Raw genomic sequence first — 71,810 nt, forward strand, 5'->3', positions numbered from 1 at the left:
TGAGCACATGGCCAACTCAGTTCATAGGAAATTGTGCCACAGAAGATAATATTGCTCTCTACTTCTTTGCTGAAGATCTTGAGAGGTTTGTTTAAGTTATTTCTCGAAATATTAAAGTTTTCTCTCATGCTAGTTGTCTATCTAATTCTCTATGCTATTTATACAGTTATGGAAGAAACTACAAGATTTTGTTGGAAGGCATGGTTAGGGATGACTTGGCTCTTAGGGCAAATTTTGATGGAGTTGAACTATTAATATTCCCCTCTAACCTTCTTCCTGACAGTTCTCAATGTAAGGATTGACAATTACTGTTCTTATTTTAAATATAGCCTTCTACACACAACTTAATCAAAAATATATTGTTTCTTTATTTTTCCCTTGTAAAATGTAATCTTATCCTTTGGCAGGTTGGAATAGAATGCTGTTTCTTTGGGGTGTTTTCAGAGGAAGGAGGGTTAGGTGCTCTGAAATTCTTCAGCTTCCAGGAGATGTGAATCAGGTTGGCTCTATCCTGGTATGTATATTTAGTTTTTGATTAATTGCCTTATTAATTTATTTTCCTTCTTGTTTTTAGCTTTCCTTCTCCAAAACTTCAGCTGTAAATTCATACATATCTGCCAATAATTATGGCAAGGATAAGACCTTTAATACAATTAATTTGTTTCTAAATATATTATCAAGAAACACAAATACATGAAGAACAAAAGGGGGGTACATGAAGGTTAAGGTTCGATGGATATTGATATTCTTTGCGTTGTGGTACATGATGGTCTTAGATATTTCTTTCAGAGTCATCATGCTCCTCCAACTGAAAAATTGTTTGCGGAACAGGTTTTGCATTTTGGAGTATTATATCCTTCACTGATAACAATAAATGTATGAATAATTAAATAAACAAATAATTTTGCAGGTTTCTTTTTGATGCACTGAAAGAAAGAATAAATGTTAGAATATAGGAGAATAATCCTCTTCTGAGTTACATTCCTTCTCAATTGTGCAGGTATTTATACAAAAAATTCAAGGCCGACTTAGGAAAGAACTTAGAGAATAAAACTTAATTATGTTATTTACTCCTAATTACATAATAAATGCCAACCTTATAATGAGAGGACTAGGTTGGGCCAACCTATGGTGTACCGGTTGCCTAAATTACTGCTATTCACATTATCAATTCCTAATTATAGGTTTAATTATAGACAACCTATTTTTTGAGAAAGATACAAACTTGATGTAATGTTAGAGCAAATTCTGTGAAATTGTGTTGGGTGACTAGACATCTGGACTGGTGTTCAGTTGGTTGATGGGACAATTTGCTAATATAGGTTAATGAGTGTCTTGGAAACACTATAGCATCCCTAGGTTTGTTCAGTTCTTCTTATGGCTACAGGTGAGATCTTAACATGGAATTTACCATTTTAGGACAGAGATTATTATTAAAGTAGATTTTTCAGTTCTCTTTCCTTAGACAGCTGCACACTGGAATATTTAATTTTATTTCTTACTTCTTATTTTTTTTTTTTTATACTTAAGTACATAATATGCAATGTTAGAGGACTATTGCATATAGGGTTTAACAATTTAATTTAATTTTATATGCTTACAATGTACTTGGTAGATCTTGTAAAAACGACCCCAACTTTATTGCATTGAATGTTTTGAATTGGTATATACGTGAGTTTTTGGTACTTGGTGATTAGCATATGTGTATAACTAGTGTTGTCCTCATTGATTTTCATTCATATATTTGGTGACTTGTGTTGGCTATAAAAGTACATCAATTGTCTCTAATACAAGAAAAACACCATCACCAAGTCCAATCGGCACCGATATGTGATTTTTGTCCTGCAGAAAGGAGGAGAACCCATGAAAAGGCAGGACATGGACTTCAGATCTCATCTTCAAGGTAATAAAAGATACATGGACAGTGTGAAGGTTGCCGAAGAGCCGGATCGCAAGAGGGTCAAGAGTTGTTTACGTGGGATGGATGAAAATAAAGTTTCTGAATGCACAAAGTATCCAGACAAAGGATTTTCATTTCAGACAGATGGACTTGGTCCTGCATTTTCTGGGGAACGTCTTAGTGGTGGAGCCTATGATTTCTCTGTCTCTTCAGTGGATAAGCAAGTACTTGCAACAAAAGGAGAGGATCAGACAGAACTTGAGGTTCCAGGACTTGAGTTATCATTGGGGGTGCCATTTCTTGGGTTTGAACATAAAAATGATAATCGAACTTCCGATTCCAAGCTGGTACCAGAAGAGAAGAACAATGTGAACAATGAACTCTCAACATCCCTTTCTCTCTCTCTCGCACTGCCATCACCTTTGGGGAACTAGTATTGAAAGTGTGAATCGAAAACAAAGCAGCAGTTGGCAGAGAGGCATGAACAAACATGCATGTGGCCTAACATCTAGATGAGGCCCTGTAAATTAATAGTGGCCTAACGTGTATGTTTTGAAGTTTAATAGTGGCCTAACATGTATGTTTTGAAGTATACAAGGATCGTAACAAGCATTGTGATCCTATTTCGGTTCCAATAAAAACCAATTTTTCCTTCATATTTAAAGGAATTTCTAGTTTTTTCAGCACTTTATTTCTTCCTTCTATTTCCTTGTATGCAATAAAAAGACAGCCTTTTGAAGAAATGATGCAATTAGTTTATGTGACAAAAAAAATCTAGGTATCAATCTTAAAATCAATTAGTAATAAGAGAAGTAGCACAAACCTTTAAAAGCTACTAAGATCTATCATTATGTTGTCGGATTGTCTGACCCAAAAGGCCAAAACCCATTTTGAGTCACAAATAAGTCACAACACAATACTATGGGCCGGAATATGTGAACCAAAAAAAGGTGTTACCAAAAGGGTAACCCAAATAGAGGTCTCACCAAGAGCCAAAATGTGACCCATTGTCTTTTTGGGCCCACCCACATGAATGCATAAGGAGGAGAGAGAGTTCACATGGCCGGTCTGATGCATGGGCCCGCGTGTCTGCTGCTGCTCCCTGCCTTGTGCCCACATGCCCACGAATGTGATGTTCACCAACGATCAAGATTAAATGACCGTTGGTGATGTATGAATGGGATTAAAGGACTGTTGTCCTTTTTTTTTTTAAGGGCCGGTTTGAAATGAGTGGCCTAGATTAATACTCAATGGTCTCTAGATCTCACCATTTTTATTTGTTTAAAGAAAAATTAAAAAATTCATGAAAAATAAAAAATAAATACCATAAAAAATTTCAAAATTTTTAAAAAAATTCTCCAAACCCTCCAACGGCTATATTCTCAAATGGGTCTATATATATCATACAACACCCATAATTTTTCATCACAAACATCAACCTTTATTTACTAAATTTGTACAAAAACATATTTTTTTTGTCATGACTCCTAGAGGAAATGCGTGGGTGTAGCTGAAGATAAAGCCCTAGTGATAGCTTGGCTAGAGAGGACTCACGGTGGTTGTCTTGGTGCCATGTCAAGAGCCATCGTGCTTTAGGAAGAAATTTACGAAATTTTTAAGTGTAACTTGGGAGGTCAAATCGTACGTAAGAATGGCGGCGCTAAATCACGATTAAATATTGACCTTATTTTAAAGATCTCATTAAAATAAAACCAATGGTATAATTTTATAATTATTTGAGTTTGAAATTATAAATTAAATATCACTTAATCAATATTAGCCATATTTTAAATATGTATAAAACACTGAGACCCAAAATCGATTTTGGGTCACAAAATTTGGGTCTCCCCATAGTAGAAGGCCTAAGCAAAATTTTATTTTTCCAATGTGAGATAACACTCCACATTCTTACAAACATCCACACATGTGACATCACTTAAGTCAAACACATGGACAACTCATATTGGGTGATGTTGAGCACGCGTAGCCACTCGGCCTAACACACGTGGGCGAACTTACTCATATACCATATAAGTTTGAGAATTTCTGTGTATATACTCTTTGAAAGGAAGTATAAATAGGTACAAGAATTGCCTAAAGTCTATGCAGTTTAGGAAAGAAAATCCTACAGCTAAGTAATTAAACAAATTACACAATTAAAGGTAATTACATAAATAAAATACAGTTGGAGAGTTGACTCTAAACATAGAGTAATTTAAGCCTAGGAAGAAGGTGATTTAACATTCCCCCGCAAATAAGACGATCTTGGAGAGAAAAGATTTGACCGAAGAAGTTGAAATCGTTGTGTAGAGAGGCCTTTAGTGAAAACATCAGCGAGCTGATCTGGAGAGGGAACAAACTAAACTCGGTACATACCAGAAAGAATATATTACCAAATGAAGTGATTGTAGAGCTCAATATGTTTGGTACGAGCGTGAAAAACTAGATTATAAGCCATATAAGTGGTACTGAGATTGTCACACAACAATGTGATCAGGCGAAATGGTGGAAATTGGAGCTCATAAAGAAGATAAGAAACCCAAATGGTGTCAGCAAAAGTGTGAGCAAAGGCACATTACTCAGCCTCCGCAGAAGAGCGAGAAATAGCTTATTGTTTCTTAGTAGACCCAAAAAATGAGATTGGAGCCAAGAAACACACAAAATCCTGTAGTAGAGCGACGAGTTTCAGGATAGTCAACCCAATCAGCATCCGAATAAGCACGTAGAGTAAGCGGACTTGAAGATCGTTGAAAAGACAAGCTATAATCCAAGGATCCCTTTAGACACCGAAGAAAGCGCTTAGCAGTAAGAAGATGAGGAGTCCGAAGGGCACTCATAAACTGAGCTACATGGTGAACAACATAAGCAATATTAGGGCATGCTAGTGAATGTCAAATACTGAAGAGCCCACAATTTGCCTATACTCAGTCCCATCATATAAAAGATCACCATCCAAATGAGAAAGTTAGCTGGTGTGGCACAAACTGGTGTGGTACAAGGCTTGCAATCAGTCATGGAATGACGACGAAGAAGATCAATCGTGTACTTGGTCTGAGATAAGTGAAGACTAGTGGCAGTTGAAGTTGCCTCAAGGCCCAAAAAATAAGCGACCATAACTAAAATGATTGTTTTTAGATTAAATTTTAATTTAGAGAAATTTTCCTACAACAGGGATATAGCTGATTTAGTATCTCAATCCAATAACATAATGACAATTATGCTTTTATACTTCATCAAATAAAATTTTCTCAAATTTTAAGGAAGTTTCTATCTCTTAGGAAGCCAAGTCAGCCCATATCCCTATTACAAGAAACTTTTGAAAGTAAATTAGCAAAAAGCCACAAAAAATTGTAAGTTTCACTCATAATCCATGTAAAAGATCTATTTTTTTTTTAAGTCATAAGAAGTGGCTTAAAACTAAACTTTGTTCTTAACACCGTATGTAACCCTCACATTGTAACACCTGGATTTTTCCAATCCTATCGTGTTTGGACACGTGTTTTCGAATTTCTTTTGTACTTAGAAACTTAAGTTTTCTTAAGGAAAAGTGGATTCCTTTGTCTTTTGAGTAACTAACTTGTACCATTAGAGATTTAGAGTTGAGTTCTAGTACCCTTGAGTGTGATTTTGGTGATTATCAAATTGAAATTAATTTTTTAGAATTAAATTCATTGGAGTTGATTTTTTTTTTTTGTATTTTTTATGGAGACACAATTTGTTGTTTTGAGGTAACAGGAAATTATGATTAATCACTACGAGTCCGTAAAATTTTTTAGGGAATTATTTAGAGTCCCGAGCTATTTTTGATGATTTACGAAGTTTGAAAAAATTAGAAATTAGAAAAAAGAAAGAAAAAAAAAAAGATGCTGACTAGGCCGATAACACTCCATGTGGCGTGCTGCGACTGGCCCAGCACAGCTAACGAAGCAGTGACGAGGCGCCACACGGATGTTGGCAGACGAGCTCACGGGAGCTGAAGTGAGGTGCGTCACACCGAATTCTTGTCCAGGTTTTAATCTTGGCCGTCCATGATCATTAATTCAAGTTGATTCAGGCTGTTCATTTCCTTTAAGGCCGATCACTGTTAACACCAGGTCAGCTTGACTCGCGAAGCTTTTGTGAGAGTACATGGGTTTTTTTATTGGTATTCTTGACCTAGTTAGGATTTTAAGCCTCTTTTGAGCATTTCTAATGCAAATTGTCCTACATTGGAGATTGACAACTTCTTCCAACCTTCTAGTGACTCGTCCCTCATTTTCACTTGCACCACCAAGTGAAGTTAGAGTTACTCACTCCTTAGTTATTTAGGTGTCTCTCTAAGAAGAGACATACCAAAAGGGAATAAACTTCCCATAGTTTAAAGTTTTGGGAGTGCAAGAATGAGTCCCTAGAAGTGGAGTCTATCTTTGGAGGTCTACAACCGGTTATCCATTTGCTGAGTTATTAAGAGGTTAAGGTTGTCGTATTGTCTAATTACGACGAATTTGCCAAGATAGGACCGTGCGCGAACGTGGAAGGATTGTAGAAGAGAATACTTAAAGAGCATTAGATTTCAAGTAGGAGGATTTATCTTACATTACTGACTATGGACTTTGTGTGTGTATATGTAGTTTTTAAATTGTGATAACATGCTATTATGATTATTGTATTTGGTCTGAGAGTTTGGATAGCGTAGTATGTGACATTGGGTTCAAACTTCTAAACCTTTTAGAAGAACTAATCTGTACATTATGGAGAGTTTAGCCAGGCTAATACGTGGCTACATGTGTTTGTGCGAAACATGGACCCATGATTGATCAGGCAATTGGAAAGAAAAAACAAGGTTTGAGATTTCGTTTAGTTATTTTAAACCCTAAACTTTAATATATTTCTATATAAAAAAATAATTAAAAATATTTTAAAGGGCCTAAAACCTAATATTCTAAAGAATATAGAGTATATAGGGTTTAATGTATAGATTATACAATATAAAGAGTATTAGGGTATATAGAGTATATAGAGTATTAGAGTTTAGATTTTAGTGTATAATTAAATTAGAGTTAATTATACTTACACTCTCTGAGGTTTATCGTCTTTTCACATACATCTTCTGGGGTTTAAAAAATTACACATACACCCCTTGAGGTTTCAAAACTATTGCATATAACCCCCTACAAGAGAAAAAAATAAATAAACAAAAAAGAAAATATTTGTATTGAAGTTGGACTTTACACCTTGAGTAATCTTATTAGGCCATTTAACCCCTTAGCATGTCTTTTTGCATAATTTCTCATCATTTTTTGCTCACTATAGGGGTTATATGCAACAGTTTTGAAACTTCAGGGGGTGTATGTGTAATTATTAAAACCTCAGGGGTGTATGTGAAAAGATAATAAACCTCCGGGGGTGTAAGTGTACTTAACTCAATTAAATTATAGAGTATAAAGAATATACTAATTTTATTTATTAATTATACTAATTTTATTTAACAATATTTACTACACCACACATTATATTCACCTTATATCATATGAAACCTACTATATAATTTGGTTTTTTCAATGTTTTTTTATCAATTTAGTAGATAATATGTTAAATAAATATATGGTAAAGTTTCATTAAAAATTTTCGTATTTTAATAATAATTTTCGTCATTTTTGTTTAATTTTTTTCAAAATTTAAAAATTTTTGAATTTCTATTAAAATTTCTATTGAAATTTTTTCGAAATCTGAAATTTAATTCCTTAATTAAAACTTGTTTTAAAAGTTAGCTTATGATTAAAAAAAAGTTGAGGAAATTACAGATTTGGTCCACTTATTTTATACCTAGTTCAATTTTGGTCCACGATCTTTTTTAAGTTCTGTTTTGGTCCACTAATTGTTTCATTTGTTCAATAAAGGTCCAGATTTGTGACTTTAAATCTTTTGGGTTGTGTTTTCTTCAATTATAATTGAAGTATAAGTTATATTTCATCATTTCTTAGTCATAAAAACAAATTTAGAGTATTATAATCTAAGAGAATTGAGATTTGGTGAAATTTGAAAAATTAGCAGTTTTGGGTACCCTACTTTAGGGTCAATTATCTTGAGTTTTAGAACTCTAATTTGAATGATCTTTATATGGTTGTAAAGAAGAAATGCATAGCTTTAAAACAAGTATATATTTGCTGAATTTGGGTGAGATTTGATAGGGTAAAAAGCAGGCCAAATTTGAGAAAACAAATCTGGACTTTTATTGAACAAGTGAAACAATTAGTGGACCAAAACAGAACTTAAAAAAGATTGTGGACCAAAATTGAACTAAGTATAAAATAACTGGACTAAATCTGTAATTTCCTCAAAAAAGTTATATGCTGAGCTTATTAATAAAGAACAAGTTTTGTTCATTTTAATTTATTCTTACAGGTTGGGTTTTAAGTTTTAACACTACGGGCACCCACGCGTGGAATACAATTATGGAAAACTAGAAAAGAAAGACCAACTTCTCTGACTGCAACTGCGCGACTTCTTCATTCAAAACACAAGTTCGCCTTCTCTGTTTTCAGGCTGCAATCCTTTGCTTTGCGTTGCTCACTCACCAACAAAACTCCTAAGATATCATCAGTTAACACCAAGTACCAGAGACCATTGTAGATGCTCTAGTTTGGCAATTACAGCCGTCCTTTCCCAAATCTCGCAGATCTGATAGCTGACCCAGTCCCGCCACCGTCCATTTCATTTGGGTCTTGATCCGCTGGATCAGAGATGCCGGTGGCTGCTTCCGCCATTTACTTCTTGAACCTCCGAGGTGACGTTCTCATCAACCGCCTCTATCGTGACGATGTTGGGTAATCTCTCTCTCTCTCTCTCTCTCTCTCTCTCTCTCTCTCAGCTTTTGGGTACTGTGAATTTGTTTAATTTAATGTTATTGAGAAATGGGTTATATGTATATATCATTGTAATATTGTTTACATGTATATATTTGTGATTTACTGTATCTGGGTATGGCCTGAAAGTTACTTCTATCTATTGTGAAAAGGTTTTTGGTCAATTGGTATCTCTGTTTGTGCTTTAATATATCTAGGTTTGTGTAAATTGTTGAAATTTATATGGGACATGGTGCTTATGTCGTTCTTGAGAATTGAGATAATTAAAATTTAAATTGAAAGTGGGAAATGATACATAATTTTATTTGTTATTCTTGATACAAATGTTGGTTTAGATGCTGCTGTTCTTAATATTTGTGCAGTTAATCAGTGGCTCTGTGAGTTTTGCTCGTGGTTTAACTGTTGTAAGATTTAGGTGAACGTACAATAACTTATACTTGTCTATTGCTTCTGGTGTAAAACATTGCATATAGATGGGGGGTGAGGCTTGTTAGGCACTCATCACAAAATTAATGGTGTTTTAGCTTTAGGTAGATGTGACTATAACGTATCGTGTATTGATGAAAATCTTTTCATCAACATTGGCTATCTTTGTTTCAGGTTTTTTGTAAGATACTATCGGTTTCTCCCAGGTTTTTTATAAAGATATTATATAGTTCTTTCTTCATGTATGTCAGTATATGAAATAGTCTGCAAAATAAGGGTGAGGTCTTCTGAGTCAGTTTGTAGAATTGATTCAAGATTAAGTACCTTCAGGTGTCCAATGCTTTTCCATAGAAGGATTTTTTCTGTGTCATGTGAAGTGAACCTAGGGCCTACTTTCTACCACAATACACTTATTGTCTTCTGAGCTAACACCCAGGTACATACTTGGGTTTTCTGTGTATAACTAAATTTTATGTACTAATGTTTGAAGATATTTATGGTATCAATGTTAACAAGGAAAAAATGAGTAAATGCAGTAAATGTATAAAATGAAACTTAGTTTTTTCTCTTTTTTAGAAAGGGCTATTAATCAAACAGTTGATAGTGAAAATCAAGAGTGGACCTATCAAAACCTTTTTGGCGGCATGTGACTTGGAGTGGTGGTTCCTGTAGTGAGTGATCCTTTTGTTGACAGAAGTTTACTGTCGTTATGATGGTAATGCATTTTAAGTTGATCTTGTGTAGAAAGGTGTCATTCTGAATTCGCCTTTGAGAAGGCAACAGGGAGGGTTTGGGGTAGGTTCCAAGCTCACTTAAAATTGTGTAGGGCAGTGCAAGAAATAATATTGTCAGGGTGGGAAGGGTACCTTCTTAAGCCTTTGTAGAAAATTTTCACTGTCAAAGGTCTTTGTTTCTGTAAGCATGTCTTTGAGCCATCCATGTTGGTAATCTTTATCTGTCATTGGATACATTTTTATGTCATTAAAAATTCATTTATTGACTTTACCTTGTGTAATAATTCTTTATCATTTCTTTCAGGGGAAACATGGTGGATGCTTTCCGGATGCATATAATGCAAACAAAAGAACTTGGCACATGTCCTGTGCGGCAGATTGGTGGATGCTCTTTTTTTTACATGAGAATCAGCAATGTTTACATTGTGATTGTAGTCAGCAGCAATGCAAATGTAGCTTGTGCATTTAAGTTTGTTGTTGAGGTAGTGTGGATGTTTTCATTTAAAGTTTATGCAGATTTCCTTTTCCTGTGTAAATTAGAATTCAAGATTTTCAGTATTGATTATCGGCATGGCTAGTTTTTGAACTGGAAACTAATGTTTTCTACTGAATAAGTCTCTATATCTTTGATTATTGCTGGTTTTATACAACCACAAATATCTGATTGTCACTTTTTTCTCATCAGTAAGGGATTTTTAATTTAAGTTGATGCTCTGATGTAAGGATCTTCGTGACACTTGGTTACCTGTTAGCTAAACAAGTTCAAGAAGGCTTATATCACATTTTCACTTCTAAGTTATTATTCAGAAAAATTTTGCTGCATCAGAGCAGTTCAAGAGTTCTTTTACAAGCTTCATTTTTTGATGTTTATGTGGAATGCATCCATCAAGTCTTGCTTTTTCTCTTGCTGGTGCTTTAATATTGTGGCTTGCTATTCTTGTCATCAGAGATTATCCATAGATTTTCCTGCTACTAAAGGAATCCTTATCCTGTCACAAAATTTCTTAATAATTCTAATGACATTATAGAGATGAATGGACTTCTTTGATGACAAATAACAAGAACTCATTTCTCTATGGAATGAGGAAATCTATGTGTGACTAACAGTAGCATAAATTTTCAATTGTTTTAATATCTTGATATCATAGTTCTCTTCCAAAGAGTAGCTGGCACAATTTCAACACTCTAATACTGTCAAAGTATTGATTGATACTTATTTTATTTTAATTTTGAATTAGTTTGATAATAAAATATCTTAAACAGTTTTTCTGCTATCACCATCATTATTTGGTTATCTCTTACCAGTCAATTAGAGAAATAACGTTCCTGTCATGTATCAATGCAAATGGGATAAACGAAGTGTTTTGGGGGGAAAAGAGTATGTCAGTTACCTGTATCAGTTTAGATGTGGGGTGGTACAATCTTAGAAAACTATTAATAATTTACATGATATTCTCTTATATTTCAATGGCTTACTTTATATTTATTTCTCTTTTGTTGCACAGTAATGCTAAAAAAAATTCCATTAATGTAGCAAGTATATGATTCTGTCAATGGGTGTACTCAGCCTTGTTAACAATCTGCCCATACATATTTTTCACTCACTATAGGCAAGTTTATACTAGTAATGCCCACCTTTGTAGTTGAGATTGGGGGACATGGAACCGTAATGCATTTTTGACCATATGTGATGTAAACCTGCAAATAATAGACTTAAATTGTGGTAGATGATTCTGGTATTTTTCTTGCAGGCTGTTGCACTGTTCAAATCTTATTTTGGTGGGGCTTTTGATGAAGATGCAATTCGTAACAATTTTGTTCTGATTTATGAGCTGTTGGACGGTATGTAATTGTTCAACAATTTAACTCAACTGTGTTCATTCATATATAGAAGTTGTATAGTATACAAAACTGTTATATATGCTTCACACTTTTGAATTCACCTCACAATTAAGGCAAAAAGTAGAGGAGCAGAAAAGGAATTGGGGAAGCATAGCACGCAACAATGTTCCAAATAAGCAAGGAGTTTTGTTTAAATAGATAAACTTTAGTTGCAATCTAGAAGACTGTGGTGTGATTTCAAACTAGTTCAACCCTACACAACATCCTCTTATAATATGACGAGGTCTGCTATTTGTAATACTGTTGTGCACAAAAATAGATAAACTTTAGTTGCAATCTAGAAGACTGTGGTGTGATTTCAAACTAGTTCAACCGTACACCACATCCTCTTATAATATGATGAGGTCTGCTATTTGTAATACTGTTGTGCACAAAAATAGATAAACTCAATCTAGAAGACTGTGGTGTGATTTCAAACTAGTTACCCTACACAACATCCTCTTAGAATATGATGAGGTCTGCTATTTGCAATACTGTTGTGCACAAGAACATGTGACTGTTTTCAGTTGTATGCTCAATAATTCCAATCCAGCACGGTGGAACTGTGTAATATGGCATGACATAACAATTGTCGTGCAATTTTGCACACAAGACTATGCACAGGGAGTGTTTGTTAGTAGGTGGTGTATGTTTCATTTGATGCCCTCAATTCTAGACTTGGTATCTTTGTATGAGAATATCATGAAGCTCAACCTTAAAAGAAGGTGAAGGGAAGCTCAACCATAATGATTAGCCTGGTGATTAGCCTGGCTGTCTGGACGCCTTTTACCAAGCACCAAAATTACAACACCAACAATCACGGATAGCGAACTCTATGATTATTTGTGATCTTGATATTTGAATTCAGCTTTACGGAAAAAAATGATGTTGAGATTAGTAACATTATGTTAACATTGCTCTGAATTGACTAACATTAACGTTTAGGGTCAGCTCTGAATTCATGCATGCATGCATCCATTATGTTGCTTGTTAACTATGATGTGCAAATGCATGCATGCTTTCTTTATGTCAGTTTTTAATTCTGATATGTGTTTGTATCTGTTTTGCAGCTATATTGTTGCTTGTGATTACGTTTATCTTTAGTCAACCAATGTTCTACAATGAAATGTCAGATATAAATTTATGTTTAGAATTCATCATATAAATGTCTGAATAGTCAGTATCCACCTTGAAATTGCAGAAATTATGGATTTTGGTTATCCACAGAATCTTTCTCCAGAAATTTTAAAGCTTTACATCACGCAGGAAGGAGTGCGCTCGCCATTCTCTTCTAAGGTAAGATGTTTGTAATGTTTAAGGTTGTGATTGCGCTAATGTGTATGCCCCCTCTAGGACTCTTCCTCTCTAATAATATACAGAAGATTTTAGTTGTTCTTCATGTGTATTGATATTAGGTTCTGATCAATATTTGTTTTTTGTTTTCAACTGTGTACCAAAAAAAGCCTACAGATAAACCTGTCCCTAATGCAACTCTACAAGTTACAGGTGCTGTTGGTTGGCGGAGAGAGGGCCTTGTTTATAAAAAGAATGAGGTGAATTAGATATTTCTGACTTCTCTTTTATATTCATTATTAGACATTCTACTAGATTTTTAACATTTTCTCGATACAGGTCTTCTTGGATATTGTGGAAAGTGTAAATCTTCTTATGTCATCCAAAGGTGGGAAAGTGCTTTTAGATGTGTTTTTTATAGACAATGTCTGTTTGGTTTCTCATAAGAAATTTTGGTAACTATAGGTAGCGTTCTGCGCTGTGATGTAACTGGGAAGATTCTTATGAAGTGTTTCCTCTCTGGAATGCCTGATTTGAAGTTAGGCTTAAATGATAAAATTGGCCTTGAGAAAGAGTCACAACTTAAATCCCGTCCTACCAAAAGGTGTGTCTCAATGGCTCACCATGCAGTTATGGTATTTGTTTATATTAAACTTTAATAGCCCTCTTTCGCTTAGTATCTTGTTTTCAATTAGTGGTTCCTTTTGACATTGTTTAAGTTTTAACCAATCACTTTTTCCTTTAAAAACAAATAGAGCTCATTTTATTAGTGCAGCACATGGGATTATGTCATAATAAACCTTTATAATATTTTTATGTTGAAATTGTAGGTCCCATTCTCTTAAGTGAACCACTACTGAACTATATATGAGATCCTGGGACATTTCTTTTCTTGAATAACAAGAGCATTTTAACTTTTGCATATGTTTTTGGTGTTGGGGAATTTCTACACTTAACTCCATACTTCTAGTTGCAAACCAAACAGAGAAAACAATAATAGAATATGAATAATAAACTAAAGCAGAATACACATAAACACTGAATTTAATTTGGAGCGTACAAATAGCAACCCTGAAACTAATCAATCGCCTCACATTAACCACTGATTGATCATACAAAGTCTTTTCCGCCTCCTTGGAGGGTTGGGTGCCCACGACTTTTCTTTGGCGCATCTCTCTAAAGGCACCAAATCTGCTTCCTAATGCTAGTTTTCATTCCTTTGAAATTAGAAATATGCATGGGTAGTATATCACACCCTTGCGAACTTGCGTTTCAATCCTTATGGGTCTGCCTCCTTTCAAGGACCACTGCTATACTTGTTGCTTCTCAAACCCCAGCTTAATAGCAGTTTTGTTTCCGACATTGCCTGTTTCTCACCTTTCATTGCCCATGGGAACAAAGATTACCTGTCTTCCTAATACCAGAAGTCTGTGCAAAAAAAACTTCTCAATCTCAATGTTTGCCGTTGATCTCGTCAAGATAACCAAAGCTCTAATACCATTTGTTAGGGAATTTCCACAATTAAATCCATACCCAAGATTGCACCACAACATTTGGGTGCTGAAAGCTATATGCTGAAGTCATATTTGTTTCTTTGTTCTACATTGATATGGAATCAGTTATCTGTGCTGAAGCATACATGCACATCATGATTTATACGTAGTACTACTTTTTTTTTTATTTTTTTATTTCAGCTTATTCCTTTCTTATTTGTCATCAAATCTCTATTAGATGTAGATCTAAACTCTTATTTTGATTTGTCATTTGTAATATATCTTATTTATTTTTTCTTTTATTTATACTTTCAATCTATTATTAGTGTCCTTTTATTCTGCCTTTATAGTTCTGTTGTTCTGTATATTGAGCATTGCATCTTGGCCTTGGTCATGATATTGCAAATAACTCATAATTAGTAACTTGGGTTTATGACAGTGCAAGGTTGTATTTTAATTTTTACTTTATTATTTTGCAGTGGTAAAACTATCGAGCTTGATGATGTTACTTTCCATCAATGTGTAAATTTGACGAGGTTTAACTCAGAGAAGACTGTTAGTTTTGTGCCACCTGATGGTGAATTTGAATTGATGAAGTAAGCTCATACATCCTTTAATGGCCTAATTTATGCTTTGACTTAAAGTTTTTCTTAGTGTGCTCAGTTCTTCTGCTCACATCATGGTAATGTTGTTTTCTCATTGCCCATATTGTGTTTCATTAAGCACGAATGTGACAATGTGGGATAACTTGGATCTTAATATGAGGCTCACCATGGCAAAGAGTGTCAATTATGCACTTCTTGTATCATCTGGTGTTCTGACTTATATCTTCTACACCATTTTATAAAGAGGGGTGGTTGGTTTGTGACTCATGCTTCCTAACTTGACTCCATCCTTTTTTTTTTTTTCTGTCACACAAGAGTTTTATTCGGTGATAATCACCAATAAGTCCTTAATGGCTGTTATAGAGTTCTGTTCAATTTTTTTAATACCTTCTCTACAGTGCACAATCTCATACATTCGCAATGCGAGACTGCTAGTATTAATCTTCCACATACTGATATCACTGTTATAATTTTTTGTTTTTCTTTTTTCATGTGTTGAATTTTTTGTATTACCAGATAAATTGTCTTGCTTTCTTAGCAGTGCTGTTTTATCCATTAATTTTATTAATAAGGCCTGCTTCTGTGGTTGGTTATATGTGTCGTAGGTACCGTATTACTGAGGGTGTGAATCTTCCATTCCGTGTATTGCCTACAATTAAAGAGCTTGGTAGAACTCGCATTGAAGTTAATGTTAAGGTTTGCTACTTTGAGTATTGAAGGTTGCTCTCTTTCGAAAGTCCATGATTTGGAAAATAGCTTATATGCACTACTGTTCTTCAGGTAAAGAGTGTTTTCGGTGCAAAAATGTTCGCTCTTGGGGTTGTCATCAAAATTCCTGTGCCAAAACAAACAGCAAAAACAAGTTTTCAAGTGACATCTGGTCGAGCAAAATACAATGCTTCTATTGATTGCTTGGTTTGGAAGTGAGTGTTTTAGTATGTTTACTTAATATTTTTCGAATTCTAATCTTGTGGTCTCTATTTAATTTATTGAATCTTTGCAACATTATTTTTCTTAGAAAAAGATATGCTATATTATTTTTATTTTAATTAGCCCATGGACACTGACTTAGGTGTAAAAGGGTGGGATTGGGTTTGGGGTTGGGGGTTGGGGACTTGGGGTTAGGGGAGGTTCTACCATTCTGGGTTCAGAGTATGCAAATCTGTCTGGAATATATGAAACATATAGGAGCCCGTTTGTCTGCCTGAAATTTGTTATCACACGTGTTTTATAGTTATTCTTTCACTCTGTTAAATTAATTTTTTTGCCATTTTGTAGGATAAGAAAATTTCCAGGACAAACTGAGCCAACTTTGAGTGCAGAAGTTGAACTGATTTCCACGATGACAGAAAAGAAGTCTTGGACAAGACCTCCAATTCAGATGGAGTTTCAGGTGCCTAACTAATTATTAATACTGATTCCAGTAGGTTTATGACAATTGGGTGGTACTGTTTTCATTTATTTGTTAATCTTAGCTGGTCACCTTCACCTGCTTAGGTAGTGTTTTATTATTGAAGAAATTAAAAAGAAAAATTGAATAAAATGTGCCAGTTGTATGTAAATTGATCTTTGCATGTGTACCTAATTGTTCTTTTTTTTTTTTAATTTTTTTTTTTATATCTTAGTTCAATTTAATGTTTCAATTTTCAAACCTTAGTGGACCTACAAATTAGAGTGTTAGAAGGCTTGATGAAGAGTGAAGAAATTAGAGCACCCAACCTAAAGATAATTGATCAGTTTCTATAGCCCGAACCCCAAAAAATCAGTTGACAGGTTTATATAAATCAACTAATACTTTTGATATATTTGTGCAGTCCTGTTCACTAATTCTATATCCATCTGAAACACAGAGAAATTATATAAGCCGTTTTCTTCACCTTCCAAAGTTTGTTATCCCTAAGTTAGTTGGATATTTCTTCACATTCGAGAAAATGAGATGTTCGCTTGTGTTTTGTTCATGATTTTTACATAGACGGTGTCTATAGTATGTTGCCTATTCTAAGTGGCGGACCTAGGATTTTACCTTCATGGGGACAAACTTAAATGATGATGAGAATAAAATGATGAGAGACAGAGAGGAGTAGAGTTAACTAACTTGTGAATTTGACAGTCTGAAATACACAAGAATTGTTGCAGTAGATATATAAAAGTAGAACCTAGAAGCCAAGAATACTGTGAAGTGATTTCTTTTTTTAGAGCAATGGCTGTTTGAAATATGGAAGAATCAGAGCCCTAGGGGAGAGAGTTCTGCTTTGGGTCTTGGGGTGGAATTGTTAAAGAGACAAATAAAAACTTATAGAGAGATAGACTTATGATCTGAATCTTGTGTGTTCAAAAGGTGATTATACCTCTGGGCAATAGAAAGTCAGGAGGTGACACTGGGAAACTTTTCCGAGTTAAGGAAGAAATTATTATTAAAAGATTTTAGATAATCAGGGAGAAAAGGGGCTTCAAAACACCCAGTCCAGCTCAGAGGTTGAAGGAGCTGGGCCCGGATTGACATTGGGCTTAGGGTTAAACAGGGGTGCTTTTAAAGATGGTCCAAACTTTTTGGATTCAAAATTTTATGGAAGATTTGGAGCAGATAAGGCTGGGGTGAAAGACGTTTTGTGGTGATAATCCCATCAAAGTTTGAAGCACAAATAGACGCAAAAGATGCAAAAGCTAAAGAAGGCCGGTGAAATCTGGTAATGTAGATTGGATTTTAGCAAGCATAATGTCTAGACTGATTAACATAATAGATGAACCATTTTCTGATCCATAGTTTAAAGTGTTTAATATCATTTTCATGTATGTCTAGATTTTATGGCATTCAATATTGTTTTCTCCTCCCCACCCACTCTTTAAAGTAGGTGATTCATTTCCTTGTTTATACAGGTTCCGATGTTTACAGCGTCTGGTTTACGTGTCCGTTTTCTCAAGGTAATGTCCGGCCCTGTCAGCACTGGTATGCCTTCTCTATAAAATGTCGCATTAATTCATCGATTTTGTGCAGGTATGGGAGAAGAGTGGATACAACACTGTTGAGTGGGTTCGCTATATCACCAAAGCTGGTTCATACGAGATTAGGTGCTAGAGATGCTGGATATTGATGTTGTGAAGAAAGTATTTCAGGGTGGGTGCTGGAAGATTTTATATATTTGAGTTGGGCGGGAAGAAAGTATTCAAGAGTGTGCGAGACGAGGATAAACATTAGGGATTTTTATTGCTTATTTCATTGTGTCACATATGATTGTTTGTGGCTAATCTGTCTGATATGCTGTTGTAAATGCTAGCTTACACTAGAACTGGTAAATTGAGCCTTTCATTTTTTTTTTCTTTTCTATGACAAATCATTTGTTGCATTTTGCCTCGGCTTTGTTTTCTTGAAATCATGAGATTTTATGTGAGAATTCTTTTGTAATTTTTTGGTAAATGTAAGTGAGAATTCATGTGTGATAGTTTGGATAAGTCAATTATATTTGAGTGATGTTGGCAATAATTTATAATTAAATCTCTCTAATAATCCTCTGCACCCCTTTTTTCGGGTAGAGGATAAAAACACTACTACCTAAAACCCTTAGAACTACCAAATCCCCATTTCCCTAAATTTACAAATGATTTTAAGACCATAGGAAAATATTTAGTTCACAGCCTTGGTTGGGATTCGTTCGCGATGTACATGTTTCCAGTCCTCCTTTTGTGGTCCTTGAAGATGACTTGTGTTGCATGTCGGTTGAATTTGTTAGTGAAACTATAAGCTTTCGTGGTCCTTGAGGATGAATTCACCAAACGGTCCAAACAATTAAATTAAATAGGATTATAGGAATTCACTAAACCTTGCTATAGAGCACAATCGCTGCAAAGATTATGATCAATCTAATATGCATTTTGGGAAAGTGCTAAAGTCTTTAATATAAGCTCAAATGCACATTGGTCACAACATTTGTGGAAGAGTGCTGCTATTTGCACACAATTTCTCATTTTCTCATTTTTTTCTCACTTCACACCCTCACACTCTTCCAACAATTGAATTTTTTCACACACACCTCTCCCAAATACCAAATTACCCTTAACACACCCCTCCCAACCAAAACCAGCAACACACACCCCATCTCTAATACCTCCCTCAGCCACCCCTATCGCCGACAAGGGCTGCTCAACCCTTCCCTTCCTTTCTCTCTCTCCTTCTCTCCTTTCCTTTCTCTCTTTCCCTTTCTCTTCTTTCCTGTCTTTTCTCTCTTTCCCTCTCTCTCTTCTCTCTCTCTTTCCATACACACCCCACCCCCTCCCTCGCTCCTCCCCCCACCCAACCTGCGCACATGCATGCAGAGCCGCCAAGACCATGCCGACCATCCAACCTACCTAGCTCGTCGGAGAAGAAAACTAAAAAAAATGCAGGTGGTTTGGCGGACCAGTGCCAAAACCGGTGGTTTTTTTTTGGTAGGTACCCGCCGAACAATCCTATTATATTCGGTGGCTACCTACCGAACGAAACTACTGGTTTCGGCACTGGGCCGCCGAACCACTTGCAAATTTTTTTTTTGGATGTTCGGGGTGGTTGGGTTCCTGTCGCCGGGGTGTGTGGTCGTAGACAGAGAAAGGGAGAGAGGAGAAAGGGAAGGAGTTAGAGAGAGAGAGAGAGAAAGAGAGAGAGAGAGAGAGAGAGAGGGGGGGGGAGTGTGTACGGGGTGGCTGGGTTGAAAAGCTAGAGAGAGAAAGGGAGGGAAGAGAGAAAGAAAGAGAGAGAAGGGCTCGGTGTGGGGGGAAGAAGAAGAAAAATAAAAAGAAGATAAAGGGTGGGGGTGGGAGGAAGAAGAAGAAGAAAAAGAAGAGAGGAGGGGGTGTGTGTACGGGGATGGGGTGTGTTGGGTAAGGGAAGGAGAAAGAGAGAGAAAGAGGGGAGGGGCTAGGTGGTCTTTTCTCTTGAGAGGTTTTTTTTTTTTTTTTTTTTTAAGAGGGGTGTGCAAAAAAAAGGTATCCAAATAGCAACACTATTGCAGAAATACTTTCGAAAAAACTATGGTACGTATGAAAGTTAAAACTCCACTTTAATAATACATTGACCACTACATATAATAATACATTGACAAAGAAGATTTACAACCGCACATTTTGTATATTCTACTCACGTATCCTCTGAATTTAAAATCTTCAAAATTTGAGCTTCACCCATCAAATCTGTGATTAACATTGCCTTCGTGTTCAAAACCATGAGTTTCAAAACTTGAGTCCACACAACACATGGCGATGTTTCCAATCCACAAATTGATATCAGTCACAAATTGACATGAATCAGTTAAAAGTGGAAGCAGACAACCTAAGATTGTGCAAATGTAGTTTAGGCTAGTCTAATAAATTAGGTCACTAAATCAATTACCATCACAAGTGAAATGAAGCAATTTGAAATTATCAGTTGAGGTACACAACCTCGATCACAACACGGATTGCGATATAAATGAGACTTGGGCCCAATACAGATTTTGATGTGTTTACGTCAACGAAATAATATCAACACTAAAATAATGGACTTTAAACTTTTATTTATATCTAAAGCCTACATATTACCGTCCCTTCAATTTGATACATGGGCTTCATGGGATTGACCATTTTTTCTCTATTTACCTATTCTTTCGTTAATTTTTCAGTTGTGGTATATTTGTGCCTTCGTCTTTTGGAGTTTTCCATTACTAATTATCGTGCTTAAAAATTGAACTTTTTGAGGATTGATTACAAAATATGCAATCAGTTGGTCATTCTAAGAATTGGAAAATTATATTGATGTGTAATTACAATCTCTTATTCTTTGTCCGTTATTATTGGGATGGATGGTGGTGGTGTGTGGTAGAGATTAGATGAAAAAAATTTGGCATTAGAATTTGTTCGACGAGAAGGAATGATAGAGCAATGATAGATATGTCATGACATGAGGAAGGGGAGGAAATGGTCGAAATAGGTTTAATTTTCAATTTAATTGATATAATTCTAATAAAATGATGGTAAAATTATAATTAGCAAATAAAGCATTTATAGATATTCTACACATATTATCCAAATAAGTAATCTTAATCGTTATACAATTAATCAATAAGGTAAAACACGTTCAGTTCCAAAATCGTGTTGGTTGAAAATAGGTAGAAGATAAAAAGTCTTTAAAATTAGTGATGAAAGAGAATGAAATAATGAGTTGGATTAGGCAGATAAGTTGGATTCCCCCAATGTAACTATAACTAGAAAATGAGCACAACAAATTTGCACTCAAAACTAAAGATGCATAACACATTCAGTTTAGTTTGGTGCGTAGATTGATATTTGACTGATGTGTAGATGTGTGGATCTTAGCCCTTTGGTTGGATGCGTAGGTCCTATACACTTCTTTTTTATAGTAATGCTACACTTATTATATTTTTATACCACAATTTCATATTATCTTATATGACATTCATACATTAGATACTAAAAATTAAAAAATAAAACTTAAAAAAAAAAAAATATCTTTCCAGTAAAGTAATAACACATCAGGTGAGATACAAATGTGAGGAAAAAAATATGGGACAACTAGCATTATTGCTTTTTTTTATTTATTATTATTCCTAAAGAGGATTGGGTAAATATATGCTTTTAGCTATTTTATTAATAACTCAACTCCAACTTTGATCAACAATAATTCTAATGGATGATTTTAAATTTCAAATTGAAGTTGATAATTGTATAAAGGCATTTTGCATATTTATTCATTGAAATTATGTAAGTTTCTCACGTATCTCACATAATTTGAATCGTCAAGTTCGCCAATTTCACAGTTAATTTATTTCTTGTCATTTAGACGTTACGTCAACAATTTGAATGGTGAAATGGATGGATTTGACAGTTTCGAGTTATGTGAGACATAAAAAAAATTTACAGCAATATATTAAAATAACAAACTTTAAGAAGGTAAAGTGAGATGAATTTGTAGTTTTATGAATAAATGTGCAAATAATCCTTGTATAAATGAACAAATAAATGCTATGCACCGATGCACATGCATGATCCATAAAACACATTAGAAGCACATAAAAGAAGACCAATGACCATTACGCAACTCCCTACGAAATCAATCTCACTTCACCTCTCAGATTCTCTCAAGTCGCCCGACTCTTCTTGTACAATTCAGTACCTGCTAACCCCAATACGGTGTCGTCTCCTGTAAGATTGTATACTAGACAATGGGGTTTCTCAAGAAGATAGCAGGGTTTCTAGGGTTGGCCAAGGACGACGGCCACGAAGTCAAAGACAACGAAGACGACGACGATGACGATGGTCAGGCCCAGAACCGGGCCCATTTCCAAGATATTGGGCTTCCCCGTAAAGGCTTCAGCGTGCCGGTCCAAGTCGCCGTCGAACGTCCTCTTCCCGGCCCAGTTCTCGTCCCTTGTCGCTCCGGCGACGGCGGCGTCCAGGTCCCTCATCTCTCTCTCTCTACCTCCAGTTGCATTGATTAATTGTATGGTTTGGATTAATGTTTGAAGCAAAGAGTCTTAATTTGCAGTGTTAATTCAAAAACTGAAGAATGTGTGATTAGGGTTTTGTAATTTTGTTTGTGAAAATTTGGTAGAGTTCAATTACTTGGTAGCTATCACTTTAGTCTTAGCTGTGATCAATTATGAACTGCTGCCATCTTAATTGTCTAGTAAAATGTGGGAAATGTTGTTTGGTCTGTGATCAGGACATGGGTTGTATCCGGATTAAAGTCACTTGTTTGGGGAGCAATTGAATCACATATTGGATGAGTGTCAGTGGACTTGATTGAATCCATTTACTTTTGTCTTCTTCTTTGCTGATAACCCGAATTCTATCTTTCTTTGGAAGCAATATGTGTTTGAAAGAAGCAGGCAGAAGGAGGGGGATGATTCTTGAAATGTGCTAGCTTAGGCATTTATGTTGCATATGAGACAACTTTTTATCTTTCTTTTCTTGTTTTAAGTCCCACGTATAGCAATGCCCATAGCTCGTTGGATTTTTGTGCACTTGGATAAATGTTTCTGTGTATAGATTGCCTTTGAGGATCACAGTAGAAAGCGCATATTTACTGGTTGAGTCAGCTTTTCCTGCTAAGATGAAAGGAAGAAAGCAGAAGAATAGTGAAATGAAGATTCCTTTTTTGTTTTGAAGAAGCAAGCATTGCTTGTTTTCACTAGGATGAGAGATCTGGAGTACTGGATCCATTCTCAAGTTGACTACCGAGGACCAAGGGCATAATCTTCAATTCCATTCTACAGGATAAAAACTCCCTTTGAAGCTTCTGCTTTCTGTTCTGTTTTATAAGGCATCAGTCTTCCTTGATTTGCTTTTGAAATGTAGATCATATAAAACGTCTTTCTGTCTATTGTTGTCCTTGATTCTCTCATGAGCATGGTTTCGTTGACCCCCATCTTACTTTAAAATTTTATTTTTTTATTTAGATAATGTTTCTTTTCTTCTATTGGTTAGAATTTTATTCTTGTCTTAATTCTTGAGACTTATGATGGTTATTGGTGCACATAGCCTTTCAAGCTTTATGCATAAGCCAAGGGGATATACTCTCCTTTTTCTTCGTGGGAGTGTACTTTCAGGAATTTGTGCCTTTTGGGAACCAGGGTAGGATGCTATTTATTGTCCTCATTCATGCAGGGGGTTTTAAATGGTGTTTGTTTTATTTCTTACCCCAGAGTAAGTTATCTTGCAGAGAGACCTGAAAAATGCCAATTTCAGTTCAATAGATCTACTGATTGACTTCAACTCTTTAGAACTCTGGAATTGTATTGACTGCCTTTATCTCTCAAATTAGAATCACTGAACAGTTTTAGAAGAACTGCAATTGTGACATCGGCATTGTACTTCTGCTTTATTATTATTTTTTTTTACCAACGTACTTCTGCTTTATTTTAATAACATGAAATAAGTGCATTATACCTTGATATACTAATGAAGCATGTTGTTATATATCCCTTCATTGTAATCTGGGAAGAACAATATAGAGCTTTCCATCGGGGTTTCATATAGTTCTTTCATTGGCCTTGGTTCACTTTGTATTGGGGCACACTGTATATTTGAAAGAGTGTTACTCATCTAAGTTGAATCTGGTGAATCTTTTATGCGGGCGGTTGTTTACTTCTACAAATTTTGTAGTTGGTTAGTTGTGCAGATGCTAGTTTATAATGATCTAGTTTTAATTTTTAGCATTCTTTATGTTATTAATCTGGATGGGTCTGTTATGCTGTAGATTATGGAGATGAAAATGTAATACACAACCATAAGTTAGGAGATAATCCAAATGCAAGTGATTGTTAAAATGAAGAGTCCACTATCCACTTGTGAAGTGTTGTGCTTTGTCCTGCCAAAGTGTTAATAGTATTTTCATGAGTGGATTTTTTGTTTCCCAAGTTCAAAAAGCCCTTTCCAACCTTAAACAAAAACACTTTCTTTATGGACTTGTCTATTTTGTTTTTTTGAGACAAGCACTTACTTTGGATCATATTATCTCCATGGCTAGAGTGAAGTGGGTAAAAGTTTTGATTTCTTTTTCTTTTCTGCATCCAGGGTCTAAGATGGCATGCAAAGCGACTCAAGATAGATGAAGATGGAGATGTAGCAGATGAGTTCCTTGATGAGGTCTTCCCAGGAGTGTCAGTCAGTACAGAAAATAATAGGACACTACCAAGGTTTGAAGTGAAATACAATGCTAGGCCAGCTCAAGTGAAGAACCAGGTGTTATCCCAGGATGGGAAAATCCAACTGCGTGTGGAATACCGAGGTAGATCGCAGTGGGTATGAAGGAAGACTTGTGGAGGAAATTTATCAGGTCTTGAGTTTTTCTTGTTTCAATTTGTGGTCAATTTATTTATTTTGAGTGAATTTGTGATCTGCGTTCTCCTGTGCGGTTAAGAACTGTGGAACACTAGAGCCCATTGTATTAATACCTAAGTTATAGGGTTCTCTGAAAATTGGTTCAAGGATTTGGGTTGTAGTTTTGGTGAGCAACAAATTATCTGGGAACTGAGCTGATGGTGATGGAGTTGCATGTAGGAGTCGAATGTAATCATTTCATATAATTCAGTAATATACACAGGTAATGAAAACGCTAATTTCTATGTTTATTGCGTTTTTTATGATCAGCTTTGATATATTGTTTGATTGCCCTAACTGGTCAATGATATGACTTTGTAGATACATAATAAACTAATTGAGTATGTAAATCAAAGATGAGTAAATTTGTTCCTGTTGGGGTGCATTAATAAATTTTGGCACATTACTTCAATGAATTGGTACTAATTTAAATTGAAATATTATTTAATGTAGCCTATCTTCGAAAAATTATTTTGTGTAATGGGGACATAGCAATATGGGGTAACTAATTCAATTCGACGTGTCATAATATGGATGAATGTTATTAATATTTTAGAGTACTGTTATTTGTACACCATTTTTTACAAAACTAAAAACCACTCAAAAGAAAGACAATCTCAGCCCCTCCCCTCTTTTTCTCTCTTTCTCCTTCCCTCACCCAACACACCCCCTCCTCTTTGTTTGTTTTTTTTTTTTTCTTCTTCTTCCCCCCTCCTCTTCCCCCCCCTCCCCCCCCACCGAGCCCTTCTCTCTCTTTCCTTCACTCCTGGCTTTTCAACCCAGCCACCCCGTACACACTCCCCCTCCTCTCTCTCTCTCTCTCTCTCTCTCTCTCTCTCTCTCTCTCTCTGTGCGACCACACACGCCGAAAGCGCATTCAATATCAAACCCATATAAGAAGAGATCAAATTGAAGAGAATATATACTATAAAACTAGTCAACCAAATATCATAAACAAACAAACAACCAATTTACATCTCCAAATGCATGCTGCAGCTGCCGCACAAACCACACCCAAAACCAAAACACATTAATTAATTAATTAATTAAACAAATGGTACTTTAATTAATTAATTTAGATCATGAATGGGTCATCAATCAGATCAAAATAATATCCATGAAAATGAGAATTGAAATTCGAACAAAACCAAATATCCCCATGCGACCACCCAGGCGACAGAATCTAACCACCCCGAACACCCAAAATAAAAAAAAAATATGCAAGTGGTTCGGCGGTCCAGTGCTGAAACTGAATCAAAATTGAAATTCGAAAAAAATCAAATATCCCCATGCGACCACCCGGTAACAGAATCCAACCACCCCGAACACCAAAAGTGCAGGTGGTTCGGCGGTCCAGTGTCGAAACCACCGAACCACCTGCAGATTTTGTTTTTTAGTTTTCTTCTTCGGTGAGCTGGATAGGTTGGGTGGTCTGCGTGGTCTTGGCGGCTCTGCATACATGTGTGCAGGTTGAGTGGGGGGAGGAGCGAGGGAGGGGGTAAGGTGTGTATGGAGAGAGAGAGAGAGAGAGGGAGAGAAGGGAAGGGAAAGGTTGAGCCGCCGGCGGTGGGGGTGGCTGAGAGAGGTGTCAGAGATGAGGTGTGTGCTGTTGGTTTTGGTTGGGAGGTGGGATTGGGAGTATGGTGTGAAATGAGAAATTTGGTGAGTTAAGTAATTGAGAAGGGTGTGTATGTGAGAAAATTCAACTGTGGAGGTGTGAAGTGAGAAAAAAATGAGAAAATGTTGTGCAAAAAAAAAAAAAGTTCAAATAACAACTCTCATACTTTATCTTACTAATATAAATAAATAAATTGTCCAATAATACCCTTAATACCCTTATACGACAGATTATCGCATACTATCTAAGGTACATAAAAAAAAAAAGATTACCAAGTCAATTAGTCTCTGCCTCTCTGGTTAATGGGTAACTTGTCTAGTTAACAAGAAATGCCAACTAGTGTTTAGATTAATGATATTTTTTTCCCTTTCTCTTGATCCAGTACTATGTCTCTTTTCTTTTCTTTAAGTTTGAATCCCATGGTCCAAAAACAAAAAATGAGTGTTTTTATTTGCACATTATGTTTTTTTTTTTTTTTTTTGCACTCTTTTCTTATATTTTAGTAAATTACAATTTTAACCTAACCTAACATGACCATAAAGGAGAACCACACAAACCCAGCCACCCCAAGTCCCAACCCCCAGCCGCCACTGTCGCCGGCTCCCCTCCGCCGTTGTCACCGGCAGTCCATTCCGCTGGCCTCTCTTTCCCTCTCTCCTTAACAATCCCAATCCCTTCAACCCCCCCTTGAAATTCTTTGAGATCATTTGAAAATATAAAGCCTCAAAACAGAAGAATTCCCAAAACTAAAATGGTTGAGATTGCACAAGAAAAGCAAGAATTGGCCAAGTCCATGAAGCAGAAAATTTGCAGAGCACCTCTAATCTATAATAAAAAGGTGAAATTTCTTATCACCCAGAACACAAAAAAAAAAAAACGAATTGTTTATTGCATTCCCGAAGGGTAGATTGCAAAAAATTAAAACATGTTATTAGATCCCCTGCATCAAACAAGAAAAAAGAATGAAAAGGGGGGGGGGGGAAGACGGAGAAGAGGGGGACAGAGGAGAGAAGAGAGAAAAATGGACAGAGGAGAGAGAGAGAGAGAGGGAAAGAGACAGGAGAGAGGAAGGAAAGAGGGGGAGAGAGAAAGGGAGGCCGGCAGCCAACCCACCGGCGGCTAAAGGACTGAGTTGTCAGGACTGGTGAGGGTTTTGATTTTTGATTTTTTTATAATAAGGGTATTTTAATAAAATTAAGGGTGTGTAATAAGATATTTAATAAATTGAAAAGAAAAATTGTGTGTGAAGTAAAAAAAGAGTGCAAAAGGAAAAAAAAAAAACAGAATGTCAAATAGCAGCACTAAAAAAATTGAGATTCATACTTGCATAAAAAAAAGTACATTATATTTAATGGAGAATTATTCAACAACATAATTGTTAAGAGAAAATGCATAAAAACTAAATGAAGTAGATCACTTTGTAACTATGGTCATGATAACAGCCTCAATTTATTTTACAAAGCAAACATATATATGTACATATATATAGAACTGATTTCCCCTTGAGTGCCCTCCTCCTAAGGGATATCTTGGGTTAGTGGGTCCCAACAAGCGGCGGTGGAGGGTGGTGGCGGCGATGGCGGCGGTGAGTCATCAATTTCTTCCGATCTACATGCCTGGCTTTAGCTTTGTGCAGCTCCATCTTTGCTTTTGCCTCCTTCACTTTTCTCCGCTCTTTGGCCATCTTTTTCTCCTCCTTTGCAAACTGCATGTTTCCTAAATTATATCCTTGTCCTGGTACGCCTACACACCAGCAATCTGCGAAGGAAGTTACGCACTTTGGATTGAAGATTATAATTTCTGTTTCTTTTGGTCGTCAAAGCAGGCACCCTAATCTTATTCATCGGGATTCAGATTTCAGAGATATGGAAAAGCACTAGCACCTATAACACTATATGTAGGGAAGGATGAAAACTGAATTATTATTATTATTAGAGGATTTTTCAAGTGGATAAGATGCTCAAAAACCCTTCAACCGACTAGGAAGGCTCCAATGAATCATTAAAGATATATGCCACGTTAACCAACACTTGCCCACCATGCAACTCCTTGCCTTAATATAATAAGAATAATGCTAGTGGCTACAGGCCTACAGCTACCTAATTTGGAAAAATCATCAACCCCATTTTGCTCCTCTCCTCCTTCTCTAGTGATGTGGCACAACCACAATTAGACAAATGTTCATTCTACAGTTCATTTTGTCGGCACGATCAACTTTATTTACAAAAGAATAATATTTGGGTCACCTCAAGGTCACCCCACCTTCTTTAAATTATGATTTTGACAATTTCAATGTATAATCGGAACCGTTCATTTTTTAGATAACATATTAAAGATCATCTCGGCGAAAAATCAAATCAATCAGAAATCGTTTAGTTATATAACTGTTGTTAATTAAATAGAAAAAATAGATGGTTTTCAATTAAAAAGTTATTTTTTTACTAACCGTTGATTTTTTCTATTTAATTGACAACAGTTATATAACTAAAGGATTTCTGATTGATTTGATTTTTTGCAGAGATGATCTTTAATAAGTTATCTAAAAATTGAACGGTTTCGATTATGCGCCGACATTACCGAAATCATAATTTGGAGAAGTAGGTAACCTTGAGGTACCCAAGGACGACCCAAGTATTGTTCTTTACAAAATGGTGCGACAGAAAACAGATGGAAGAAAATTCAAAACTTATACACAAATATCAAATATGAATTGCACTTTATCACAGGAGACACGTATGGGTGTTGACATTGCACATCAACAATGTAAAATTTCACGCTTTCTTTTATTTAAAGTAGGGAGATCAAATATGAGGTTGATCTCATCCTCAGAAAAAAAAAATTATTAAATTAATAACTAATTAAGAGAGATATAAAGTTTTGTATTACAATATATCATCTGATCAAGATAATGTTGGGATTCAATCACATAAATATCATTAGGTAGGCCCGACCTAGCTAAGTGCGTAGGGGTTGTCACCCGACTCACCCCCACAAGGTCTGCCACATAATGGGGCCTTCCATCTAAATATATATAGGGGGTCACATCTAAGAGGTAAGGTCACGTCACCCCCTCCCAAAAAAAAAGGTTTGATTCGCAGTGCATATAGCTCAAAATCAGATTCGTTTAATTTTTAAATTACCTATTAAAGATTATTTTTATAAAAAATTAATTTAATCAAAAATTATTTAATTATATAACTATTATCAAATAAATTAAATAAATACACGGTTTGGTCAAAAAATTACTCTTAATAATTATATAATCAAACGATTTCTGATTAAGTTAATTTTTTACAAAAATGATCTTTAATAAGTGATCTAAAAAATAAACGAATCTGATTCTGAACATGCCCTGCCAAACAAGCATTTTTGGGAACTGGCGTGACTACAAGTACGTACCCCTTAGGTATGACCTAAGCATTGCCCACATATATATACAGGCCCATTTAAATAAGGATGTCCTTATTTAAGAAAAGTAAAAACATTTTCTCTGTGTAACACTTGGCAATATAGTTCGATGATCGGAACCGTTTATTTTTTAAGTTCCTTCTCAAATGTCATTTCTGTAAAAAAATCAACTAAATCGGTGATTGTTTGGTTATCTAAACTGTGCAGACAAATACAATTCATCAGATAAATTGAAATGATGTTTCCTATAATAAACTGGTTAAACAGTTTCCGATCTGGCTGATTTTTTGCAAGGGTGATCTTTCAATAATGTTCTAAAATATAGACGGTTCTAATTATCGAATTGTAAGTCGAAAGATGATGTTCTAAAATTTCCCTATATATATATTAAGCCCAGTAATGACTAAGTAAAGTAGGTTTCTTTGATTTCCCGAGCCTTACTCCTTAGCAAAGAGTTAAATTTCGAACTTTCACTCTCAATCTCTCATTCTCAATTAATTAAACAAACCTTATTTAATTTCTTGAAAATTATAGCTAGTGTCCCTAACTTACTCTCACACTCTCAACTCTACTTTCATATTCAATCTCACACCTTACAAAAAAAAAAAAAAGTCAATTTCACCGAAAAATAATTAAATTAATAATACCACGTGACAATATTCTTGTAATAATTTATAAAGTGCTTATATTCTCACCCCATTGTCCTATTTTCCCACCCACCATTAAATTTAAAAATAAAAAATAAAAAAACTCTTTATACCTCCTATTATTCCTATAATACCTTTTGATATACCAACTAAAACACTCATCTAAACACTATTTCCACCCCCTTAAATATCATCTCACCCACCCATCTTTTTCCATAATTTCTAATTCTAGTATGTTACCAAAACTTAAAATCGATGTTACTATTTGGTTGATACTCATACATTTATTAAAGTGTATAATTATTCTATACCCTAAAACATTTTTATTTATTTATAGTTTTTGATCAAGAATTCATTCTATTAATGTTTGTTTTAATTAATTTAGAATTAAATTGAATATTAATCTTAGGGATTTAATTTGACATTTAGGAATGAATTATAGGATGAGTATAAAATTCTTTTTCTTCTATTTGGAAAACGATGGGTGAGTGGAATAATAGTTAAAGGGGGTGGGAAGAGTGTTTTAAGGTGAGTGTTTGAGTTGGTATATCTAAGGAGTTAAATTTCATTTTTTTAGGGTATGAAAATTTTAACAGTAGTTCATCAATTTTTCGGTAGTATTTTGCCGAAATTATCGAATTTTGCGTCGAAATTTCGCTCAAGAACCCAGCCATTTATGTATTCTACATTCTCCTTGATGGCGGTTACAAACCCAACCATCAGAGTGATTTGAGAGGGAGGAGAGAGAAGGGAGAGAAGCCACCGGAGTGATTTGGGAGGGAGGAGAGAGAAGAGAAAGAAGAGAGAAGAGATAGGGGATGGAGAAGATCAGATCGGGGAGGGAGAAAGAGATTGGCGCAGGAGAGGGAGGAGAGAGAAGAGAATGAGATGATATATCATATATGCCTATATGCGACATACACTACAAGAAAAACATATTTGGGCGACCACACTTTGGGCGACGAACATATATTCGTCGCCCAAAGCAATTTAGGGCGATGAACAACAAAATTTGTCGCTCAATGTCATAAAGGTTTGGGCGACGAACAAATGAGGTTTGGGCGACGAATAACACGTTCTTCGCCCAAAGTTAATTTGGGCGACGAACACATTTCGTCGCCTAAACATTAACAACAAACAATTAATTGAGAAATACATTGGGCGAGGAATATACATGTTCGTCGCCCAAAGTGCCTTTGGGCGAGGAAAACGAAAATTTGTCGCCCAAACTTACTTTCGGTGACAAAATATTTCGTCGCCCAAACTCATTTTGGGCGAGGAATATACATATTCCTCGCCCAAAGACTCTTTGGGTGACGAAATTATCTTCGTCGCCCAAACTATGTTTGGACGAGGAACCTATTCGTCGCCCAAAGGGTCATCCTGTTTTGTAATAATGGTTTGGGCGAGGAACCTAACATTTCGTCGCCCAAAGTAACTTTGGGCGACGAATTGTGAGATTCCTTGCCCAAGATAACTTTGGGCGACGAAATTTGTAGTTCCTCGCCCAAAGTAAGAATACTTTTTTGTTTACAATTTTATATATGTAATAGCATACTATACAATTGTATTTCCAAAGATCATAACCATTCATTTTTTAATTCCCCACTTAAGGATCATCCATGCAAAAAATTAGCTCAAACGGAGATGTAGAAGTTAGGTAACGGTGGTTGAACTTATGAACGATTGTAAATTTTCTAATACGAATCGAAGTATGAGATGAATTCCGATTTAGCCGATTTTTTGCAGGGATGATCTTCCAGTATAAACGAATAGAATGAACGGTTCCGATCGTTGAAATCACATTGTAGTCTTCACAAATTGTTGAATCACCAAAATTTCTACCCAAAAGTTAATATAATTATACTCTTCAAGTGTATTTGTATGTAAAAGATCACTTTTGTATTGTGTTTTTAACGATCCGAACCGATCATTCCTTAGTGCCTCACTCAAAGATCATCCATGCAAAAAATTAACTCAACTAGAGATGTAGAAGTTAGGTTTAGCATTTAGGATGTATGAACGATCTTGATTCTTATAATAATAATCGAACGGGTAGATGAACTCCGATTGAGCCGATTTTTTCCAGGGTTGATCTTTGAGTATGAACATATATGAAGAATGGCTCTGATTGTGATAATCACGTTGTGGTCTTCACAATTATTGAAGCTACAAGGTTTTAACGAAAGAGTTGATATAATTTTATTCTTCAAATGCAAAAACCACTGATTTATATGTAGAACCTTATATGTCGATTGTGTTTTTAACGATCTGAACCGTTCATTTATTAGTTTGTCACTCAAAGATCATTCCTCTAAAATATTAGGTCAATTGGAGATCTAGAAGTTTGGTATTGGAGCTCGAACGTATGAACGATCATGGTTCATAAAAAAATTCAACTTTGGGCGACGAAATGTAGCTTTAGGCGACGAACAGTGCGTCGCCCAAAGTCTGAAATTATGGCGGGATAAAACGGTGCCCTAAAGTCAACAACTTTGGACGACGAACATAAATTCGTCGCCCAAAGTCACTTTGGGCGACGAATTAACACGTTCGTCGCCCAAAGTGACTTTAGGCGACGAATTCATGTTCGTCGCTTTAATATACTTTGGGCGACGAATGTGAATTCGTCGCCCAAAGTCTTTAAATTTATACCCATTTCTGGGTTCAGTTCAGTCACTCTCGCTCACTCACTCGATCCCTCACCCTCGCAGCGCCGCAGTCCGCCTCTTCCTTCTCTCAGCTCTCACTCCCTCCTCCTCCTCCTCCTCCCTCCTCCTCCTCCCTCCGCCTCCTCCTCCTCCTCCCTCCTTCCCCGAAACCCAAAACCCCCCCCCCCATCGGCAACCCACCCCCCCCCCCGAAAACCCACCCCCCTACCGAAACCCACCCCCCCATCGGAGACCCACCCCCCTCCCCTGAAAATCCACGCACCCTCGCCGCAACCCACCCCCGCCGAATACCCACCCCCGCCGAAACCCACCCCCCACCCGAAACCCACTTTCCCTCGATAACCCACCCCCACTGAAACCCATCCCCCCCCCAGCCGAAACCACTCACCCAAAACCCCCCCTCGAAGCCGAAACCAGCTCAACAGGTATTTGTTTTTTATTTTTTTTTGAATTTATGGTATTTTCTGTTTTTTATGGTATTTTCTGTTTTTTTTTTTGTATTTTCTGTTTTTTATGGTATTTTCTGTTTTTTTTTTTTGTATTTTCTGTTTTTTATGGTATTTTCTGTTTTTTATGTTTTCTAATATTGTGGATTTTGTACTTGTTGTGGATTTTGCATAAATTGATTGTGAAATTTCTGATTTTAGTGGTAATTAGTTAATGTTGTGGGTTTTTTTAATTTAGTGGTTTGGTTGTGAAATCTGAATTTAGATTGATGTTGGGCTCATATTTGACAATGATTTATTTTTTTTGGTGAAGGAAGGATAGTGTTGCATTTGTTGTGAAGGATAATTGCATTTTTGGTGAGGTATGTGTTTAATCTATCTTTTAGTTAAGTTTTTGTATGATTTAGTATTTAATGTTTCATATGTAATTGTATTAAATTTTTTGTATGATTAGTTAGTTTGTTAGTTTTTAAATATAAAATTTAGTTTAATTACAAAATGTAGATTAATTAGTTTGAGAAATATAATTTAGTTATAAGGTGAAAGGCGATGGAGTCAGCTCCCAATGATGTAGTTCAGCCATTCTCGAGTACTGGGAGCCCCTCTATGCCACGGAGGGCCCGTCGATCTCACCGCTCTAGTCAGGTCACCGCTTCCGCTTCATCTACTACCACGTCATCCACTGCGACGAGGGGACCATGTAGTGGGCTGAAGTCCTCTCGGATCGTGCGCAGTACTGGGGCGCTGATTCCAGTCATGTGTGTGCAAAACGGCCGACGACCGTTAGATCCTAACGTTGACAGTTTGTTCTCGCATGATGTGGGGGCTATTATTCGTGCCGAGTGCGCCATGGTTGCAACCACTTGGAAAAAATTGCCGGCAGAGATTCAACACAAAGTGATCCGCTCCATCTCAGTGAGTATATAGCTCAATAATTAATTCAAAATGATAAATTTGATCATTCATAACAATCTAATATTTTTTTCAGGTTAACTTTGACATTCAGATGGATGATCCCCTCACTGTCACGTACATGACAAATTTACTCATCAAGTCCTACATGCAGTGGAAGCACGAACTACACGTGCATTTCAAGGGATTTTCGTCGGCAGTTGAGGCATTGGCGGGACGTTTGGGCGACGAAAATCTACTTTGGGCGACGAATTTCGTTCCTCTCCCAAACCCTTTTTTCTTGTAGTGATAGTGGCTGGGAGCCTGTGACTGATTGGGAGAGAGAGAAAAGAGAGGGAAGAAGGAGAGAATCACGGGAAGAAAAGAAAAATGAAAGAAAAGAAAAAGGAAAGGAAAGAAAAAAAAAAGAAAGAAAAAAAAGAAAGAAAAAAAAAAGGGAAAAAAAAGGTTTAGGGTTGATTGGGGTTTGAGGTTTTTGGACTAAAAAAAAAAAGTTTGGGGTTTCGTTTGACTATTTTTAAACCCTAACCATAATACATTTATATATATAAAATAATAAAAAATACTCTGAAGGCCTAAACCTTAATATCTAATACTATATATATATATCCTAAAGAATATAGAGTATATAGAGTTTAGTGTATAAATTATAGAATATAAAGAGTATTATGATATATAGAGTATATAGGGTTTAGTATTAGGGTTTAGTGTATAGATTATAGAGTATAAAGAATACACTAATTTTATTTATTCATTATACTAATTTTCTTTAACAGAATTTACCTCCAGCATGCATTATGTTAATTTTATATATATCACATGAAACCAACTATATAATTTGGTTTCTTCAATTTTTTTTTTTTTATCAATGTTGTAGATAATATGTTAAATAAACATATGATAAAGTTTCATTCAAAATTTTTCTATTTTGATAGCAATTTCTGTCGTTTCCGTCTAATTTTTGTTGAAATTTAAAAATCTTCGAAATTTTCTTGAAACCTGAAATTTTATTTCTTGGGTATATCAAATAATTTTATAGGAATAATGGAATGTGAGAATAGTGATTTTATAATTATTTCAAATTTAATAGTAAGTGTATAAGGTGGGTGGAGAAATATGACAAGTGAGTGGAAATATAATCACTCTAATTTGTAATTATGAAATAAAAATGTTGAATCTGGAAACAAGAGAACATGCAGATAAGTCATCCTCTTCAGTCTTGACTAGGTAAAATATCTACTTTGTCAACAAAAATTTTAAGATTTTCTGTAGTTAGAGATTCATTTAATTCTTTAACATTCAGTAAGGTTATTGATTTCTTTGATTTTTGTACTCATATAGTAGACTGGTACTTTCACATTAATGTCTTTGAGTTTTGTACTCATATGATTGACTAATACTTTCACAGATGAATGTCTACATATTTCTTTAGATTACTTTTTGTTCTTCATGATTATACAATTTTTTTCCCTCAGATTAATGATTGCCTTTTCAAATTCATGGTTAGACCCTTTAAAGAGTTTTGTACTATAGGTAAGGCTATCATTATTAAAATTTGGGCAAAGTTGTGCAAATCTAAAATAGCTACTGTCAGAGTACTTAAATAAAATATATGATTTCCCATATTTGCATCTGGTGAAGTTAGTCCCAGCTGATAGATATGTAGTCGGCACTTAGTGTTTGGAGTCCAAATTAACAAGATGTATATCAATCACAAAAAACAAGCAACTCTATCTTGTTAATAAAACTGACCCAAAAACAAAAAACAAAAGATCTTTTAAATAAAACAGTATGCAACGTACTTTACACAACAGAGATCGAACATGCATTTACAAACATGCATGAAACGTAGTCGATCAAACCCAAACAACATGCTTATTTTTTTGTTACATTGAAATAGATCATCTAATCGAATTGACTATCCTAAATTATAGTCAATTCGTAAATGTAAACGTGCTCCTTGGCTGAACTGCCCATGTTGCTCAACTCCTCCTTTGCAAACTGCATGTTTCCTAAATTATATCCTTGTCCTGGTACGCCCACACACCAGAAATCTGTTAAGGAAGTTACGCACTTTGGATTGAAGATTATAATTTCTGTTTCTTTTGGTCGTCAAAGCAGGCACCCTAATCTTATTCATCGGGATTCAGATTTCAGAGATATGGAAAAGCACTAGCACCTATAACACTATATGTAGGGAAGGATGAAAACTGAATTATTATTATTATTAGAGGATTTTTCAAGTGGATAAGATGCTCAAAAACCCTTCAACCGACTAGGAAGGCTCCAATGAATCATTAAAGATATATGCCACGTTAGCTAACACTTGCCCACCATGCAACTCCTTGCCTTAATATAATAATGCTAGTGGCTACCCAATTTGGAAAAAGCATCAACCCATGCCATATTGCTTCTCTCCTCCTTCTCTAGTGATGTGGCACAACCACAATTTGCCAAATGTTCATTCTACAGTTCTTTTTGTCGGCAGAATCAACTTTATTTACAAAATGGTGTGACAGGAAACAGATGGAAGAAAATTCAAAACTTATACACAAATATCAAATTCGAATTGCACTTTATCAAAGGAGACACGTATGGGTGTTGATAGTACATTCCACGTCTGGGCCTAGCTAAGTGCGTAGGGGTTGTCAACCGCACAAGGTCTGCCACATATTGGGGCCTTCCTTCTAAATATATATAGGGGGGTCACATACTCACATCAAGGGTGGGAATGGGTCGGGTCAGTTGCATATCGGCCAAACAACCGACCCGATCCAACAAGGCCGATAATGTAATTTTTACAACCAACAACCGACCCATCTATTATAGGTCGGTTGCGAGTCGGTTACCGATAAGGCCGATATGGCCGATATAGGTGGGTCGGTTGAAATTATTAAACTAATATTTGATCAATTTCAAAACCAACATTCAAACCAACTTTGATGGGTCGGTTGGTATTATCGGCCTGACTTGGTGGGTCAGTTGTTGGTAAAATTGTCGGCTGACTGATAATGGCTCGGTTGGCCAATAATAGCCGGTAAAACCGACCCATTACCACCCCTAGTCACAACACCCCCCCTCCAAAAAAAAAAAAACTTGATCCGTAGTGCATGCAGGCTTAAGATTAAGAATAATTTATTTTTTAGATCATCTATTAAAGATTATTTTTATAAAAAATTAACTCAATCAGAAATCGTTTAATTATATAATTGTTATCGAATAAATTGAATAAATAAACGATTTGGTCAATAAATTACTCTTAACAATTATATAATCAAACGATCTCCGATTAAGTTAATTTTTTGCATAGATGATCTTTAATAGGTGATCCAAAAAATAAACGGTTCCGATCTAAACATGCACTACCAAACAAGCATTGCCCACATATATATATACAGGCCCATTCAAGTAATGATGTCCTTATTTTAAGAAAAGTAAGAACATTTTCTCTATGTAACACTTGACAATATAGTTCGATGATCGGAACCGTTTATTTGTTAGGTTCCTTCTCAAGGGTCATCCCTGTAAAAAAATCAGCCAAATCGGTGATTGTTTGGTTATCTAAACTGTGCAGACAAATACAATTTGTCAGTTAAAATTGAAATGATGTTTTCTATAATATACTGGCTAAACAGTTTCTGATCTGGCTGATTTTTTGCAAGGGTGATCTTTGAATGATGTTCTAAAATATAGACGGTTCTAATCATCGAATTGTAGGTCGAAAGAGGATGTTCTAAAATTTCCCTATATATATTAAGCCCAGTAATGAATAAGTAAAGTAGGTTTCTTTGATTTCTCGAGCCTTACTCCTTCGCAAGGAGTTAAATTTCGAAATTTTTGACAAAATTTTGCTAGTGTTCCTAACTTACTCTCGCACTCTCAACTCCACTTTCATAATCAATCTCACACCTTCCTAAAAAAAAATTCAATTTCACCGAAAATAATTAAATTAATAATACCACGTGACAATATTCTTGTAATAATTTATAAAATGCTTATATTCTCACCCTGTTGTCCTATTTTCCCACATGTAAACTATTTAAAACCCCCAAGTTTGAACTTGGTTATTTATAAACCTCCACCCTTAATAAAACTATTTTCTAACCCCCTATTGGACATTTAATCTCTCCCAAAACCCCCTAGTCAACTAATAGTTTGACCTATATTTTTTTAATGTTCCAGTTTTACCCATATGTTTCAGTTTTTTCAGACTCACTCAGACTCACTCTCTCTTCGAGTGTACGTTCTCTCTCTCTCTCTCTCTCTCTCTCTCTCTCTCTCTCTCCCCCCCGCGGTTGTCGTCGGCGCGTGCGCCGCCGTCCGGCGACGGTTGCCGGCGATACCAGTCCCATCACGCTCACCTCTCCCCCCTCATCCTCTCCCTGCCCTCCACTCTCCGCGAAACTGAACGTCGACACCGGATCGGGTCTAGGCAGACCCCAGCTCCCCGCCGGAGATCTGCCAGTTCCGGCGACGACGAGGTGCCGGACCGCCATGGATGGCTTCCTCTCGTCGTCCCGAGTCCACTGGTGCCATCAGAAGATTTGGACGACCCCTAGGCCCGCCGTTTCGAAGGAGAGAAGCCGGCGACATCATTGTCGGCGATCTCTATGTTCCGGCGACCATTTCCGTCGAGTCAGGTAGCCATCTTCTTCTTCTCGTTGTGCTCTTCAATTCTATGTGTTTGGATTAGTCCAATTGTTAATGAATCAAAAAACCCCAAATTGATACCTCACAGCCACTGCGGCGGCTCCGCCGCAAGTGGTGGCGATTAAGACCTGGTTTTGTTGCATTCCTTTAATCAGATAGAAATTTGACTTACTAATTGCTTGACCTTGCAGTGTGACTATTGTTGTTGCTTATCTGATGAAAAAGCATGGTATGAGCCTATCTCAAGCTCTTGAACATGTGAAGAGCAGACGACCACAGGCATCTCCTAATGCTGGTTTCATTTCACAATTGCAGGACCTTGAAAGGTCTCTTCATGGTGTGTTGTTATAGTAGTACTCTTTTTATCCATTTAGGTTTAGAAATTACAGCCTAAAATAGCTGGACCAATGTGGCATACTCTTGGTTTTACTGAAATATTTTCATTTTCCCAAGCCAAACTCTAATATAACTGTTTCATGCTGACTGGTTGGAACTTCTGAATTTGAGCTTAGTATTTGTTGCTAATGATACTGTTGTTGGCAATGAGAACATAGTTGTGTTTGGAAGAGAAATTGCTCAATCTAGAGTCTGTCAAGGGTAGCATGCAGGTTTTCTGCATATAATAACATGAAATAACTTTTTCTTTAAGGAAGTACTCTTATGTGCATTCTTACTTGTGTACCATACTTCCATGTTTATATTTTGCAATAACTTTTGGTCTTTAGAGCTAGGTGTGAAAGTTTGTTGGTCTTTAGAGCTGGGTGTGAAAGTTTGTTGGTATGGTAATTGTTGCAGGTTGGTTGATTGTGGTGGTGGTGGTGCAGTAAATGTCATGCTTATTTAATTAAAGATTAAAATGTTATTTAAATGCTCCTTAGCCATCTTTTTATTGATGGCTAAGGAGCATTTAAACATTTATTGATGAAACAGTTTCAGTTCGTGAAACAGTTTCAGTGAAACAGTTTCAGTTCGTGAAACAGTTTCAGTGAAACAGTTTCAGTTCGTGAAACATGAGTTTTAAATGAATTTTGAATGAAATTATGGTTTTGAAATATGATGAATCAAATTTGCAGGTTGAAACAGATCGAGGCAGTGGCGACTGTCGTGTACTCGTCGCGCGTGAGGTGATCGGACGACGTTGTATTGTTGGCTACTCCTCTCATCTCAATGCTTGTTGTATTGTTGTTTTTTTTTTTTTTGATAAGGTTGCTGTGTTCTTTTTAGTGAAACGGAATTCAGTAAAGGTGTAACTGTTTTAGTGAATTGCAATTGTTTTAGTAAAGGTGTAATTGTTTTTTAATTAAGGTGTAATTGCATTTTAGTCGAGGTGTAATTGTTTCATCACTTAATTCAGTTTCAGTAAGTGAATTCATAACTGAATTCTTCAATTTAGTGTAACTGAATTTCTGAAATTCAGTTTCAGTGTAATTGAATTCTTGAAATTCAGTTTCAGTGTAATTGAATTCTTGAAATTCAGTTTCAGTGTAACTGAATTTTTGAAATTCAGTTTTAGTGTAATGAAATTCAATTTCAGTGTTTGATTTTAGTTTTAGTGAAATATTGAGTTTTAGCAAAAACTTCAATTCAAAAAAAAAAAAAAAAAAACAGTTTCACCAAAATACAGTTACAGTGACGTCAGCATGCGTCAGCGCGCGTCAGTATGCGTCAGAAGGGTAATTTAGGATTATAAATTTTAGGGGGTTTTGAAAGAGTTTCTAGATGGGTGGGGGTTTAGACAAATTTTTTTGGTGAGTAGGGTGTTTAAAACTAGGCACTATTTTCCCACCCACCATTAAATTTTTTTTAAAATATAAAAAAACTCTTTATACCTCCTATTATTTCTATAATAGTTTTTGATATATCAACTCAAACACTCATCTAAACACTTTTTCCACCTCCTTAACTATCATCTCACCCATGCACCCATCTTTTCCCATAATTTCTAATTCTAGTATGTTGCCAAAACTTAAAATCGATGTTACTATTTGGTTGATGCCCATATATTTATTAAAGTGTATAATTATTCTATACCCTAAACCATTTTTATTTATTTATAGTTTTAGATCAAGACAAAAAACAAGCAACTCTATCTTGTTAATAAAACTGACCCAAAAACAAAAAACAAAAGATCTTTTAAATAAAACAGTATGCAACGTACTTTACACAACAGAGATCGAACATGCATTTACAAACATGCATGAAACGTAGTCGATCAAACCCAAACAACATGCTTATTTTTTTGTTACATTGAAATAGATCATCTAATTGAATTGACTATCCTAAATTATAGTCAATTCGTAAATGTAAACGTGCTCCTTGGCTGAACTGCCCATGTTGCTCAACTCCTCCTTTGCAAACTGCATGTTTCCTAAATTATATCCTTGTCCTGGTACGCCCACACACCAGAAATCTGTTAAGGAAGTTACGCACTTTGGATTGAAGATTATAATTTCTGTTTCTTTTGGTCGTCAAAGCAGGCACCCTAATCTTATTCATCGGGATTCAGATTTCAGAGATATGGAAAAGCACTAGCACCTATAACACTATATGTAGGGAAGGATGAAAACTGAATTATTATTATTATTAGAGGATTTTTCAAGTGGATAAGAAGCTCAAAAACCCTTCAACCGACTAGGAAGGCTCCAATGAATCATTAAAGATATATGCCACGTTAGCTAACACTTGCCCACCATGCAACTCCTTGCCTTAATATAATAATGCTAGTGGCTACCCAATTTGGAAAAAGCATCAACCCATGCCATATTGCTTCTCTCCTCCTTCTCTAGTGATGTGGCACAACCACAATTTGCCAAATGTTCATTCTACAGTTCTTTTTGTCGGCAGAATCAACTTTATTTACAAAATGGTGTGACAGGAAACAGATGGAAGAAAATTCAAAACTTATACACAAATATCAAATTCGAATTGCACTTTATCAAAGGAGACACGTATGGGTGTTGATAGTACATTCCACGTCTGGGCCTAGCTAAGTGCGTAGGGGTTGTCAACCGCACAAGGTCTGCCACATATTGGGGCCTTCCTTCTAAATATATATAGCCATATAGGGGGGAATAATGCTATTCTTACCACATTTCTTATACCACATTCTTATACCATCTCACGTGTCATTACTTTATTGGACAAAGTTTTTCTTTTTCTTTTTGGGTTTTTATTTTTATTTTTTAGTATCCAATGTATGAATGCCATGTAAGTTGCCACATAAAGTGGTATGAAATTATGGTATAAAAATGTGGTATATCTAGCACTACTGTATAGGGGGGGTCACATACTCATATCTAAGAGGTACTCACGTCACCCCCCTCAAAAAAAAAAAAAAAAACTTGATCCGCAGTGCACGCAGGTTTAAGATTCAGAATAATTTATTTTTTAGATCATCTATTAAAGATTATTTTTATAAAAAATTAACTCAATCAAAAATCATTTAATTATATAATTGTTATCGAATAAATTGAATAAATTGACGATTTGATCAAGAAATTACTCTTAACAATTATATAATCAAACGATCTCCGATTAAGTTAAGTTTTTTGAATAGATGATCTTTAATAGGTGATCCAAAAAATAAATGGTTCCAATCCTAAACATGCACTATCAAACAAGCATTGCCCATATATATATATACAGACTTATTCAAGTAAGGATGTCCTTATTTTAATAAAAGTAAGAACATTTTCACTATGTAACACTTGGCAATATAGTTCGATGATCGAAATCGTTTATTTTTTAGGTTCATTCTCAAGAGTCATCCCTGTAAAAAAATCAGCCAAATCGGTGATTGTTTGGTCATCTAAACTGTGCAGACAAATACAATTTGTCAGATAAAATTGAAATGATGTTTTCTATAATATACTGGCTAAACAGTTTCCGATCTGGCTGATTTTTTACAAGGGTGATCTTTGAATGATGTTCTAAAATATAGACGATTTTAATCATCGAATTGTAGGTCGAAAAAGGATGTTCTAAAATTTCCCTATATATATTAAGCCCAGTAATGAATAAGTAAAGTAGGTTTCTTTGATTTCTCAAGCCTTACTTCTTCGCAAGCAGTTAAATTTCGAAATTTTCGGCGAAATTTTTGCTAGTGTTCCTAACTTACTCTTGCACTCTCAACTCTACTTTCATAATCAATCTCACACCTTCCTAAAAAAAAAAAAATTCAATTTCACCGAAAATAATTAAATTAATTATACCACGTGACAATATTCTTGTAATAATTTATAAAGTGCTTATATTCTCACCCCGTTGTCCTATTTTCCCACCCACCATTAAATTTTTTAAAAAATATAAAAAAACTCTTTATACCTCCTATTATTTCTATAATACTTTTTGATATATCAACTCAAACACTCATCTAAACACTTTTTCTACCTCCTTAACTATCATCTCACTCACCCATCTTTTTCCATAATTTCTAATTCTAGTATGTTACCAAAACTTAAAATCGATGTTACTATTTGGTTGATGCCCATATATTTATTAAAGTGTATAATTATTCTATACCCAAAACCATTTTTATTTATTTATAGTTTTAGATCAAGAATTCATTCTATTTTAATGTTTGTTTTAATTAATTTAAAATTAAATTGAATATTAATCTTAGGGATTTAATTTGACATTTATGAATGAATTATAGGATGAGTATAAGATTCTTTTTCTTCTAGCTATTTGGAAACGATGGGTGGGTGGAATAATAGTTAAAGGGGGTGAAAAGAGTGTTTTAAGGTGAGTGTTTGAGTTGGTATATCAAATAATATTATAGGAATAATGGAATGTGAGAATAGTGATTTTATAATTTTTTCAAATTTAATAGTAATAAGGTGAGTGAAGAAATATGACAAGTGAGTGGAAATATAAGCACTCTAATTTGTAATTATGAAATAAAAATGTTGAATCTGGAAACAAGAGAACATGCAGATAAGTCATCCTCTTCAGTCTTGACTAGGTAAAATATCTACTTTGTCAACAAAAATTTTAGGATTTTCTGTAGTTAGAGATTCATTTAATTCTTTAACATTCAGTAAGGTTATTGATTTCTTTGATTTTTGTACTCATATAGTAGACTGATACTTTCACATTAATGTCTTTGAGTTTTGTACTCATAGTATTGACTAATACTTTCACAGATGAATGTCTACATATTTCTTTAGATTTCTTTTTGTTCTTCATGATTATACAATTTTTTTCCCTCAGATTAATGATTGCCTTTTCAAATTCATGGTTAGACCCTTTAAAGAGTTTTGCACTATAAGTAAGGCTATCATTATTAAAATTTAGGGTAAAGTTGTGCAAATCTAAAATAGCTACTGTTAGAGTACTTAATTAAAATATATGATATCCCATATCTGCATCTGGTGAATTTAGTCCCAGCTGATAGATATGTAGTTGGAACTTACTGTTTGGAGTCCAAATTAACAAGATGCATATCAATCACAAAAAACAAGCAACTCTATCTTGTTAATAAAACTGACCCAAAAACAAAAAACAAAAGATCTTTTGAATAAAACAGCATGCAGCGTACTTTACACAACAAAGAACATGCATCTACAAACATGCATGAAACGTAGTCGATCAAACCCAAACAACATGCTTATTTTTTTGTTACATTGAAATAGATCGTCTAATCGAATTGACTATCCTAATCCTAAGTTATTTTTCCACCAACTTAGGCTAACCTAGGGCTTAAACCATATACTTAATTCGTCCCTTAAAAAACAGAGCAAACCAAGCATCACTAGTGATCTATATGTCGCCTTTGCAAGAGTACTAGTTGTAGTACTTCACTTTCACATAGATGCAAAATAACACCTGACTGTGAGTGACATTAATTATAATATTACGTGACATGTTAACGTAATAGGGTATTATTACGATCACACAGTTAAAAAATTAAGGAAACTTGTGTGCGGCGGAACCTCCTAGCGGATAGGCTGGAACTGTGATCTTCTTAGCAATAGGAACAGCAGTAGTAGTTCCAGTATTACTAGTAGTATTATTGCGTGCATGGACATGGGTGGCACTCAATTTCTGAGCTTTGGCCTCGTGCAGCTCCATCTTTGCTTGTGCCTCTTTCGCTTTCCTTCTCTCACTCGCTATTGCTTTCTCCTTCGCTGTTCTCGCTGCTGTCACCTTCTCAGCCTACAATTTCAAGTACCCATCAATTTAATATTCTAAGCATATATACGTACACAGCCTAATTTCTCTAGATTAATTATGATGGTCCAGGTTTTGACAATAAAATTAACGTGTCAGTTTAAAAATTAAATAATAGATTAAAAAGAACATTTTCAATTTTATATATACAATTAAAAAGGCAAATGAAATTTTTTTTAATGAGACAGTCGTATATATTTTCTGAGAGAATGGACTTCAAAATTTACCTTTTCTTCAGCTTTGGCTTTGCATATGTCATATGTGAATGTGCCCTTTGGCAGCACTGGCCATATTGCCGAGCTTCTGCTTTGCAGACTGCATATTTTATTCTATACTTATGTGCTGTATCACTTCTTCACACACGTACGCAAACATCAAAAGGACTTGGAATATTGAAAGGTGGACTCAAAGCTCCATTTCTATCAATTAAGGTTTTTATATCCCAAAGAAGATGACAAAAATAGTAAACAGCCACATATCAGTGCACGCCACGCCAAAAGCCACGTGGTGGGTTTGCAGGGGCGTTGTGTATGATTCATCATATGCTGCCGCGTTAAATTAAATTCCAAAGTTTTATTAATTTTCTTTAATTTCTCTTTATTACAATTTTTTTTCCCTGTCGGTGGAGTTGATTATATTGAAATCCACGAGTTGAAGCTTATCGTAAGGTATATTTGTACAAACGCATTGAGGCGGTGTTAGATTGGAGTTCAAACATCCAATACATGGATAAAAGTATAATAAAAAATATTAGAACTTTAAAAAGTAATCTTTTAAAACAATAAAATAGCACAATCACCCTACCTCCCACCCATCAACCACTCACCCATTCGGCTGCCGTCAGATCCTCCCTCTCCATCCTCTCTGTCTCTCCCTCTCCCTCTCCCCTTCCCCTCTCCCGGTATCCATGTAAACATTCATATATCAACAATTTAAACGGAATACTAACAAAAGTGACGGTATTAAACTAAAGTGAGACAAATGGATAAATTTGAGGATCCTAAAAATTTAAAAAATTAATTGAAGGACCAAAGTGTCACTATTGGAATAGTTAATGGACCATTGCTAGAAAAAAAAAAAAAAAACCCTTTATATATTGATGGAATATTTAACAGTTTTGACGGAATGGACCAAAGTTTCACTCGTTGAAAAGTTCAAGGACCCTAGAAATTAAAAAAAAATAGTTAAAGAACCAAAGTATCACTCGTGGAATAATTGAAAGACCACTGGTGAAATTAAACATTATTTCATTAGATCCTCATAATTTTAGTTCCAATCAACTCTTTATAGTTTACATTTTGTTACAATCAAGTCCAAAATGAAAATTATAATTTAAAATTTAAACAGCAGACGATTGCTATTGTCAACACGGGAGTGTAACATTTTCAAATTTTTTGAACATAGTTGCCCCTAGTTCAAATTTTTTAAACATAGTTGCCCCTAATCTTGTAAAAGCTAACGTTGCACGTGGATTTCATGTTAAAATTCAGTCTAAGATTTGGATAAATTTTAATGAAAAGTGTTATTTTTTAGTAAATTGGCATATGATTCAACCAAGGAATTAAATTTCATTTTTTTAAGGTGTCGAAATCGAAACACATGTTTAATAATTTTTTGGGAAAATTTCGCCGAAATTTATCGAAATTATCGAAATTTTCATATTTTCTCCAACTTCAGAAATTCACCAAAAATAGTTCGAGACTCCAAATAATTTACCGAAAAATTCTACGAACTCGTATTGATGAGTACTAATTTTCTATAACCTCAAAATAGTCAAATTGCTTTCAAAAAAATTATGAAAAATCCTACTCTTATAATTTAATTATGAAAAAAATAATAATTGTCAAATTCTTGAATTTTCATTTTCTAAAATTCATTTCCACACAATTAAGCTCTAGAACCACAACCAAAAGTCTAAGTTAGTTAAAATAAATTTAAAGAAATTTCTAATTCCTTTAAACAAATCTTAAAACAAATTTGAAAAATTTAAGTAACAAAATTACCATAAGCCAAAATTTGGGTTGTTACACTTAGTGAAGACAAACCTTGGCTAAGTAAGAGACACGGAAAAAAAGGAAGGAAAGATAAAAAATAAAAAAAAGACTGAAGAGAGAGGCACGGGGAAAAAAAGTAAGGAAAGAAAAAAAATGAGGGGGGGTTTGGAGCCTTTGGGCAATTGGAAAGAAGAAGAAAAAGGTTTGAGATTTCTTTTAGTTATTTTAAACCTTAAATTTAATACATTTCTATATAAAAAAATAATTAAAATTATCCTAAAGGGCTTAAAACCTAATATCCTAAAAAATATAGAGTATATAGGGTTTAATGTATAGATTATAGAATATAAAGAGTATTATGGTATATAGAATATATAGAGTATTAGGGTTTAGATTTTAGTGTATAATTAAATTATACAGTATAAAGAATATACTAATTTTGTTTATTCATTATACTAATTTTATTTAACAGTATTTGCTCCAGCGCGCATTATATTCACCTTATATCACATGAAACCTACTATATAATTTGATTTCTTCAATGTTTTTTATCAATTTAGTAGATAATATGTTAAATAAATATATGGTAAAGTTTCATTCAAAATTTTAGTATTTTGATAGTAATTTCCGTCATTTCCATCTAATTTCTGTCGAAATTTAAAAATTTTCGAAATTTCCATCAAAATTTCTATCGAAATTTCTTCGAAACTCGAAATTTTATTCCTTGGATTCAATATAGATGGAATTATAGATGTTTATACGTGTTCGGTGTTTGTGAATTTAATAAGAACTCAGCCCATGATCCAATCTTTGGGCTTACTTGGTTGTTAAAGCCCAATTGTTACTTGTATAGTTGGCCCGGAGTCCTTGTTAGTTGTTATCTTGTCAGCAATCCAATTATCCACTTCCATTTCCATGTACAGTTCGTTAAGCTCCAAATACAGTTCGTAAAATCGGCGCGTACAGATAATCCCATGGAGTACACCATTCCCTGCAATCCCTGCACCTCTCTGTACCTGAAACCCGCACTCAACCGCCAACTCACTTGGCGTCCAAAGAGCAACGCTCACCACTCCAATATAACGAAATGGTGCCGCCGCCGCAAAACGACGTCGTCGGAGCTCCATACGCCGCCGCTGGGCGTCACCGACCGGACGGGCAATACCTACTCTCCTTCAATTCCTACACACAAAGTCACTGTTCACGACAGGCAGCGAGGAGTCGTCCACGAGTTCGTCGTCCCAGAGGTAACGGTCTAGTCTAAGCCTTCTGTTTGCTTTGCTTTGTTTGTTTGCTTGCTGAGAAATTCACATAGAAAAATTCTACACATTTTCCATAGAAAATTAGGTTGACTGGTCGTGGGTTGACATTTTCAGGACCAGTACATATTGCACACTGCTGAGTCGCAGGACATCACTCTTCCATTCGCTTGCAGGCATGGTATTGTTCGCTAAATCATTTCAGTTCTGACCAATAATGTGTTTTACAGGATTCAAATTCCGTAGACTATAGTGTAATGTGGGTTTTCTTTATTCTTCTTTGAATATGAGTAATTTTGTTTTGAACCTTTTTTTTTTTTTTTTTGGATACTATTTAGAATACCATTTGTTTTTACTTGGCAGGTTGTTGTACTAGCTGTGCTGTACGCATAAAATCTGGACAAATTCGACAGCCTGAGGCACTAGGGATCTCTGCTGAATTGAAATCAAAGGCATGTATTTTGAGGTTTATTATGAGTTTGATATGCACAAAGTATCCTGGTTCTGCACACTGTTTTCACTATTCAGGTCCAAGATTGATCCTTTTGACAGAAACTATGGGTTTTGCATGAGGAAGTGGCAGTGGGGTTGGTGTAGGTGTTGGTAGCCAACAAATTTATTGAGTTTACTTGAGGCTGGGTTTCTCTCAGAGAAGAAATCATAGAAAGAAAGAAAGAAATGAATTTCTGGGCTACTACTTTCTTTACTTGTCTGCCCAATTTAATGTACCAAAGATTGGGAATAAAAACCCATATAATAGGAAAACTATTGCAAGATGACATTCCTTATTGTTGACATAATGGGGAACTTATGGGGTCTTAATCTGACTTCTTAAATTGTTGAGTACTAACCCCTATATTTTGAAGATTCTTGTGTGCAGTCAGCTCTCACACACAACACCCACTTTTGAGTGTACACAAGAATTCCTTATGTTAGGAAGGTGTCATGCGTCATCCCCTCCCCCCTCTCCCAAAATCGAGAAATTATTTTGTATAACCGATATATTGCCATATGTTATAACTAATCTATGTGTTATAATATAAGTGGATATTATTAATAGTATACCCTACAAATAAAATCATGTCGTCTAACAATACCCTTACATGTGGATTGGTTACACCACGTGACGGTATATCGGTTATACCCAATAATTTTTCCCCAAAATCATATTAGAATGAGTCCTAATAACATACATAGCAGAAATTGCTTGGAAATTAATAATAAGAAATTATGATTAAGAAAAATACATGAATTATTACAATTTTGTCTGAAATGCAGGGGTATGCACTTCTTTGTGTGGGCTTTCCTTCATCTGATGTTGAAGTTGAAACACAAGATGAGGATGAGGTAATGTACTGAGATCTAAATGCTTAGAGCCTGTTCCAATATATAAAAAAAAAGAAAAAGGGTTAAAGTCCATTTCATCAAGATGTAAATGGCATATGAATTAAGTTTGTTCTGTCTCTAATTCATTCTGTGGATTCATTTGTGTCATCCGAAGAGATTTAGTGCTAGAATTTCTTGTACCTTTAATGCAATTACTCTTCTCTCTTCTTTTATGGCATTTTTTGGTATATGATGGCATTGTGCACCGTCCTAATTCCCTCAATTGTTCTCACAACAAGTGATTAAATCACCCTCAACCACTTGAATGGAGCTTGGATTATTTTTTAATTGTCTTTCCATTCATCTGGGTCGTAGAAATCTGAAATTCTTGGCACATACAGGTATATTGGCTTCAATTTGGGAGATATTTTGCACGGGGACCAATTGTGAGTTCTTAATCCTCTAAACTCTCAAAACATATAATCCATAAAAAAGTATAGGAATGATATCATGGGGGAACCAAAAGCGAATAATTAAGCTAATGCCAAAAAAACTCCTCCTTTTAGGTTATCTTACTTGTACAATGTGTTCATGCTGCAGGAAAGAGATGATTATGCATTGGAGTTAGCCATGGGAGATGAATAAACAACGTATAATATTGATTTTGGAGTTAGGATCTATTGAGTAAAATATTGTATTTTGTTTCTTCCCAGTACTGTTTTTTTCCATCTTCACTCCCCTTGTCCTACAGTTTGGCCTTTTATGTACCTTTCTCTCCATTGAGTGTACATCCAACGCTAAGTATGGTCTTCGAACAGCCTAGATAATGTTATTCCAAACATGCTTTGGATTGTGAAGGTTGTTGAGTTTGGATGAACATGGCCCTGCATGGCTTGAATCAATCCTCCTGGATGGCCTATATGTAATCAATTCTTATGCAATATAACCTACTTCTTTTCTGATTGAAGAAGAACAATATGCAATCACTTGTCGAATGTATCTATCAATAAATATTTCTTTGAAAATGATCACCTGTTCACTCCCTCTTGCCAAAGACCTAGCATGGAGAAAATTGAAATATCATGGCAATAGTTTTGTTGATGAGCAAGAGAATTGATGTGGAAAAGAATGATCTGTTTAAATGGCCCCTTTCCTATATATATATATATATATATATATTTTTTTTTTTTCTATTGCTTGTTACTTGTTTGTTGTTACTAACTTACTTGTTACTAACAGGGTAGAATACATTATATTGGGTAGTACGAAATTTCCAGATTCTAGAAAATTTGGAGGGTGATATGGTGAAACTTTCGAGAAAATCAGTGAAGAAAAAATCTATCAGAAGAAGCGTGACATAGCACTGTAGCAGGCATCTTAAATAGGTGATAACCTGTGAATTCTAGCTTGCATCTGATATCTTAAGACATTATTCAAAATGTTAATTTTAATTTTCCTTGGAATTAATATCTTCCTACTGTTTGAATCACTATTAATTGGCTGTTGAGTCTGTTAATATTCTAGTTGAGCAGCTTTTTAAACCTAGTGTTGGAAGTATTTGACCATTGGTAGTGCATGTGATGCATTGAGCGACCATGTCTGTGTGAGGGTGTTGATGGGATTTGATTGTGCTATTGGCTGTTAGGTATGTATTGGATATGAGTTTGCGGCCAGGGTGCTGGTTGGTTTTTTTTTATAGATTCTTTGGTTCTTTTTGGGGGTTCACAGATGCTTAACATTTGAGAAGTGGGAAGGGAAAAGCAAGAGTCGAATTGAGTTATGATGAGTCCCCACATGAAGGAGTTGCTTTTGATTGAACAAGAAGGTATTTCAAAACCTAATTGGCTAAGGGATGATAGGAGTTGGTTTATGAGTAGAAGAGTCATTCAGTTAGTGAAGAGGTTCTGGTGAGATTTTTTCCCTGGCCAATTGAATGTGGTCATGGAGTATATTGGTTGTGGCTTTTCATCATGGGTGCTTGGTTGTGAAATTTAATTTTAAAAGGATTTGAAGTGACCTATGGATGAGAAAAGGAATCTTGAGTGACTTAGTGGGGAGTTTCAACAGTCTAATGGTCCAGGAATCTTAATAGAGTATGAAGCTTGAAGTTGGAATGGTCACAATTACTGTCTCAATAAGGAAAGAGAGAAGCTGATAACACCAGAAATCTAACTAGGCAAGGAGTGAAATTGAAAATAACAAGAAATGAGAAGGATCAAGACTCAGAAGAAAAGTTTGGAAAATCCTAGGTTTATTGGGATTCAACCTTTTTATGATTTGGATTGGCCAATTGAAAACCTACACCCAATGGGATCTGGAGACATACAGCTATATAAAAGGTTGAGCTAGGGTTGAAGACATTACACACCTCATCATCAACCACTTGGCTAGTTTAATTTTTAGCTTTCATTGTTCTCTTTAGTTTCCTAGTTTTCGCTTCAAGTTTGTGAACCTTTTTTAGTTTAGCAGAAGCTTTCTTTCTTTTTTCTTTTGTTTTTTCAATTGCCTTGTTCCTTTCACTTTTGTTTTGAGTTATTAAAATGTTCTTAGTTTTTTAAATCTACTCTATGGAAAATCATCTATTACAAGTTAGATTCATGCACGGAAATTGTATGTTTTACCTGCTTCTTATAATGACAATATTGTGTTCTTGCTTCTGTTCATCTACTTCTTTTACTTGTGTTGCAAATTTAAACACCATTGAGTCTAAATTTCCTTAATACATTATTGATGACTCTTACTCATTCCCAAACACACTTTTAGAATTTTAACAGTACATTACTAAAAAAAACTTAAATAAATTTAAAATTCACAAAAAAATCAGTGGACTTAAAGAATTGTTTTTCCGGTTTAAATAAAAATCAACCGTGTATATAGTCTTTGTATTTCCTCTAATATCAGTTGATGAGGTCTAGTTGAAGATAGGCAAGGCTCTTTGTCCTTTTTAGTGTTGTGGCCGTGACACCACTTAGCTAGGCAGCATGAGCACAAAAATTGAATGAGTATAGTGTGTGTGGATCTGTATTCTGATGGAGACCATTGTGTAGAAAGTAAAGAACAACCATTCCCTAGATTGGTACTTTTCCTTGACGATAGAAGACTTTCTATTCAACTTAAAAAAATAAAAGAGTGCTTGAAGTGCAATATATATTCAAGCTAAAGAACAATGAAAATAATAAAGCAACTAAGAGTGTTGTGAAAAGACCCGTACAAAACACACATATTAACCACACAGTAGAATCCAAAGTAATAAGCAAAGACACCGATTTACATAGTTTGGTAAACTTGCCTACGTTCATGGGAGAGGGAGTCCAAACAACTACAGGGATTTCCACAACTCTCAACCTGAATCACATACACCTTTGATCCCAAAAAATAAAAAAATTGACCAAACTTTCCTGGTGAACAAGAAATAACCAAACTTTCCTGGTCAACAAGAAATAACAAAACTGACAATTTCAAAACAGGACCCTAATCACACTGAGAATTTGAGATATATATTTATACATATTTATATATTCTAACAAAGAGCTTCAGCTATAACTAAAAGATAAAAGAATATATACATGGTGGTCTAATTAATGTTTGTGAGTGTTGACTGTTTGTTTTCCTTGTATTTCAACCAGAGCCTCCTGTTAATACTGCTTAAATGAAATCTCTAGCGATTCTCCAGCGCATATAAAATCAAATCCGCGAGATCCTTTGTGATTCTCCAATATCAGATTGGAGAGCAGCTTTGCTATAATTTGAGCTTAGTCCCTGTTTGTGGTTGTAAATTTGAGGTTTTTGTGCTGTAATTTGTTTTGTATTGTAGCATTGGTGTGGACTTCTTGTCAACTATCATGTAATTTTTTTTGTGCTTAGCAATCAAGTTGTGTTTCTTCTCAAAAAGAAAGAAAAAAACCTCAAATTAGATCCTTTGCTATTCACTAGCATCAAATCAAATCCATTTCCTGATTTTCATAGGATCTGGAATGATAGTTTACAGATTGTGCCCATTTAAATCATGATTTGGGAAGAATTGTTATCAGGTTTGTTACTGAAAAAATAGTACAATTGTCTTTCAATACTTTTTTTCTTTTGGTCTGGGTCCTTCCTTACTTTAATGCTTTTGTTTTCTAGGTTAAATGTTAGGAACATTAATTAACAATACTAGTTTTGTTGTTATCTTTCATATGGCATATAAACTGTCTCCATCAGTTCATTTTGGCACAACTGAAAATATCATTATCACTCGTGGGAGGTAATGTCAGAAAAATCAAGGTTAGCTTGCTATCCTTGTCATGTGTTTGGTTCTATCACTTTTTACCATTTGTAATTGAATTACAGTACAATATTGTTATTCTTGCTATCCGTCATGCATTGCCGGACAATTTGCAACTGAATTGTAAATCGATTATTGGTTGATTTGTTATTCTTCTTGACTTGGCTGGATATGGAATATGACTTATAATTCTCAGAAGTCTGAAATTAAGCAAACAGGGAAAAGTTTTTGCTTGCCTTATCGATCAGATTTAAGTGTAGACTGGTTGCGATTCACGTAGATTTTCTGATTGTCTGCATACATTATGTTGAATTTTGTAAATGCATGCTGTTGGACCAGTGTGACTTGTTCAATTGATTAATTGATCTAATGACCAAATACACCACTGAACTTATTGGTAGTTGGTCTTCTGTAGACCTCACCTTTTGTCCAGCAGATATCTTGTTGTCATTTGATGGTATGGTATCAACAACAGCAATCAGCATAGACAAAATGCACCACTTTGATATTATGTATGTTTCGAGGTACGAAACACTTCTGAAAATGACCTGGGATAAAAGCAAGAGGAATCAAATTTCAGCGTTTTGGAATAGAAGCAATGAGGATATTGGATCTGCTACAAGTCTAACAGTTTCTGCATACAAGAATATTAACTTCCAAATTTGAGTTGGAAAACATGCAGAAAGGTACTAGGACTTTCACCAAACAAAAATGTGTATGAGGGACTTTTTTTTCAATTTTTCCACTAGATTTTGTTTTGAAAAAGCTTGTGGTTTGTGTGCACCGGAATAAAGACGTTTGAAATTGACAGGATAAAAAAGCTTTAACTTGTTTGGAAATTGGAATAACCTTAAGCTAAAGAGACCACATATATTGACAGTGAAGTCAATGACTTCATGCATCAAGGCATTAACAATGGTCAAAAGTTACTTTCTCGTCTTTTACATGTCATATTGATATCAGACAAGAAGAGCTTTAGAACTGTGGGAAGATATTTTAGAACCAACGCTTGAAGCTTCAGCTATGGATATCTAAAACTATTTGGTATAGGATTTGTTAAAGTTAAAAGCATTCAATTCAGAATTAATATATTGGTAATGGGTGAAGAGACTCCAAATTTTTATGCTGAGATATAAGACATAAAACGTTTGATGTGGGATTTGTCATATTCTTCACAAGTCTCCCCATGTGTGGTGAGACTGAACTATACGTATGGATGAATTGTTTACTATGATATGTGTTGAAGTTGGAGCACCCAATTCAAAATTAATATCATAATAAAGTTTGTTAGTTTATGATGAGGCTCCAATTTCCGTGGATGCACACGTCAGCCAATTGCCTCCTAACTTTCCTGCAAAACTATACTCCTCCTTTTGGGAGTTACTTCCTGAAATTAAGGATTTAACCTCTTAACCACTTAATTGCCGAAACAGTTAAGGGGTTAAGTATTATTTGAGGTTTAAATATTAATTTGATTATTTAATAACCAAATTAATTAATATTATGGGGTCAAGGCCTCCCAATCTTGCTAACCCAAAACAAAAACCGGGTCGGTCCAATAACTAATTTAATTCAATCACAAAGGCCCATCAGTTTACCATTATTTTCAAGAATTTAAGCTGTTAAATTCTAGTACTTTCTCTCATATGTGGGTCTCTCTCGACCACTAAAATCAGCATATGGAATGCAACTTATATTGGAAGGTTGCAATTACGGGGATTCAAATTCAAGACCTCTAACATTAGTACTGAATTAAAACTAGACTTTGGAGCATATAAAAAACAATTGACAATGAGAGGAGAGATTTCAAGAATATTATGATGTAAGGTTGAGAATGACTGAGGATGCGAGAATATTTTTATATTCTCTATAGAATTGAAGAAAGCTTTATACTGGACCATGCATTATTGGGATAGAAATAGAACGCTCAATCACTGGTGCTTACTTTATAGTTTATAGTACAAAAGTACAAATGGTTTGCCAATTGAGGATGACATGTTGGGGGAAAGCGTGGCTGTGGGGCACTTTAGACAAGGTCATAATTTGTAATGCATTTTTATGAGACCTTGAGGGTTCCCCACCATATGCAATTAGCTTTCAGAGTTGCAGGGTCTCATGAGGTGAAATTCAGATGTTGGGATTGATTTCCCGAGACAAGTACTGACAAGATTCAAGTTCTGACATGATTTGAGTGAAGGCAAAACAAGAACAGTAGGGGCTCATTCTAAGGACTTTCTGTACTGCTTGTTTTTGGATACATAAGAGTAAAAGTAAGGTGCATGTATGTAATCTCATGTCGGTTTAGTAAGGAGGGTTGGTATATAAAGAAAAAGAATACACTACACTAATGTCAAGGTCTTTCAGTAAAACCTCATACCTGATTGGCAGAGTGAGTGATTAAGTTGGCTTGTAAAGATGCTTGGTTTGTTTTCTTTCCCTCTAATAATGGTTGTGTTCCATAATTGACCTTTCTTGTGAAACAAATGCTTTGCATCCTTATGTTACTTAACAACCATGCTATAAATTTCAGTTAGGTTGAAATTTTCCATTGAGAATATTTCATCCAAACCTGATTGAACAAGCACTCTTAATTGTCTTATATAAGATTCTTTCTGACTTTTCTCATTCTAAGAAATCTCTGAGAGGTTACTGGTGTGAACATTGAAGCAGTCAAGATTGTACATTGAAATCCATATAATTTACTTGCTTCATTTAATGAATACTCACCTCAAGATTACTGGTGAAATATCTCCTGGTCCCCAACATAAAATTATTGGATCAATTTGTTGGGCATCTTAATTGACTGCTAACCAATTATTTCTGAATGGCAGTTGACAATGCAAAGGCACAAAAGTATCAAAGATAAAAGTTTGCCCTGTACTTGATGCTATCATACAGACATGTCAAAGTATAGGAAAATGAAGTTTATCTTATCCAAAGGTTTCAAAATGCACTCACAAACTAACAGTCTTCTTGTACAATACTTCTTATACATCCAATCTGACAAGGCTACTTATTCATAAAAGGATCACGCAAGGAAAAAATAACTCTATACATGTGAGCAGAGCAGAAAATTCTGTTCTCACTGAACAATGCAATCTTGAAGATATACTGTAAGATGCAAAACCAAAGTTGTGGCAGCTTTAAGTGTATGGTAATCTTAGACGTTGTTGAATTTCTGTTCGGGAGTGCTCGTCGAGACCTTAACCAAAGTGGAACATTGTTAGTTTCCGTAAATGCAATACACTATGTAGTAATGTGTATATATAAGTTCAGAAATGAACTAGGATTGAAATGAGGAGGCAATTTGTATAGGTTCAGAGGGTATTTATTCCAAAAGAATACAAAATAATCAGTGTTGTAACTAAAGCATCATGAATTTCCTCAATCTTTTTAGACTTTTCTGCATATATATATTATGGTTTTGGCCATTTCTTCAGACAAATTATGTTCAAGATAGTTTATACTCTCACTATACATATCTTTAGGAATTATTTTTATTTGTTTGATCATCTTTTTTTTCTTGAATCATGTCATTCACTTCTAGTAGCAACAAAAAAAGCCCTGAACCTGTGTTGCATTATCTCATTCTGCACAGATTTCAAGTGATATGTATAAACCTATACAACAGAAACTCATTCACTTCAATTTACATCCACATAGTGAAAAGAAATTTTGTACTCACCCCAACTGATGTCACAAAATTGCAAACAGCACATTTCACAGATCTTGCTCCATATTGGTACATTAATAGCATCCTGCAGTTCCCACAATTCACATGTGCCACCTGATTTGCTGTCACAAATGCACATGAATTGGAGTCTTATCTCCATCAATGATTGTTTCACTGAAAACGGAAAGCAAAAAAACACATATCATAAAGCTACTCATCTATCGATCAATGGTTCAATACCTTCCAAGGCTAGATTGACAGTGTGACAGCAAGAACATTGTACACTGGTTGCTCCGCGGATATACATGAGTAGGGTGTGGCAGCCTCCACAGACTAGCTGTGCCATTTCTGTGCCTGTTTTTACACATAAATGTGATTATGTCTAGACTTTTTACAGGCTGAAAACAGATCAAATTGATTTGAAGAACTAAATGACTACATAATCAAGCTATATTAAGGGTAATGTTCTCTTGTCAAACAGACTGTGAATCTGGACAACACATTCAGTCAAGAGTCAACCTACCAGGAGGTGGCACAGCCGTGACTGCATTACAAACAGCACAGCATACGGAGGTGGCTCCGACTGGATAAAGTAAAAGATTCCGACATCCTGAGCAGACAAGCTGGCTCTGTGCACCTGAAGAACAACACAGTTCTTTCATAGATAGGTGGGGGTTTAATGAATCATTTATACAGATAGGTGGGTTGTAATGAATGCTACCAAAATTTTACCATCATAAATTCCAAGTTATTTATCTTTGGATTTGCATAGTTTAATTAGTAGTAATGTATGCCTTCATTTAGTTGGAACTACATGAACTTTCTCGATGTAAAATACAGTTTTGTGCAACAAAATTTTATTAATTTGGCTGTAGAAAAGAAAAGAAAAACAGAGAAGGGAGAAGAAGATGAATAGAAACAAAGTCTGTGACATTTGTTACATCATTAAGTAGTTGTACAATGCCAAGAATTCTCAACCAATCCTGTATTTTCTCAGCAGCCAAGCAGACAGAAAAATTGACATTGTTTTGAAGCCAAATAAGGTGAGATTTTCAGGATGATACCATTTGCAGGTGGTGTATAGGGTGCTGGAGGAGTTGGATATGGGGCAAGTGGAACTGGCATTATAAAATCTCAGAACTCTTTCACTCTTTCTTTTCCAATTAGCTTCTAAAAGCCAACAGCATCAGACACAGGGGACATCACATTCTTACCATACCTGGAAAGATAGACAAAAGAAAATTAGAAAAACCACTTGAAAGATTACTTTGAATATACAATGAGACAATGAGTCTCATATCATAAACAGGATTAGACAGATTGCCAGTGACAATTTTGAGTAAATTGCAGGAGCTTGAAAAAGAAAATCTCAGAAAATTGCATCACCAAAAACCCAATAGCTCATTATAATACAAATATATTTTATTGAAAGACAGACATATATATATATATATGTATATTGGCCCAAAAAAGCCATACATGTGTATTGAATACAATACCTGAAGTTAATGAAGATGCCCAGAAAGAAAAAAGCAAGACAACACTATACTATCTATGGAATTCAGTTGAAATGTTTTAAGTGGGGCAAACACATACCTATACCACTTGCAGATCAAGTGGGAGAGAGAGAGAGAGAGAGAGGATATAGTTGAACATATATTGGACTAATTATAAAGCAGAAGGGTGAGAAAGGTTGTGTTAAAATGAGAAGAAAAAAGTTATTTATTACAAATGTATATATTCATGTATCTATCTCCATCATATGATAGGTCCAAGTGAAAAAAAAAAAAAAGATGAAAATAATATACACAAGTTACCCTAAAATGAGATTTATTACCTTTTTTCCCACTCATTTCATTTTTAAGGTGCAATGAAACTTTCATTGTCTCCTTTTTTCCTCTATAGATAGATGTGGGATGTGGGTGAGTGATTAACTTGCAGTTCATCTGTTGGTGGTATATCAAGATCACCTTTGTCAGAAACCCCGGGCCCACCACACCCCCTACTCTCCTTTCTTGTGCGCTTTGCTAGTGGTGTGACTGAGCATTGCATGCACGTGAGTGGTGCAGTCAGCCACACATGGGGCATTGGAAGGCCTAGAGTGAACCACGTTAGTCAAAGGAACAATCAGGGCCGTTTGTCAAATGCTAAGAACACAAAGCCTAAAGTTGCAAAATAGTAGCTAGTTTTAATTAGTTGGTGGTCCTGTTTTGGAGAATGGATAGTAAAAGGCAACTCTACTCGATCTGCTGCTTCACCTGCTATACATAGTTAACGTGTGTACACATAAACTTACATGCATCATGCAATTAATATACCATCTTTTATTTTGAGGGTGCAACTGCATTTAGTTGGTACGTTTTGTTTTTGCCTTTTTTATTTGTTTAATACGTAGGAAAAAAATTTGCTAAATTACAATCTAATTTAATTTGTCCATGCACATTAATTAGAGTCGCCATAGTCATCAATCCGTCAAAAAAAAATGGGGGAGTTATGAATATATTGGCAGTTCCCCTCCCCCAAAATCATATGTTGGCTCCACCACTGCAAATTAGCTTTAATTGCAAACTAAAGTGAACTCACTGAAATTCAATTGAAATATTTTGAACCACATGCATATATTAAAGTAGAAGAAATTCATAAGAACCACTGAACCAAACATGTAATTTGACCAAGAAGATGTTTGTATACATAGTTTTCAAAGGGTTCATGGGGATTATGGATTGCGAACGAAATTGGCTTTTGGTGTATGGCAGACAGCTAAGGTCGTTGTGATTTTCAACCAATTCACTTTAAACGATAATAACTCCAGGGTTCTTGAATTTTTATTTTTATTTTTTAGCGAAAAGAAAAAATTAAAGAGCACGGTCAGTTCATGAATCGGTAGTATCCAAATTTGATTGCTACCCTCATGATGGCAAACCCAAGGGATTTTGTTTGGACACTTTTAATTATTAGATAATGAGATCTTCCATATGAGTTGGGAATTTATAGTATGCCACAACTGTTGGGTCGATAATAATTTAGAATTTAATATGGGATGATGTATTGGACCACTATTGGTATGTGTAGGTGGACTGTAAAGTGATGTGTGGTTATGTTTCTTAAAAGGTTCCAAGAGTCTTAGGTGGTTTTCGATTAATTGGAATGAACTAGTTATTCCTTTGTTTGTGAACATTAATGATTAAACTTTCATTTAGGTCCTTTAATTTAACAAATTATTGAATAAAACTTTATAACTTTTAAAATTATAATTAAATTCTAATAATATTAATATAATCATTTTATATTAGATAATATTGGTCAATTAGTTTCAATTTTTTCACACATACCAGGTGCCAAGCTCTTGGCGGTCATTTTCGAGTGTTCAACGGTGCATTTTTACTTCCTCTCAAGCCCTGATTTGTCGACTTTATATTAGGTTTTAACTATAAGATAACTTAATATGCAGTCTCCACAAACTTCATTATATACCTTAAGAAGGTATAAGGCGAACCCGTACCCTATACCCTCAAAAAATAATGATATATTTCTTTGACAAGGCAATGGTCAAAGGACTTTATTTGAAAAAAAAAAGTCATAAGGTTTTTTTCTTTTAAATAAGAAATGTTAGAAGGACTAAACTCTAATTTTTCCTTAATCTTAGGGATTATCCCCTACAGTCCAAAAAAAAAAATTCTTATTATCCCCTAAAATAATGAAATGAGCGTTTCCAAATGAGAGGTGACGAATGGTGAGGAATGTCCATTCTATTCATACAATTCAATACTTGAGCTTAAATTTTAAATCCTAAACCCTAAATCTCAACCTTAAACACGAGACTTGAATCTCAAGTTTGATCCCGAACCCTAATCCAAAAGTTTGAGTACCCTAATCAGGTTCTCGACCCTAGCCAAAAAAAAAAATAATTAGGTCTCAACCGGTCGAACCCCAAACTTGAGATACAAATGTTTAGCCCCAGAAGCAAGAGTACTCGACTCAAATCCTAGACACCAAACACCAAATCTAAAGCATCAGACGTTGGACCTTAATTCCGGATCTCAAACCCTAAACTTCTAGACGCCAAACTCCAAGATCTGAATCCTAATTCCGAACCTCAAATACCAGATCAAGACCCTAAACCCTAAACTTCAAGAGTTATTTCTGAATATTATTTTTGTTTTTATTTCCATTGTGCGGACAAGTCTGCCCTTAAATATATTTGCTACTTGAAGTTTATTTTGAAGGCTTAAAAGTACTAGTAGCTGAAGTCTTAAATTTGCAGCCTAAGCGACATCACATATATGAACTTCCTTTTCGTTCTCCGGCCACACAAGATTTTCTTTGCGTGTGACAAATGGAGAGGCTGATTGAATGTGTGAATTGAAGCCAAATAGAAGATAGAATCGTTCTATCTAAAATTTAATGCAATAGACCAAAAAGAAAAAAAAAAAATTGAGGCTATGACAAACGCCAGCAAAAGCTTGTTAGAAATTAGAAACTTTCTTTACGTACTGTTCACTCACTCTCTCTCTCTCTCTCTCTCTCTCTCTCTCTCTCTCTCTCTCTCTCTCAACCATGCTTCTCTTTTTACACTATTTTATCTTGATAAGTATGCAAAAGAACCATTGCAGTATGGGCTGTAACCCTTGTAATAAGCTTGAGGAACACTACAAAAAAAACCATTGCAGGGTCCATAGATAAGTATGCAAAAGAAGAAAGGGACCACCATATTGGTTGTATTTCTGTTGGATTTTCTCCATACTCACCTTGATCCCAACTGGATATTCCTTCCATTTATTTATGCTCCAGAGATGTCTTTCAATAATTCAAATTTCAGGCTCCACTAAAATTATTATATGTGATGATCATATGTAACATTCCTTTTTTTTTTTTGGTAACCGAGGGTGTCCTGGGCCAACTTTCGCACACCAAATTAATCCTTGGGCCGGTCAAAAGCAGACAATCAATGTCGGGCCTAGGGGATTCACAAGAGATTTTACCTCCCTTGCTGCCTGGCTCCAAGAGTCGAACTGGAGACTCGAAAACCTTCCTCTTTTAATGTACATGCGAAATTTTTACATTATGAGACTTGCAAACATGCTACAAAAATTTCCACATACGAAAATTCCTCAAATTAAGTTCAATTGCTTTTGTTCCTGAAGGTATGAGTAAAACTATTTGTATCGTGTTTACCGACTACATCTCCAATAGAGGAATCCGTAAATGTGATTCTCTAGAATTATTCAAAGGTATTAGCAACCTAGCTACCTTAGAAATTTGCTTAATAAGAACTTTATTTATCTCAGTACAACAATTACATATAATAGCAAATAATAGCAGCAAAGTCTTCATTTTTGAGTGCCCTTGAGGTTAGTTTAAGTGATGAGAGAAGATGGAGTAATGGGTACGATTATAATAGGTCCAAGGTTCCCATTTCTTCTAATAAAAAACAAAAAACAAAAAACAAAACTCTTCTAAGCCAAATTACCAACAAATGTTTGCAGAGTTAATTACACTTACACTCCCTGAAGTTTATTAACTTTTCACATACACCCCCTGGGATTTCAATAATTACATATACACCCCCTGAGGTTTTAAAACTGTTACATATAACCCCCTATAGTGAGACAAAAATGATGATAAATTATGCAAAAAAGTATGTAAGGGATTAAAAAGCCTAATAAGATTATATAAGGCGTAAGGTCCAACCTGAATACAAATATTTTCTTTTTTATTTATTTATTTATTTTCTTTTGTAGGGGGTTATATGCAATAGTTTTTAAATCTCAGGGGGTGTATGTGTAATTATTGAAACCTCAGGAGATGTATGTGAAAAGATAATAAACTTTAGGGGGTGTAAGTGTAATTAACTCAATATTTGCATGGGAAATGTTTCGACAAGGATTGGCTAAGTTAATAACCCATCAATTTCTTTTGTCACTAGAAGTTCAAAACCAACCCCAATCACCATCAACACAGACAAGCATGGTTCAGAAAAAGTTATGACTAAGAGCAACAATTTTCATTTTAAGGTCCACTTGATTAATGCTTTGGTTACCTTTTAGTTTGTAGGCGCTGAAAAGCTGTTTCTGAACAACAATAAACTGAAAAGCAACTCTCAAACATTACATGCAACTTATATGAGAAATCATGTTTGTTGAGATGCATTTAATTTGTTCAAAATCCAAGGAGCACCACCATCCAATTTCTTGGCCGGGGACCTCAAATGCTGACAACAATGGCTAGCTTCTGCCAAATTAATCCCAAAGGACCAGACGTTTTTTTTGCTCCCAAACAAAACCCACGAGCTACTCGTTTTTCCTTTTCCTTTTTTTTTTTTTTTTCACATTATTGTGAGCTAATCTAGTGATAATTTTGGCATCAAAGTCCAAGGAAATCTCCATTTGTCCAACTTGGCTGGTCTTTTGTGGGGTAAAAATTGTTTTGGATAAGCTTCATGAGTTCATTCACAATGAAAATTAGTCCAATCTGAAACATCAATAACCAAACTGTTCCAATGCAAATCGCCCATCAAAGATATGAAAATGTGTCTAAACACCAGCCACTTATTAGGTCATTTCATAAAAACCAATCCACATAATTATACTAATAAAGGACAATAAAAGCTTTTTGGAACCTACTTGAAACTAAATCTTGTGATAATCTGAGATAACTACAACTTGTGGCAATTGGGCACCAGTAATGTAGTGCCAACATGTCAAAGACCATCCTAGAATATGATCAGATAAGGTTTGCATTTGCGGCCGAAAAATTGGACTTAAACCTATTAGGTAATTAATCAACTTCAATGAATGATCGAGCTTTTTAATTTCATGGTAAATTGGTTTTTGATAAGAGGCTATGGGTATAAATACTATCCTAGGATATATAGTCTACCTTTTCAATGTGAGATATTTGGATCACCACACTTCCGCACCCAATGTCCTCATCCAATCACACTCTATAGTCTCTAATCTCTATCGACACTGGTCAGATTATAGCCATTTCCTTTGTGGCGGCTTTCACTTGCTTACCAATATTTAATGATCATATCATACTCATACATAGAATTTTATTCAGGTGTGAATGTTCGCACTGTGTGAACGCACCTGATCTGATCGAGCCTCCTCATACATAATACCCATTTTAATCTAACCTATAAGTCTCGCCTCTTTGGTGGACTCTGGCCTAGTTGCATAATGAAACTTGTTAAAGTACCAATTGATAGGAGCTCATGGGTAAAATTTGCCCATGAAAACCAACCTGATGGGGAAGGGTGCCCTAGGGTTTATATACTATCCCCAAACGTGGGATATTTGTATCCTAACACTTTTTGAAATGGTTTTGGACCATAAATATCTATGTAGGGAAATTGTGTCTGTCGCAAACAAAATTTTCCATGTCAATTGTCTCAATAAATCAGTTTATTTATTAGTCTTACTTTTCTTAAGATTGGGGTTTAAGGTTTCGATAAAATGTCTCAAAGAAATTGAGATATGCAGCTTGTTGTATTTTCTCAGGTAAGGAGGAAATTTCTGGATCCACTAAACCCCTCTTAATTTGGCAACAAAGGCAGCATATATACATTTGAATAAAGAGAAAAACAAAAGAAAAAGAGTTGCATAGTAACAACTAACAACAGAGGAAAATCAGTGAAAAATATTTATCATTTTTGTCCAAACTTAGAGCACTATCACATCAGATGCTGACATCTGAATCAATGGGCTCCCCCATAGATTAACTCCAAAATTATTTCTTGTCTATTCAAATTTAAACCACAATTGTGATTTCTGTGTATTCCCATATGTACGAATACCATACCAGGCCCCCCCTTAAAAGTTAGGGGTTTCAAATATCAGTACTCTCTGATTCTGTGCGAAAATTGGACCAATGATTTGTAGTAAGCTGAATCCAAAAAGATTTCAGCATGCATAGAAAGCTCAGTTTGTGTTGCGGATGGAACTTGTTATACTTCACCCAACACATTTCCACATCAGAAATCAACAGAGCAAAATGTTGCTAGACTTGCCATGTGTTTTCTAAAACAAAGTGTTAAGTCTAGCTCTGATATACAATCTCCTCCTAATACCAGTCTTTCAGACCCTAAAACTGATACCAATGCAATCTGATTTAACTACTATCTCATCTTCTGCTCCTAATGCAAAAGGCACTTGAGGGGAACCTATCGATACATCCTATTTCCGAACCTGCTATGTATGGAAACAATTGAGAATGTGAATTTCAGTTGGATTCAAAGTGCTAAGAATTTCTGTTGGAAGCATTCAATTGTATTCTGTTAACCAAGAAAAACAAAAATTTCACTAAATGAACATGCACCAAAGATATTGGTTGAATAAGAGTTCATGGTAAGAAGATTGGGACCTTCGTTAGCCATCGCACCATCCAAACAACAAACACAATGGTCTTGAATCTTGATAAAGGATAAAAAGTAGAATAAAAGTTTGAACAGACTTAGTTATACGAATCCACATTCAACTATGATAAACAATTAACATACAAGAACTCTTGCAATTTATGTGAACTATTCCATTAAAGGATCAGGCCAATAGGCATCTTCTAGGGGGCAAAGTCACCTTTTTGTTTTAAGAGAGCAATAAATTTGGCTTATGAGGTGCTTATCTTCATTTAACTGAGTTGATTGATACAAATTCTTTTAAGACATGATTCCACAACATTGTTCTGATTTTATGTACAGGTAGATAACTCAGGAATAGCTAATTGCAAATCGAGTGAGCTACTCTTTTTCGTCTTCAGCATCAGAATTCCCATATACAACAGAAAAGTAAAATCCTACTGTCCTCGATGTGAGGCCTGGAAACCTGTGAGAGCTGCCTGGTCGCATATCAATTTTAATAAATGGCCATCTCATAACTTGTGCAGCTTCACACTCCTCCCATCCATCCCCAATTACGCAGAAGCTCACATTTGGGCTGTTAAAGCGCGCCTTGATCCACTGAAAACATTGTAATTTCCCCACTTCCCAGGAACTATAAACTGAAGAAATTATAGATTTTTCAGTACCCATTGTCACAACTGATGAATAAATTGTTATAGCCCCATTAATGCAAGGAACAAGGTCTATTTGGTGATCACCAAAACCCATGAAAATTTAAATTTAACTATGTAACACATCAGGAGTCCACTTCTTGCAAATGCACTATTTCACACTAAGTTTTCGAGTAAATTTTACCTGCATTAGGGGACATTAATGCTGATTTTAACACTAATTATAATACTGAGATATAATAATCTAGAACAGATTCCTAGTTGTTGAATTTTATAGAAGTGGTAAACCACAAATATTAGGCATCTTGAACATCAGATACATCTATCAGAAGATGTTGGTTAAGTCTGTTTCTAATATACTTAAGTTATTGGTTTGACCTGGTGCTAGAAGTATTTTGACAATCATTCATTCCAGAATTTGGTTGTCTAGAATCCTGAACCCAATCAACGAAAAACAAACAGTTAGCTTCTAAAATGTTTCTCTTAGAAAATATAACACAAAAAGAAATCAATTTTTCTTAAATGGAACTCCTTTACTAAGAGTGTTAGTTAAAGACGACCAAATTGATACACCAATAATGTGCTGACTTCAGTGTAAAGATTTGAACTTCCTTATCAGTGGTACATTTTGAGCGAACCCACATTCAACTTGTATTCAACCCAGTTGACCCGAAGGAAGCATGCGGTCTCAAAAGTAGCTCCCAACACAAGGAGATTCACCAGACTACCAGGGGTGTCGTCTGGAGGTTATATATTTCCAGTACCATTAAGAGATGATCATGGAATCCAAATTAAATAGAGAAGTTACTGTCACCTTCTTAGATACAAAAGTTCTGTCATCTATGATCTATCTTACATGAAAAGTGGCAATGGAAAATAAAATAAAGTCAAGTGTCCATTAAATAGTGAAGTTGATTGTCTAATATGCTAACCCAGTAAGTCTTTAGCCATTTAACTTCAAGATTTTCTAATAAAATAATTCAAACGTAGCATGCCCCGTATGAAACTGATGTACTTTGAGGCTCCTACTTATGTTATTAAAAGGACAATAGAGCACAGAATGCACAGGACAAAACAATGCTGTAACGGGCCAATTAGCTCAAAACAGAAGAAAAGAAGCTTGATCATTTATCAAAACAATGAAAAAAAACTTCACAGATGCCAACAATAATAAATTGAACATGACAGTGACAAGGATGACTAACCATTTTCATGTGTTATCAGATTGTCGAGTCGAAAGAGCAAGCATTTTACAAGGCTGGGGATCAATGATCCAGAGGTCACCAAGAGATTAACATGCTGATACTTTGAAGTAGAAGATCCATTGATCACATCAGTAGCCACAGGAGATGTGTCATTGTGCCCAGCAGAACACTCTCCCAAGAAGGCATGTGCTACATTAGCATAAAAGGAAGATGATTATTTAGCAACTATTGAAGAATGTTTAGGCATGAAAGATCACAAGCTCAAGGAACAATGTATTCAAACACGAAAAATTCTCTGGTGCGAAATGAAACTCGCGAAATTTTTGCAGAATGCGAGAGAGCGTTCGAATGCCCAGCGTTAGTTCTGTACATTTCATTCCATACCAGAGAATTGCGCATTCAAACACTACACAGGAAAAACTGTTCCTTAGGATTATCAGAAGGTGTTGAGAAGTGCACATCAAATCTAGCCATCATAAAGGTGAAGGGAAGCAAGATAACATAATTTTATTTGTGATGGTTGTGTATCTGATTAAAGGAGGTGATGTCTTGGACAAGCAGAAGATGAAGGGGTGTGCCCATTATTACTGCATGGATTTGTGAGAGTTGAAAAGATCATGGTAGACAAATAATAAGGGTAGGCAATAGCTCCATCTTCCGTATACTGAACCCATCATCAGAAACTTTCTTTTTCTTGCCCCCTTGTGTTAAATGCATAGGATGCCTATTATAATTGCTATTTCTCTACCAGAGAGGTGACATCCTCTGGAATTTCCTAGGCCATCCAAGTACAGGCATTCTTCTTTGGCTGAAATGCTTGCCATTATATAGACAGGGATTTCGAACCTGTTCCCATGGAAATTGATTTGTCCAAATACTGTTCATTAAATCAAAACCAACACCATTACACTCCTTGGGGGTATTACTATCTCACTAATGAATCTCATGAAAGACCATACAATCTCCTCTTGCTTGAATGCTCAATTCTGTAAAAATTAATAGACCACTCGTGCTGACTTATTTATTTTCTGGTGGCTCCATTACCACCATTGTTTCATAAGTTTGTCAATTCTTATTAAATTTCTCCTCATGAAAATATTACATCTTCCATATGATCTGTTTTCCTCTTCTTTCCTAATGTTTTCAAGTTGAAAAAGAGAGAGCATTTTTAATGTTCCCATACCACAGAATTATTAATCAGAGAACCTAATTTCACATTAACAAAACAAAGGTTCGTAATGGGAGGAAATTCATTTTGCATGTTGCACGATTGCAATCACTGTGGCTTGAAGCGGAATCTCCACAAAGAGTTCACTTTATATGCCAATGGGAGGAATAAGTTGTAAACTATTAGTATGACTTGGTAATAGACTTTTCAGCAATTTGTGTATGAAATGTTCATTTGTAGAAAGTATTTCCAATCTTTAGCATGTTTTCTCAGGATACCCTCAGTAAAATAAGAATGGAAAACTAAGACCTACCCACTGAACATTTATCTCAACTTGCTTAAAGGATGATAGGATTATAGGCTAATAGCAATGGTTTGACAGTATCTAGTTATCTACTAATGTAACAACAGTGCAGTTTTTATACAATCAGATTGCTTCCCGTTTATTGTTAAAAGTATTTATTCATTTTTTCAATCTAGAAGACTGGAAAAAAAAAAAAAGGCCAAGATTTGTGGAATACATCATCAACGAGAGGACGTTCAGCCGAAGCACTATTTCTGCTTCTGGGCTGGATGAGTAAAAGTCACCAAAAGAGTAACAAATGCAAGAAGCAACATCTCTATAAAACCAAATACCTGAGGAGAGCCATCTATCTGTATATTTATCAGTCATATCATACAACTCATCCAAGTCCTTTATCATCTCTTGATTAAGAAAGCTGTGCAAACCCTGAAAGAATGGAGAAATTTTGAGCTTTTCTACAGATAGCTCTACCATTATAATACCCAAAATAGCTTGCAGAAACCTATCTAGCTTTCTTATGCAGCAAACAAAAGCATACTAATTCTCATTGTCTATACAAACAGAAAACAAAAATAGATGTCAAATCAGTATGATGGAAGCTCGATTGAACCTTTCTCACATAAAACGTGTTAATAAGAGTGGAATTGAGATTGGTATTTACAATAAGTGCGAGGTAGCTAATCCATGAGGAGACAACCCTGCAGAGCCAAATTCTGTTAGACCAGATCAAGCCTGCTTACATGCAAAACAATCCTTCCCTCAAGCACAACATATTAAGGATTGCAAAATGACCTGAGTGCACCGTGGATTATCTCCATCAAAAAATATTTCCCTCATAACTTATCTTTTTTTCTTAGAGAAAAAAAATGGAGGATTATGCTAGTTTATGTGATTTCTTCATCGCTTGAATCACTGAAAGAAAAGTATATGTGTACATAGTAATCCCATATAAAGTGTTCCATACCACTATTAGAGGAATACTCTTCCCTAAGCACAGCCTTAATAACCTTCCACACATGACACACAAAGTTCATCGTGCTTAATGCTTTTGCACATGCATTTTTCCTTGTCTGCAATGAATTTTTGTACAGCTTAAGACAGCATATAGACATATTGAGTCAAGGAACACTTTTGAATCTTTTGATGTATTTCCTTTTAGAATTTTATAGCATCTTTAAGTGAGTTCCTTCCAATTTTTCATACATTTATGACCAATTATATTTCCTATAACATGTAACAAAATGATAGTATTGCACAATTTGATCGTGTCCTAAAACAGGTTTGCATCAAAGAAACCAGTGCATTTCTATCATGACCAAAACAGTGCGAGGTGAATCTACTAAGAATGCAATGTTGAAACCAAAAGATTTTATTTAAAAAACAATACCACAAATATAAGCATGACAAAATTAAACAAAAAGTTTGTGTAAAGAAGATGCGTTGACACACCTGTTTGTATCTATGGGCTATGACTCTATGCCTATAAGCCAATTTTCTTTTGTTGTCATCATCATATGGAGGACCAAACCCATCTTTGTTGAAATCATAATCAGAAAGATTCCGGCCATCATCACATTGGCTCAAGACATCAATAGAGGGTTGATTGTAGTTCTCAATCTGCATTGCCAAAACCAAAATTCAAAATCTAAAATGGCCTGCAACTCAGCAATTTGCGACCACATACATAAATACATACTTGGCAATGTGTGCTTGTAAAAGAAGGGTCTAAACTTACTTGTTCATAAAAGAAATGATCGTCACACAAAGCAAGAATGTGCTTCTCCCACATCTTTCCTATTTCTAAACCCTCTTGTATATTCTTCAAACCATTAAAAGTCTCTGCATATGTTCGGTTCAACAAAGACTTGAGCAGTATAAGAGTCTCATCCATGTCCCATATATAGACCTTTATTTTCTGATCCATGCTACTTGTGTTTTCACCCATTATCTTCCTCTATTTTGGTGTCAATTCTAAGGAGCTAGTTTCCTGCCTGGAGAGTTCAACAATCAGATTGTACATTTGTGACTCTGACCCACATTACATATAATAATAAATCAATC

The 71,810-nt window shown here is 35.2% G+C and overlaps 6 protein-coding genes across 9 annotated transcripts in view; 4 read left to right on the forward strand and 2 right to left on the reverse strand.

Moving 5' to 3' along the window:
• The window catches only part of LOC147273506 (ASI1-immunoprecipitated protein 2-like), a 9,054-nt gene extending 6,498 nt beyond the window's left edge, over window positions 1-2,556 (forward strand). Inside the window, exons 8-11 of the mRNA XM_086227820.1 lie at window positions 1-85; window positions 167-291; window positions 408-514; window positions 1,849-2,556. The exon at window positions 1-85 is cut by the window's left edge and continues 146 nt beyond it. Of these exons, the coding sequence (XP_086083946.1) occupies window positions 1-85; window positions 167-291; window positions 408-514; window positions 1,849-2,334 (803 nt within the window). The 3' untranslated portion in view covers window positions 2,335-2,556. The remainder of the gene's footprint in view (window positions 86-166; window positions 292-407; window positions 515-1,848) is intronic.
• Window positions 2,557-8,325: 5,769 nt separating this feature from the next.
• Window positions 8,326-18,617, forward strand: LOC147273507 (Clathrin adaptor complexes medium subunit family protein). The gene is made up of 13 exons (XM_086257690.1): window positions 8,326-8,706; window positions 10,210-10,387; window positions 11,657-11,747; window positions 12,988-13,082; window positions 13,250-13,339; window positions 13,419-13,467; window positions 13,545-13,683; window positions 15,052-15,168; window positions 15,783-15,873; window positions 15,958-16,100; window positions 16,456-16,570; window positions 18,055-18,099; window positions 18,173-18,617. Exons 1-13 carry the CDS (start codon window positions 8,624-8,626, stop codon window positions 18,251-18,253), a joined length of 1,317 nt encoding a protein of 438 aa, XP_086113816.1. The 5' UTR covers window positions 8,326-8,623; the 3' UTR covers window positions 18,254-18,617.
• A 3,600-nt stretch (window positions 18,618-22,217) lies between these two features.
• On the forward strand, window positions 22,218-25,274 carry LOC147273508 (uncharacterized). The gene is made up of 2 exons (XM_086257312.1): window positions 22,218-22,598; window positions 24,718-25,274. The coding sequence occupies exons 1-2, from the start codon at window positions 22,365-22,367 to the stop codon at window positions 24,949-24,951; spliced, it is 468 nt and encodes a 155-aa protein (XP_086113438.1). The 5' UTR covers window positions 22,218-22,364; the 3' UTR covers window positions 24,952-25,274.
• A 23,167-nt stretch (window positions 25,275-48,441) lies between these two features.
• On the forward strand, window positions 48,442-51,102 carry FDC2 (2Fe-2S ferredoxin-like superfamily protein). Its single transcript, XM_086256756.1, has 6 exons — window positions 48,442-48,788; window positions 48,918-48,981; window positions 49,164-49,252; window positions 50,079-50,147; window positions 50,528-50,572; window positions 50,727-51,102. Exons 1-6 carry the CDS (start codon window positions 48,516-48,518, stop codon window positions 50,769-50,771), a joined length of 585 nt encoding a protein of 194 aa, XP_086112882.1. The 5' UTR covers window positions 48,442-48,515; the 3' UTR covers window positions 50,772-51,102.
• Window positions 51,103-57,299: 6,197 nt separating this feature from the next.
• Window positions 57,300-59,963, reverse strand: LOL1 (lsd one like 1). Of its 4 annotated transcripts, none has more exons than XM_086256759.1 (6): window positions 59,901-59,963; window positions 59,128-59,282; window positions 58,587-58,700; window positions 58,304-58,417; window positions 58,076-58,212; window positions 57,300-57,592 (listed from the first exon to the last, which is right to left on the reverse strand). In XM_086256759.1, exons 2-6 carry the CDS (start codon window positions 59,186-59,188, stop codon window positions 57,551-57,553), a joined length of 468 nt encoding a protein of 155 aa, XP_086112885.1. In that variant the 5' UTR covers window positions 59,189-59,282; window positions 59,901-59,963; the 3' UTR covers window positions 57,300-57,550. The 4 variants fall into 4 exon arrangements, with proteins under 4 accessions (XP_086112885.1, XP_086112884.1, XP_086112886.1 ...); XM_086256758.1 differs by lacking the exon at window positions 59,901-59,963 and adding an exon at window positions 59,660-59,791; XM_086256760.1 differs by lacking the exon at window positions 59,901-59,963 and adding an exon at window positions 59,563-59,714 and having other exon boundaries at window positions 58,076-58,185.
• A 6,606-nt stretch (window positions 59,964-66,569) lies between these two features.
• Window positions 66,570-71,810, reverse strand: part of EYA (eyes absent-like protein) — a 5,693-nt gene continuing 452 nt past the window's right edge. The window contains exons 2-6 of the mRNA XM_086257635.1: window positions 71,485-71,740; window positions 71,199-71,366; window positions 70,082-70,175; window positions 68,278-68,466; window positions 66,570-67,060 (exon numbers count right to left, since the gene is read on the reverse strand). Of these exons, the coding sequence (XP_086113761.1) occupies window positions 66,801-67,060; window positions 68,278-68,466; window positions 70,082-70,175; window positions 71,199-71,366; window positions 71,485-71,694 (921 nt within the window). The 5' untranslated portion in view covers window positions 71,695-71,740 and the 3' untranslated portion in view covers window positions 66,570-66,800. The remainder of the gene's footprint in view (window positions 67,061-68,277; window positions 68,467-70,081; window positions 70,176-71,198; window positions 71,367-71,484; window positions 71,741-71,810) is intronic.

This window comes from Dryas octopetala, chromosome 9, assembly GCF_963921425.1.
Source record: "Dryas octopetala chromosome 9, drDryOcto1.1, whole genome shotgun sequence".
Classification (NCBI taxonomy): domain Eukaryota; kingdom Viridiplantae; phylum Streptophyta; class Magnoliopsida; order Rosales; family Rosaceae; genus Dryas; species Dryas octopetala.

Bases quoted from the DNA above. Each gene is read 5' to 3' on its own strand.
- LOC147273507 (XM_086257690.1), top strand. From the start codon at position 8,624: ATGCCGGTGGCTGCTTCCGCCATTTACTTCTTGAACCTCCGAGGTGAC. The intron at 13,684-15,051 runs GTGTGTCTCAAT...ATTATTTTGCAG, and splicing joins AAATCCCGTCCTACCAAAAG to TGGTAAAACTATCGAGCTTG. The intron at 15,169-15,782 runs GTAAGCTCATAC...TATGTGTCGTAG, and splicing joins GGTGAATTTGAATTGATGAA to GTACCGTATTACTGAGGGTG.
- LOC147273508 (XM_086257312.1), top strand. From the start codon at position 22,365: ATGGGGTTTCTCAAGAAGATAGCAGGGTTTCTAGGGTTGGCCAAGGAC. The intron at 22,599-24,717 runs GTCCCTCATCTC...TTCTGCATCCAG, and splicing joins CCGGCGACGGCGGCGTCCAG to GGTCTAAGATGGCATGCAAA.
- FDC2 (XM_086256756.1), top strand. From the start codon at position 48,516: ATGGAGTACACCATTCCCTGCAATCCCTGCACCTCTCTGTACCTGAAA. The intron at 48,789-48,917 runs GTAACGGTCTAG...TGACATTTTCAG, and splicing joins ACGAGTTCGTCGTCCCAGAG to GACCAGTACATATTGCACAC. The intron at 50,148-50,527 runs GTAATGTACTGA...TGGCACATACAG, and splicing joins AAACACAAGATGAGGATGAG to GTATATTGGCTTCAATTTGG.
- LOL1 (XM_086256759.1), bottom strand. From the start codon at position 59,188: ATGCCAGTTCCACTTGCCCCATATCCAACTCCTCCAGCACCCTATACA. The intron at 58,418-58,586 runs GTAGGTTGACTC...GTGTAAAAACAG, and splicing joins CACGGCTGTGCCACCTCCTG to GCACAGAAATGGCACAGCTA. The intron at 57,593-58,075 runs GTGAGTACAAAA...ACTTTGGTTAAG, and splicing joins ATTTTGTGACATCAGTTGGG to GTCTCGACGAGCACTCCCGA.